The following is a 72,089-nucleotide window of genomic DNA, read 5'->3' as shown; positions in this document are numbered from 1 at the left end:
TAAAAGGATGGGAATTTGTCTGTAGATTTGATTCCTGTTTCTCCACGAGACTGCTGTGGGTCCTAGAAGGTGGCATGCCCTAAACACATGATGATTCTTTGATGCATTCTATGGTCCCTGATACCTTACACTGAGCTCCAGCATTGGACTATCAAATAGATTTTGTTAATAATGACTATACTATTTAGGTGCTGAGTTTCCACCGAGATTTGAAGCTATCAGAAGATTAAAGAAAGTCTGTTATGATTCTACAGACATCCTTCATTTGGGCCCTAAAACTACTCTGCACTTGCTTCTGCTTTACTGGGTTGTCACAAGTACTCCATTTGCATGTTCAAGTGTCTGTGGCCTTCACTGGACTCTGAACTCTGTAAGAATAGGGCCTCTGCCAGTCTGATTTATTATTGGGTCCTCAGAACAAATTAATGCATGGTCCTCAGCAGGCACTCAATACATATTTGTTTAATTGAATTGGTACCTTAATTCAATATTTTTAGTACCTTTAATATGCCAGGCATGGTAAAGAGTGCTGTAAACACATTTTCCCATTAATTCTCACAATAACCACATAAGATATTATCTTGGCTTTTATATTACAGATAAGGAATCTGAAATTCAGAGTAAGCAGTGTACTGACCTATACTGCGCTGAGCTCACAGTCCAGCTGAGCTACCTAGTTTGGAACTGGGTCTGTGTGACTGCAAAGGACACACCTTATCTACTCTACCACACTGCTCTCTGTATCAAAAGGTTGAGTGATATAAAAATCACCTCAGATGCTGGTGGAAACTTGCAAAAATGAGAGATGGAGAGTTTTGTAAGATATTCTGGCAAAGGGACATTGGTAGCGATGCATCTCCCTCAAAATTTTTACAGAGAAATTATTTTCATTGAATACAAATATTTCTTGCTTCTTAGACAAATACACTAGATAAAGCATTGTTGTTCATTGTTTCTGCCATTTGAATTGATATTCATAGACAATATAATAAGTGAGGATGCATACTATTTGATTTAATTAGTATTGAGAACTTTCTGAGAATGACCCTGAGTAAGATTGGGGGTTGGGGACAGAAGGGAAAACACAAGTTAGTAAAAATACTTTTATTTTCATAAGCTTACAGTATGATGGGGAATAAGAAGGATAATCAAATTACTATGCAAGAAAGAGAACAGGGTGCCTGGTTGGTTCAGTACGGTGAGTGTCCGACTCTTGATTTCAGCTCAGGTCTTAATCCCAGGGTTATGGGATTGAGCCCTGCATCAGGCTCTGCATTGAGTGTGGAGCTTGCTTGAGAGTCTCTCTCTCTCTCTCTCTCTCTCTCTCTCCCCCCGCCTTTGCCCCTCTCCCCTAGTTGTACACTCACTCTCTCTCTCTCTCAAATTAAAAAAAAAAAAGACAGAGAACATAATTCATGTGGTAAAAATGGTACTATAGAGAGAGGATATAAAAGGAGTTAGGTGATTATATCAGACTAGTGATAGAAATATATTATGGAAGGAATAGCATTAGGATGGCTTTTTTAAAAAATATTTTTATTTATTTCTAGGAGAGAGAGAGACAGCGTGAGCAGGGGAGGGTCAGAGAGAGAGGGAGACACAGACTCTGAAATAGGCTCCAGGCTCTGAGCTGGCAGTCAGCACAGAGCCCGACGCGGGGCTCGAACCCACGAACCGCGAGATCATGACCTAAGCGAAAGTCGGACGCTCAACCGACTAAGCCACCCAGGCACCCCTAGGATGGCTTTTTAAAAATGGGTAGAATTGAACAGTTTTATGTGTTGTACATTTGAAAATGAATAAGAACATGGTCTCTGCCTTTAAGGGCAACCAAGACTCCTTGGAAGAGATGAGTGGTGAGAGAGTATCAGTAGGTCAGAGAACAGTAGACTAGAGAATGCAATTAAATAATTATGCAGGATAACATTGAAAAAATAGTGTGGGACTGTGTCTTTCTAGGGGAATAGTTAAGACTTCTGATAAGGGTAGCTGGCAGTCCGGGAACCTGAGATTTTAGGTTACGTTGATCTGGCTCTTGAAAGTTTGTTCTAAAAATGGATTGAAAAGGGGCTTTTAGAGACACGTTTGAAACCCAATTAACGTAAGCTCCAGATCAGTGACTCAGTTTTCTTGGGAAGTCAGAACGCTTTGAGTATGGATTCCACAAGGTCTGGAAACGGAAAGGATTCTTCTTAAAACAGTGGAGTATGTTGTACTACTCATCAGAATTGGCAAAGACAAGTCAGAGAGCATTTGGGTTGGATTACACCGAAATCACGTCAAAGGCTGAAAAATTAAAACCACTTTAAAAGGAAGTTTGTTTTTCCCTCTTGCAATGAACATATGACTCTGGCACAGGAACGTTTTTCTAGTTAAATGTTGTTTCATTTCTCATTTAGGATTTGTCATGGTAAAGAATTTTTCTCAAATGGCAATAGCTAGAATGTAAAATATAGTGGGTGCTGCCTAAATATTAGGCAATCCGTTCCTTTTGGGATCAACTAGCTTTTCCTTAGATGAAGATTATAAAACATAATAAGGCGACACACATAATGAAACACTACAACTGTCTCCTTGGCAAAGGTGGCCAGAGATACTTTTACTAATAGAAGGAAAATGGGATGGATGTTAAAGATGTTAATTAGCTGTACTATGGCAACAACTTTTTCTACGGCCCTCAGCATCTCTATCCATCTCCCATGTGTACAGCTCAATGTTGCTGGCAATAAATGTAAAACTAGTATGGAGAAATATTTTATTCAAAGTGGTTAACAACTTATTTTTAATAGCTATGCTGGGGAATAATTTACATGCTATTAAATTCACTCAATTTGATTGTAAAATTCAATGATTTTAGTAAATATGTACAGTTGTTCATATATAATTTTAGAATACCCAGACTCCATCACAAGATCCCTTGTGACCATTTGCCATCTCTCCCCAGCCTGGGACAGTAGTCTACTTTATATCTCTATAGATTTGTCTTTTCTGGACATTTCACAATAATTTGTTCTTGAGGAATTTCTATGACTTGGTGACTATGGGAAGTATTTCTTATTTAAGTAAAGCATATTTTCTGTTTCCAAAAACCTGACAAACTAGGAAAGGTGAGGTTAACATTGTACTTCCAGAAGTGAATGATAAATTTAAGGTTTAATTCCATATTGGGGTCACAGATACAGAACTAAAAAGGAGCAAGAGCTATACATGTAGAGAGAGGAAGAAATGAAATAAATAAATTAGAGACAGAGGCATTTCAGCCAAAATGTCTTATTCATTTGGATAAAAATGTTTGATTGAATAATGCGGTAATCCTTCCACTTCTTTGTTCTTCAGTGAGGAAAGAAATATATATTTGGATAATTTTAAGTCAATCCTAAATTATAGTTGATCTTGTGTTTAAATATTGGACATGTTGGCCCATATATTTTCTGAGTTGGAAGGTCACATAATGCACATCACAGTGAAACCTAGCCTGGCTATATGTGTGACTACAGAAAGGCTGCTTAGCCAGACTGAGAGCTTATAGGCTACCAATATCATATTACACTCTACAAGTATGTTGTCCATGAAATTCAAGGCCAGTGTTCTCCCTTGTTGTAGTCAGTACTTGGGGAGGCTACTCTCTGTCAAATAGTAGTATGTTTAAAGAAATAAGTCAGGCAGAGAAGGACAAATATCATATGTTTGCATGTATAAGAGGATTAGGAGGAACTTGATGGAGGAACAAGGGGGAGAAGAAGGGGGGAAATGGTGGGGGAAAGGGAGAGAAGCAAACCGTGAGAGACTCTTGAATGCTGACAAAAACTGAGGACTGATGGATGTGGGCGGGAGGAGGGATGGGCATGGAGGAGGACACTTGTGGGGATGAGCACTGAGTGTTATGTGGAAACTAATTTGACAATAAACTATTTGTAAAAAAATAAAAAAATAAAAAAAATAAATAAAATTCATGCATGAAAAAAAGAGAGTGTCTTTTAAAAGAGAAAGTGGATTTATTTTCAGAATTCTTGGTCATATTTTGAGACGTGTGTTTTATCTAATGTATTAAAAAGTTAGGGCTGTTAAAACAAAATATCACTGGGTGGCTTACACAAGAGAAATACATTGTCTCACATTCTGGAGGCTAGAAGTCCAAGATCAAGTTGTCAGCAGATATGGATCCCTTTGAGGGGGTAGGGGAGAATCTGTTCCATGCTTCTTCCCTCTGCTTCTGGTGGTTTGCTGGATATCTTTGCCGCACTTTGACTCATAAACACATCACCACATCTCTGCCTTCATCCTCACAAAGTGTTCTTCCTGAGTGCACATGTGTCACTATGTCCACATTTATTCTCTCTGGCCTACCCTACTGCAGTCATATTTTATCCTAACTGCATCTGCATCAATCTGTTTCCTAATAAGATCACATTATGAGGTACTGGAGGTGAGGGCTTTAACATAGGAATCTTTGGGAGACACAGTTCAACCCATAACATCTAATAATGATACCAAATATACACATAACACAATGTACTTAGCACTGTTCGCATAAGCACATAAAATCATGAACTAATTTAATTCTCTAAAAACCCCATGAGATAGGTACAGCTGTGATTTCCTCTTTATAAATTAAAAAAGAAATGCAGTACAGAAAGGATTTCAGTTAGCAAGTGTGGATCTTGGGTCAGAACCTAGGCCAACTGGCTCCAATGTACATACTCTTATACAGCAAAGTGCACAGTGCCACCGTCTTGGCATTTGTAATCTGTCCAAATGGTTTTTATATTATAAAAATTCATAGATGGAGAATTTATGGCCTTCATCTCTTAGGATAGCATTATGAAAGGAATTATATCCCTCTTCTACAGAATAATATAGATTATATAGATTCAGTATGGTGCTTGAATTCCCTGTTAAAAAGAGATTATGTTAAACTTGTGAACTGACTCATTATAGCATGTATACACTAATATTAGGTTGAATCATATGAAGTAGTCTTTTTATAAGGTAAAATTTGTAGCAAATTAATAATTTTATATGATTCAAGTTAATATCTCTACTCATGTTTAAAGTCAACTTTTGTTGGCTTAAACGACTTATCTCTGTTGATAAAGCAGGCAAATCACCTCATTTCTTTGGACATTCCTTTACTCTTCCTGTCCACCCCAACCTATCCCAACACTCAGGAAGTCAGGATGGTGGCTTTCAGGGAAGAATGTTATGCAACATACAGAGAGAAAAAAACAGCAACAAAAAATTACTACTATTGGCTTTTGAAGTATATACATTTAAATCAGAATATAAAATATAGATTTTGAGAGCAGTAGAAATTCTACCACCTATGTCTCTGTATTAAATAAAGATTTTACTGTACAAGGAAAGAAAAGTCTGAGTAATAGCAAGAACCATCTGCTGAGGAGATCAATGAGAGTCAGTTACTGGACAGAAGCTATGCCTTTCTACCCAGGGCCAATCTTGGAAAGAGTTAACAGGATGATAGAAATATGTCCTATATTTTGGTTAGTGTCATAGAATAGAGCAATGGTCTAGGTTCTGTTGAGGTAATAAAACTCATTGGTTTATTTCATAGTTAAGTCTAAACTTACTGATATAGACAATACATTTACTTCAGAAAAATAGTTTTCTGCACACTTGAGTTTGTTGACTGGTACTTATAATTGCTACATGAGAGGGACGCCTGGATGACTCAGTTGGTGAAGCATATGATTTCGGCTCAGGTCACAATCTCATGGTTCGTGATTTTGGGCCCCGTGTTGAGCTAACAGCTCAGAGACTGGAGCCTTCTTCAGATTCTGTGTCTCCCTCTCTCTCCCCATCCCTTGCTCACACTCTTGCAAAAATAAATAAAAACATTTAAAAAATTGCTACATGAGAAAATTATTATTTTAAACTTTTAGATCTTAAATTTTTCTCTTTATTTTTACAATGAAATATTTTTATGGACATAGTCGCTAAGGTCTGAGTTTGTATTAATTTCTAAGAAATATATTTAAAATATATTTAAGTTTTGAATTCTAAGGTAATTTATGAAGTACTTAGATAAATATTTTCAGATCATTTTGATTTTATTTATGTAGCAAAATTAGGTACTATGTGAGAAAGTGGGATTATATAGATAAGTAAGACACAGTCTCTGCACTTAGTTGCATTTTGCATATTCTTATGACGTTAATCTACATTTGTAACAACTTAAACAAGTTTGCATATAAAAATAAGCTCTAAATATACACCCTGATGGAGGTGAATATAGTGAATAGAGAGAAAAGTAACCTAGGTTTTGCTCTAGCAAGCTTGAGTTAAAGCACTCACAAATAAACATCCAAAATAAATAATAGTGCTTTATGAATTAAGATCCATGAATGACATAGGGAAGTCCCTAATGTAGAAGGATGGCAAACTGAGGTGTCAGAAATTGATGGATCCTTATTCCTAGTTATTCCTAGCTGAGTCATCAAATAGCTGCATGATTATAAACAACTTACTTTAACAAGTGCTAGTTTCCTGAAGGAAATTGAGAATTATTAAAAGGATTGGTAATAACTGACACATCCTAAGTGCTTAATGATTGATAAACCTTATTAATATTTATTTTAATTTTGTTATTATTTTTACATAATAATGCCTACTCAGTATATAAACTTTAAAACGGTTAATGATCAGGGCACCTTGATGGCTCAGTCGGTTAAGTGTCTGACTTCCAGTTAGGTAATGATCTTATGGTTCATGGGTTCGAGCCCCATGTTGGGCTTTGTGCTGATAGTTCAGAGTCTGGAGCCTGCTTCAGATTCTGTGTCTCCCACTTTCTCTACCCCTCCCTCCTTGCTCTCTGTCTCTCTCTCAAAAATAAACAAAAATTTTAAATGTTTTTAAAAAAATAAAAAATAAAAAAATAAAATGGTTAATGATCACTGCCACTATTTGAAAAGAGTATTTACACTTAGAATAGAAAACAACATTCTATTCACACTTATGTTTGGCTTATTATGTACAGTGTTCTTGTCAATTATCTACATAATTGTAATTGAATTGGAAAAGAAAATGACTAGTTTATTTCCAGCAAAATTTTGAACCAAGTAACCTGCAAATCCTCCCATTACAAAAGCACTAGGTGTTGTATATAAGTGTTGAATCAATAAATTGTACATCTGAAACTAATATTACACTGTATGTTAACTAACTGGAATTCAAATAGAAACTTAAACAAAACAAAACAAATAGATTTGCCAGCTAACATAATTAAAAGTGCTTTTAAATAGAGAGGGAATCAGAGACTGCAGTGATGAAAAGGAAAATTGATACTGTAGTTCTTTCTGGTAGAGAATAGAGGTTCAGGGGGAAAAAAAGGCAATGTCAGCATGAGAAAACTAGGATCTTAGTTATGACACTAATGCTGAACAGAAGACAGGGCTTTGGGCCAGTTCATGGAAGGAATTGATATTGAGACTCCTACCCTTCCTCCCCCCTGTAGAGCTGAATTCTTTAAAGGAACAAACATTGAAAACAGCTGAACTAGAAAACATCTGTCCATTGGCACAGAAAATGACAAGGAAGCTCAACTGTCTGTCTGGGCTGGAGATAGAAAAATGAAGTCTTTGATGAGAGTTTGTAACGATGGGAGAGAGCTTTAAATCTAGCTTAGTATTGAGCTCCTGGAATTTCCATGTAAGAAATAAATGTAAAAAGTAGAATAGGCTGAAATCAGGATCTTGAAGAGATATCTGCATTCCCATGTTCATTGCAGTATTATTCACAATAGTCAAAATGTGGAAACAACCTAAATGTCCATGGATGGGTAAATGACTAAAGAAAGTATGTTGCATATGTACAATGGAATACTATTCAACTTCAAAAATGAAGAAAATCCTGCAGCATGCATGAAACTCGAGGACATTATGCTAAGTGAAATAAGCCAGTCACAGAAGGACAAATACTGCGTGATTCCATGTATATAAGGATTCTAAAACAGTCAATCTTGTAGAAGTAGAGAGGAAAATGGTGATTTCCAGGAGCTAGGGAGAGGGGAAATACTAGTTGCTAATCAATGGGTATAAAGTTTTAGTCATGTGAGGTCAATAAATTCTAGAAATCTGCTGTACAACATTGTGTCTACAGTTAATAATTATTGTATGCTTAAAAATCTGTTAAATGGGGGACGCCTGGGTGGTTCAGTCGGTTAAGTGTCCGACTTCAGCTCAGGTTATGATCTTGCGGTTTGTGACTTTGAACTCTGTGTTGGGCTGTGTGTTGACAGCTCAGAGTCTGGAGCCTACTTTGGATCCTGCCTCCATCTCTCTCTGCTCCTCCCCTGTTCTCTCTCTCTCTCCCAAAAGTAAAATAAATATTTAAACAAAATCTGTTAAATGGATAGCTCTCGTGTCAAGTGTTTTTCCACGAATAAAATACAAATGAAAATTAAAAAATAAATTGGAATTCAATTTTTAAAAGATATTTGAAAATTGCTCATACATTTGGAAAATGAAACAAGTCAAAAATACACAGGAATCAAAATGGGAACTGGAAAGTGTGAATGAAAGATAAAAATGTTATGTATCAAAACTTGTGAGACAAAGCTAAAGTGATTCTTAAAATTTTTTATGACATTAAATGCTGACTTTAAAAAGAAACTATAAAAATAATGAGCAAAGTGACCAGCACAAAAAAGTCAGGGAAACAACAGTAGGGAAAACCTATCAAAATCAAAGGAAAGGAATAGTACAACCGAAAGAAAGTTAATGAAATAAAAAGCAATTATAATTTTAATTTAAGAGAAAGGGAACATAGAGGCAGCTCCTGGGTGGCTCAGTCATTTAGCGGTCGACTTTGGCTCAGGTCATGATCTCACGGTTCATGGGTTTGAACCCTGTGTTGGGCTCTGTGCTGACAGCTCAGAGCCTGGAGCATGCTTCAGATTCTGTGTCTCCCTCTCTCTCTGGCTCTCCCCTGCTTATGCTTTGTCTCTCTCTCAAAAATAAATTTAAAAAATGTTTAAACATTAAGAGAAAGGGAACATAGAATTAAAAATATATATTGTCTATTTCTATGTACAGTTAATAGGAAAGTCTGTCTGGCAGAAGTGATGGTGGAATAAGAAGAGATGTTCTATAACAATATTAGGCATGGAAAAATTCATGGTTACGGATCTACAGATCCAGTAAATATTAAGTACAATCATAGGAGAGTACTATGAATTCAGGAAATAAATGGTCAGATTTCCACAAAAATGTAATTTATGTGAGCTTACTGAAAAGTGAATAAAATTTTTAAATAAATCTTTATTAAGGCAATTGCATGAAAAGTTGAAAATCTTGAGCACATCCCCCCATCCCAAGCTAACTATCACTTTCTCTTACACTCACAAACATACAAATCCAGTCCCAGATAATTTTACAGATAGATTTTACCACATATGTCTCAATACAACATCAGCTTCTTCAGAGAGTAGAGAATCAGTTCCTGCATAAATACATTTTCTGAGACTGGTAAAGCTTCTATGCCGAAACTAAAGAAAGACAACACAACAAAGGAAAATTGTAGGCTCATCTTTCTTATGAATTTACAAGCAAAATTCTTAGGATATTAGCAAATCCAGGCTAGTATTATGTAAACAAATACATTAAGATTAAATTGAGTTTGTTTCAGAATGCAAGGAAATTTTACTCTATTGAAACTATTAGCATATTTCATCCCATTATTAGACAAAAGCCCCATGATTACCTCAATAAATTTAGAAAAAGTATCTGATAAAAATATGCAGTACCAATTTGTAATAAAAACTCCTAAAAAGCAAGGAATAGAGGAAAATTTCCTTAATGCTATGTAGAATTTCTACCAAAATTTATAGCAAATGTCAGGAAGTGTAAAACACCTGACACATTATCGTAGGAAGTTACTATTTGTTTTCTAATCAATATTTTACTAGAGGTCCTGCTTATTCCAGATATTAAAAATAAGTATAACTATAAACAGCGAGAAGGCAAAATAGTATCTCAATGGTATGGTAGGATTATCTACTTAGAAAATCTACTTAAGGAAATTATCTGACATTTTAAAAAGTTCAATAAAGTTTTTGAAATACAAGTTTAGTATGTAAAAATACACTGTCTTTCTTTACATAGCATAAACAATGAGAAAAATACCACTTAAAGCATATTATTTATAATAGTGACCAAAATTATATAGAGTTTAGGAATAAATTTAACAACGGATATAAAAGAATTTCTAGAGAAAATGTAATATTTTGTTTTGCAAAATAAATGGAGAACTATGTTATGTCCATGGAGGAGAACATTACAAACATATTAACTCCGCCCTTACCAGCCTATATATTCCATATAATTCCAAACAAAGTTACACTAGAGGTTTTCCTTTGAATTTGATAAGTGCTTGATATAATTCATTATAAAAAGAAGGATCAAAAATAGAGAATGCACTTTCCAAACTGGTGGAAAGAACAGATATCTAGATTTACTTGAAGTAATAGAAATTATGAAGGTGGAATATCTATGCAAAGAAAGACAAATGGAAAGTTGTACCAGGACAAAATGTTCCTACTCATATGGGGAAGTAAAATGACAGAGGTGAAAGTCAGCAGAAAATATAGATTACTCATTGAATAGTGCTGGGATAATTGATTATCTACATGGAAAAAGCCCCTCATAAATTTAGACCCCAACCTCATATTACCTACAAAAATATGGGTCAAAGACATAAATGTTAATGCCTCAAAAAAATTAACAGAGAATATTTTTATTGCCTTTATCTAGAGATAGATCCTTAAAGAAAGTATAAACCTTAATAGATAAGATTGGTAAATATTCCTGTTAAATTTAATAACTTCTATACAGACTGCATAAGGCCATATACTTATATATAAAATTTATATAATGTTTAAAAACATGCAAATCAATAGTGTACAGTTATACGTAATGAAATATAAATATATATATGCAGGAAGGTTACAAACCCCAATTCTAGATAGTGATTATCTGCGGTGATAGTGATAGAGAGGTATACAGGGTCTCAATTATCTGTGCAGTGTTCTGTTTTTACTAAATCAAATATGATGACATGTTAAAATTTACCCAAAATTTTAACATATTTGACATATTATTTCTAATATCTATGCTCAGGAGACTTAATGATAAAAATAATTTTTTAGAGAATAAGATGAAAAGTAAAATACTGAGAGAGAAAATGAGGACAGAAAAGTGGTGGGGGTGTAGTTGGGTGAGAGAGGGGTAACCATAAAATGATTTCAAGTTCTAGGGCTTTTCAGATGTAGCAGGTGGAAGACATTGAAAAGATTTTACAGAGTTACCCAAAATTACAAATTTCATGGATTAAGGGAAAAATATCTCTTTATTAAATATTAAGTAAAAAAAAGATGCTGATGATTCCTTCTGACATTTTAGTGAAGCACGTTAAGCAAACATTCAAAACTAGTATCACTTGATTCAACAGCTAATGAAATTGTGAAACATCTATTCAAGATTGAGACTATAAGTGAATTGAATGTTAGGGACATATTATGAATTTAGGACCTAAAATAAAATTCGCATACCAGAAATGTTAATATATAGTAAACTTTTCATCCTGAGTCAGCACTGAGCACTTAGATATTCTATGGTGTTAGAACAGAAAGCTAGGTGATGAGGAAGAACACGAGACTGGCAATTTGTAGAATTTCTTGTTGAGAGTCACTCAAAAGCCATCTAAATTCTAATTTTGTGTTACCAATTATAGAATTGTGGGGCAGAGAAGAAACACAATTTGCTCAAGTTCACAACAGCTAGTTAGCAGCACAGTCAGGACTATGAAACTATGCCTTCTATCCCAGTAATCTTAGTTTAAGCAAGTATGCCTCACATTTCCAAACTTTTAGGGGGTTAGCTGATTACAAAGTATGCATTAATTCTAACTGTGAATAATTTTGTTTTCTGTCTTTAAAAAATGTATTTAAGTAGAATTTTTAAAAGGTGACCTTTTTAAATTATAGATTATTCATCTGAGAATTTTTATCTTTCTATGGGAAAGGGAAATTTTATATATTTTCTTTCTTCTTTAAATGTGCCAGAATCCATAAATGGACATTATGACTGCATTTATGAAAAAATAAAATTGATTAAGTGGATCAAATTGGGTATTTCAAAATATGCCCACTAGCCACTAGGTGTCACCATAACCCACTGTAATTAAAAGCCAGTATGAAAATTTTGTAAGAAAAGTCCATAATATTTTTGCTGAAACATAAAGTGGCATTTTAGAGAGTTAGACACATAGCTCTATTCTTTGCACCCCTGGGATTCTATATATAAACTCTAAGTGGAAATATTAATCAGGGATAAACCTCACATAGTTATTTTCATAGTTCTTGAACTAGGAATAATTTTAAAACTGAGAATTATAGGGACCAAAATATTTTATCTGTTTTATCGATATTAAATAATGACAACATTCATCACATTCTGGGATTTCACTTGTCATGCATGTGGTATTTATGAGAGGGGAATAGTTGGGGAAAGATCCAAGATCGGCCCTGGCAGTCTGTTGCAGGGTGGAGGGGGACGGGGCAGAGGAGGAGCGGGAGGAGGAGGAAGGTCACCTGGGATGGCTCTGAAGGACCTGTGACTGGTACTTGAAGGGGGTACTATTGGGCCTGGCTGACTGGGGGCCAGCCTGGCATCTGGTTTCTCCTGCACCACTTGTAATACTGCACGTTAACATGTGTGGATATTTTTCTTGCTTCAGGTAAAATATTTATGTACTCATGGCTGACAATGAAGGTGTTAAGGCATTTTCAGAATAGGTCGGTCACATCCGTCATTGTCTTTGTGTTTTTAGTCCCTTGGTTCAGAAAAGTAGACAGAGAAATACATTTTGGGTTTTCTTCATCTCTTCTATCAGACTCTGTGGTTGATATTTGTCTTTCTGTTGATTTCTCAGCATCTGAGCCCCTTAAAGAATCCCTTGCCTTATAAGATAGGGCCCATCTCCTACTTGGTGGAGGAAAATTAAAAATGTTCCAGACTCTCTCGTAGCTAGGACATGGGGACATGTCACAGCACCTGCCAAACAGATGTACTGTGCCATGTGTGAGTCAGAAGTCAGTCCATGGAAGGGGTTACTGGCAGGATCCTTCCAGTGAGAATAGTGAGCGTGGCAGCCACTGTCTGCTCCCAGAGACAGAAGTGCTGTGGTGTCCATAGCAGCCCTTGGTGTTTGGAGTGTAGGCACCACAAGCGCCATGCCGGTGCCCAGGGTTGAGGGGTGGTGAGGGCCAGTCTATGAGACAGTTTTGCAGCAGAATTTGGGATGGAGTTTCCAACCTCCGGGCTTCCTAGCGATTTTAAGAGCCAGCCAATAGTCTTCCAATATATAAATTCCTTTTATGATTAATTAGGTTTTTCTTTTGAACTATTTTTGCTCACAACAAAGAATTCTGACTTATGTACTTCCAGTTTCCAAGGCAGAAAAACATTGATGCTACATTGTGATAAAATAAGACCTACCACCTTTCCTTACCCGATTATCATAGATGTCCTCTTTGCTGCCGACAATGAGCTGGATAAAATGGTGGCGGCAGTAGTGGTGGATAAGTGTATGTATGTGTGTTGTGTGTGTGTGTGTATGTCTTTGACAATAGGGAGAGATTGCCTCCTTTAGAGGCTATTGATTCAGGTCCTGCCATTGGTATTTGTTTGTTTAAGTTCTGTATCTTTGCTTCATCTTTCAGAACATCACACATAAGTTATGGTACCTGTAGCCAGGTGAATGCCACAGCTTTTATGCAGAAAAATGGAGAGGAGGAAAGACATCGGGTACTGCCCTTGGAGCAGGATATAAGTTCTGAAAGCTAGTAGATCTGTGATAGACCTATTCTATTTATCAAAAGCACCTGAACCTTAGACTCCAACTTAGCTACTTTTCACTATTATTTACATACCCATTGCCTTATTGGAAGTTTAGATGTTTTCCAGAACATACTGGTTATGAACTTTGGGGTCTGATAGACCTGAGTTGAAATCTTAGCATTGGCGATTATTTGCTGGGTGATCTCTGGCATGAGCTACTTATGCAAAATGGATTTTAATTACATAAGTAATACACAAAACTATTCTTTTTATGAAAGATAGACAAATAGAAAAAAGTCTAAATAAGGGCACCTGGGTGGTTCTATTGTTTGAGTATCTGACTCTTGATTTCAGCTCAGGTTATGATCTCATGGTTCATGGGATCCAAGGCCATGTTGGGCTCTGTGCTGATAGCAAGGAGCCTGCTTGGGTTTCTCTCTCTCCCTCTCTCTTTGTCCACTCCATCCCTGCCTCTAAATAAGAATAAGGCTAAATAAAATTCTTTGACATCCTTTCAATGTCTCAATGCCTGACCTTCCCCCAGGCAAACATTACTTTTCCTCACCTATAAAGTAGGTGTGAAAAAACCCACTGTACGGATAGACTTGTGGTAAGTCTCCCGCATGCAAGTAACTGAGTAAAAATGCTGCTTGCTTAGAGAAGCTTTACCTGATTCTCCAGCCTTGCTCCAACCTCCCTGCTCACCCCCCACAGCACTCCTTCTTTATAATAGTTCTGTAGCTGTTATTAATTTTCTTAGTTACAGTAGATTTACCTAGCCTGTCCAGGATTTGGTCTGTATTAGATGGATGACATATCCAGAGTTTAGATAACTTTAGTCTCAAATAAATAAAAACAAAAACAAAAACAAAAACAAAACTGTCTTGGTCTATGCTTCATGCCAAATGTGTATTTTATATTTGTGTAGGAATATAAAATATTTGCACTCTTGTTGCTCTCAATAGGTGAGTGAATATGGTCTTCAATCCATTGACTCATTCATTCAAGAAATTAAAATTTCTCATCTCCTCTCACTTAATTTCAAAATCTCTGGTTGTTCTGGAGTTTCCATAAAATTGTGGTATCAGAGGAGGGAGTGTTAAAAGATAAACTGACACATATTAAATTTTTTAAGAGTTTATTTGAGTAAAAATTGTTTCAAATCAGGCAGTGTCTACTCTAACACATAGAAAGGAGCTCCAAGGAGCTGTACAAAATGAAAGACTTTTATAGGCATAAGGCAGTGGGAATGAGGAGGCAAAAAGTGGCTTGGTGATTGCAAGGTTACTTTCCTTTAGGGGATGGCAGAGGTTCATTAGTTAGATTACCTAACTAGTGTTGATCAGGTGATTCCTGACTGACTGGTTTAAGATTCCATTTCTGGGGGAGCTGAAACTGTGTCTCGATTTGGTGTCAGGGCTTAGCATAAGTGACTCTATTTTCAGTTTATTGTCTTGTTTCTTCCTTCCTCCCTTCCTTCCTTCCTCCTTTCCTTCCTCCCCTCCCTCCCTCTCTCTTTCTCTCTCTTTCTTTCTTTCTTTCTTTCTTTCTTTCTTTCTTTCTTTCTTTCTTTCTTTCTTTCTTTCTCTCTCTTTTCTTTCTTTCTTTCTTTCTTTCTTTCTTTCTTTCTTTCTTTCTTTCTTTCTTTCTTTCCTTCCTTCCTTCCTTCCTTCTTACCTTCCTTCCTTCATTTTTTAGAGAGAAAGAGAGAGAGAGAGAGAGAGCGCGAGAGTGAGCATATGAGCAGGAGAAAGAGGCAGAAGGAAAGAGAGAGAATCCTAAGCAAGCTCCATGCTTAGTGCAGAGGCTGACATGGGGCTCCATCCCTTAACCCTGAGAAACCAACTGAGCCACCCAGGTGCTCTGTCTTGTTTCTAACAGAAAAGACCATCTGGTCATATGTTGTCATCCTCTGCCCATCTTGGTGTCCTTCCACACTTCCTTCTGGTCCTTGATGATCAAACCACATTGATGGTCCAGTCATCCCTGGTCCTGCTTAGTCCTTAGCTGTTAATTCAGAGTAACTGCTAAATTCTTCTCATCTCTGGCTATAAAGCCTTTTGAGTCCAACTCCTCAGCTATTTCTATGTTTCTCCATGACATAAGGAGAGGGGCATTCTAAAGCTTCCTGAGCCCAGCTGCCTCGGGACCCCAAACAGTTCTTCCTCTACTGCTCCTGCATCATGCTGAGTTTGGGGAATTCTGTCAGGCATGTTGCTTTCTCAGACTGTACCTGGCCCATTCCCTTAGCACCTGGATTCCCAAGAACCAGATAGAGATTTTGTAATTGCCATCAACCTCACTTGGCCAGTTGGATACTTTGTATTTGTTGTTCATTGTCTCTGAAATGTTCTTCCCATAAATACACCAAGCTCATCTGTTCATGTCCTTCAGTTCCAACATTGTCTTATCCAAAAACTTTCCCTAAACCACCAGATAAACTTCTCCATCCTCATATTCTCTATGACTTTAATCTCATTATTTTTTATTTTAGCACTTATTTTCAGTTGATTTTTTCTTTTCTACTTTTCTTTCTTCCCTCCTTATTTCTACTATTATTGTTATTATTATTTATTCTTATTAATTTATCTCTCCCCAATAGAATATTGACTCGTTAAAGTTAGAACTTTTCCTGATCACTCTATTATATCCCCAGTACATAGAAGCACTTCATGCTTCATAGACTTTTTGAACAAACGAAAGAATGGATAACGAATCATCTTCTTATTATTATATTTTCTTTAATATATAATTACTGTTTAAAAAATTTTATTTATTTTTGGAGAGAGAGAGAAGGAGAGGGAAGAGAGAGGAGGGACACAGGTTCTGAAGCACACTCTGTGCTGATAGCAGAGAGCCAAGTGTGGTGTTTGAATTCATAAACCGCAAGACCATGACCTGAGTTGAAGTTGGATGCTTAACCAACTGAGCCACCCAGGTGTCCTGATATAATTGCTTTTTAATATTTCATTAGAATTAATAAAGGGTTTCCTATTTATTTTATTTTCTTGCAATTAACCATTCCCAGGTTCATCAATGTATACTTTATTAATTTCAGTTTTTTATCTAATATTTTCTTCATTGAATAATTTTATTGTTCATTGTAACACTGCTCTCTTGTGTTGTTTCTTCATTATTTTTGCGATGTAAATATTTAATACATTTATATTCCTTTTTAACAAATAAGCAATGAATTTCTGATTTTATATATAGTATTCTCAAGTTTGTTGTTGAAATAGTCCTATGTTTTATTTTACTATTCTTTTGACTTAAGAGGTTTTCTTTAGAATACTATAATCATAAACTCTTTTTGTTTAAATATGTGTTTTTAATATCAAATTTTTATTGAGTTGTGGTTTGTATAACTTCCTTTTTCAGAATTTATTGAAGATTCCTTTGTGATAAACTTTTCTAATGTTTTATTTAATCTTCAAAAAAGATGCATTTATTCTCTTTAGAATGAACAAACCTATGGTAAAAAAAAATATCTTTATTTACTGCAATTCTTTTGAGCTGCACCATATTTATTTGAAAGAAATTAATAGGTTGGGAGTGTGGTGTTGAAGAAATAGAGTCCATGGCAGACTTCTTCTGCTGATAAACCCCTACCCCCAACCCCACCCTGTTCCAACTTTGAGGTTGAAATGGCTTTGGATGGGGTGCCTGGGTGGCTCAGTCGGATAAGCCTCCAACTTCAGCTCAGGTCATGAACTCATGGTTCATGGGTTTGAGTCCCACATCGGCCTCTGTGCTGACAGCAAGCTCAGAGCCTGGAGACTGCTTCAGATTCTGTGTCTCCCTCTCTCTGACCCTCCCCTGCTCATGCTGTCTCTATCTCTCTCTCAAAAATAAATAAAACATTAAAAAACAAAGAAATGGCTTTGGAGGCTGATCTTATACTGGGGGGTGGGCAGCTAATCCCCACTGCTCCTCGTCTCATCCTTCCCCTCAATGTTTAACTGTGGAGTACACTTATTTGAGAATGCTAACTTTTCTTCTCATAGCCTTACTGTGTTCTGGGACAGGGAGAAACAGATGACACTGTAGAATATTAATGATGTTTTAGCTAATCCAATCCGAACCACATATTCATGAGTCTTTGCCATGTTTTCTCTATCAAGACTAAACAGATAAAGTGGCCAAAAGCATGTTCTATTATGCATTAGCCTATAGAGACATAGCCCAAGTTGGAATTCCAAGTGTTTATTAAAATAATATCATTCAGCCTTTAATACTTTAAAAAATTCAGTTGGAGTTGAAAATAATGGCAATTCTTCCTCATTTTATAAACTTCCTTAGAAATATTTTTATTAAGTTTGGTCAAGAACAGTTGGCTAGCACATTTTCATATCAGAACTTTATAGACTTGAGGAACTAGTGGTCAATGCCTGCCTCAATGTCGTGAAATGATCTAAATGTTCTTAAAATTATCAAAGTAGAAACACATGTTAAAATGATAAAGAAAAAACGAAACAAAAAAAGAAGTACACCAAACACGTCATACATCTCTATGTCTTGCTAAGGATGATGACTCTGACGTATGGAGTTAGATGTCACTAAAAAGCATAGACTATGATTAAAAATAGTTGCTGTGGTCAGACATGTGAGACCACAAAGCGGAAGAAGTCTAATCTTGAGCCACATGTGTTTTTTAGAAACAGCCTAGTGCCCATTTATTTACAGCAACAGTCTTGGCCATTCACCGGTAACCAAGGCAAGAAGAAGTGGTCTGTCACTAATGCAAAATGCTAGCTATTTCAAGTTGAATGAATATAATCTTGATGTATTTGAGTAGTTGTTTATTTATAATATAATAATCAAATTTTATAGAAAACTTTGTTATTTGCATAGCATCTTAATATATGTTATGTCACATATTTTATAATATTATCCTGAGGAATAAAGGGTAATTATTTATATTATTCCTATGTTATAAATGAGGGAATGAAGTCAGAGAAGTGAAATGACTTGTCCTAGACCACAGAACTATTTAATGGTGAAGTCCAGACTCAATCTAATCTTCAAAAACTGCAGTCACGGAATAAAATTAAAAACCATCAGAAAACATTACCCAGGTCTATTTCTGTGCTTATAGTCTACAATATTACTGAGATGAAATTTATCTCAAGAATTTGTTGGTAGCAGATGATTTAATATTCCGTAGAATCCTACAATTCTAAAGCTATCCAAGAGACTCAAGTTGGCCATCTCATTTTATTTTGTGTTGTAATGATAATTCCCTTCCTGTCAATCTATCAAAACCAAATTTTAACTGTTCACATATGTAAAAAAATACTAAATAAACATAGTATGTAGCAAGTTTGCCCATATGATGTTAAATACTTTTTCTTAATGTACAAGAAAATCATAATACCATATATTGGAACAATCATCATAATCTTTTAAGAGAGAATATAGCCTAAAGCAGTTCATCCATAACGTGCTTACATTACAGGGTTATATTTTACTCTTCTTGGTTTGCCTTTAGTCTACTTAATATACATTCTAGATAAACACCAACAGCAGAATATAATTTATGTTGGAAGATGACTGAAAACACAAGGCTAAAATTTTCCTACAGCTTTGATATTGTGTAAATGATATATGTTTCCATTTATATATGGGTTAAACTTGCAGTCCAATACTTTGTAATTTATTTTATAAAAATTCCTATTTAAAAATATTTTGAATATTGAAATGCAATTTTATGCTGAAATAAAATGTGACCTATAATTGCAAAGTTATTAGCAACAATTATGTTGTATTCTTTGGAGAGTAGAGAAAGGTAAAATATTATTTAAAATACAGATTATAACTATTATAACATTTAAAGATTTCTTGTTGAAGTAGGACTTGAAGTGGGCTTTGAATGATAGATTTGGCTTTGCAGAAGAGAGATGTAGCATTCTAAAAATAAGGAACATAAAAAAAAATCACACAGGACTTATGCAAGCAGAGAGTAGAATGGTGGCTACTAAGGCTCGGAGGTGGGGAAAATGGGGAGATGTTGGTGAAAGCCTTCAAAGTTTCAGTTACACAGAATGAATAAGATCTAGAGAGTTAACGTACAACACGTGACTATAGTTAATAATATTGTATTATATACTTGAAATTTGACAAGAGAGTGGATTATAATTGTCATCAAAAACAACAACAAAAATAATATGATGTGATAGTTACGTTAATTAGCTTGATTGTGATAATGATTACATAATGCATAGCCTCACATTGTACGCTTAAATGCATGCAATTTTTATTTTTCAATTATACCTCAATAAACTCTGGGGAAAAAATAAAGAAAAAAATGGGTGTGGAATAAGTACTGTAGTGGACCCTATAATGAAGAAGCTGAGCTTGTCTGCCGAAAAAACTTCTGGTTAGAATTGATGGACTGAAGTCTAAGCCAGCTCTAGAATAGGGAATCCAGGTTATCTGAAAAGTGGACATGTTGGTCAGTGTGTGAAACCAGGGAGTTTGAGTGTCAGGAGAAGGCAAAGTAGCTCTAGTCAAGGGTCCAAGAAAAGTACAGGTGCACAGGGAAAGAGGCTAATTATCAAGAGAGGCTGAAATAGCAGTCAATAAACAGAAAGTCAGGAAGATAAGGAGCTAGTGAAGATAGTGGATTTAGTTGGTGGAGGTCTAGTATCAGGGTCTGGATGTATGGGGGTAATAAAAAGTAAGTCAAGTCAGTATGAGGTACTAGTGATCAGAAGAAAAGATGAAAGGCACTCATGTCAGAGTGGACATAAGTAGCAAGACTAGTTCAACATGCCACCAAGAAACTATTAATACAGGGATTCTCATATTCCTTTGTTTTAGGTGTAGGATTGCTCAAAGCTTAGAGGCAGGGTTGAACATGTGAGGAGGGATACTGAGTCCTCAACAATGGGTTGGATATAGAGATTAGGAACCAAACATGCCATTCTTCTTGATTGAACTTGAGAGCAGGTATTAGAGTATGGGATATAAAGTTGGGTATGAACAGCTCAGAAACTAGAAAGAAGAGTTCAGGTTTGATGTGGTTGGTATTCCATAGGCTCTTCATCTGGGGAGTAACCACATCAAGGTAGTTATTTACGCAATGCTATTCTGGCAATAGCATTCATGGTAACTGGAAAAGAGAGATTGAGCAGATAAGAATATTTTGTAGTGGGGCACCAGAGTGACTCAGTGGGTTGAGTGTCCAATCTTGGCCCAGCTCATGATCCTACAGTTCATGAGTTTGAATTCTGAATCCAGCTCTCTGCTGTCAGTTCAGAGCTTTCTTCAGATCCTATGTCTCCTCTCTTTGCAACCCCCCCTCGCACTCTGTCAAAAATAAATAAACATTAAAAAATAATATTGTGTAGCAATTATGTGAAGTCATGGTACACATTAACTTTATTTATTAGGCAGCTTCATAGAAGTTGTAAGGATATAAGTTTCAGTGCAGTGGGTTGAAAAGTGGATAGGAAGTAAGTAAAGAGAATGTCTGGTTGTAGGGCGCCTTGATGGCTCAGTGGGTTGAGTGTCGGACTTTGGCTAAGGTCATGATCTCAACAGCTTGTGAGTCTGAGCTCTGTGCTGGGCTCTTGCTGACAGCTCAGAGCCTGGAGCCTGCTTCAGATTCTGTTTCCCTCTTTCTCTGCCCCTCCCCCACTTGCACTCTGTCTCTCTCTCTGTCTCTCTCGGATAAAGGCAATGAGGATGTGAACTGGTCAAAGATAACTGTTGATTTTAATTTAGAATTCTAATGGGGATACCTGGAGCAGAAGTAGGGATTAAAGAGTAATGGAGATTTATAGAAAAAATGATTAGCTTGATGTGAAAAATCTCTAATTGGCTCTTACATGTAAAACGCTTCAAATTTTTGACAATCAGATGGTATCTTTGTATTATTCATTTATGAATTTATTTATTTAGAGCAGAGAGGAGCATTCTGAGTGGGAGGATGAGCTTTTGCAGAGTTAAAGAATGGTGCTTCATGTCTATCAGTATTACCTGGGGGTGGGGGAGGGTCTTATTCATGGGAATGTGCTCACATCCATGCTGGACATAGTTAGGGACCGTTTCCTCCAAAATTACCATAAATTTAAAAAATTCTGCTTTTATATTGTCAGCATGATCACTTCTATACTTCTAGTCCTTTTCAGGGTCGGTATGACACTAACATTAGACTAAGATTATGGATAGTTGGGAGGGTAGGAGTGTCTCAAAAATGAAATGAGATAATCAGAAATAAACAATATTCTTAATAAAAAAGACTATGAGCTGAAAAAGTTAGGAATACATTCAAATATTGTATTTAGTTTCAAACAATATAGAGAGCTTTCTTCAAATAAATTCATGTGAAAATGAGTAAGATTTTAATGCAATATAGTTCCAAAAAAGTTATGTGATTAATTAAGAAAAGGATACAAACACAGACAGCACTGATAGAGGTAAAGTGGGATCAAGGGAGATCATAGATTCATTGTAATCTGCTGGTGTCCTCTACTTTCAATTTTTGTAACACTTTTTAGGAAATTTTGATTAACTGAGGTACATTCTGGGGACAATGTCTCCAATGGACCTGTGAGGTGAGGAGTTGTCACAGGATATGGGGTTGTTAGTTTTGGAGAAGGAATACAAACACAGACAGCATTGACAGAGGTTAATACCTCTGTTAAATACCTAAAAATTTCAATTGGCATTTGTAGATCTATTGAAGGCTTACGGCTTTTTAACACGTGAAATAATATAAGCAACCACCAGTCCTTGGTTACTTCCTTTTGTTGGGTGACTAAATGGTCTTATTCATAAAAAAATTTTGAGTGGGTGAAAGTAAAATAGAGTGTTTGAGAAGGAGAGAGTGGTGGCTAATACTTTTCAAATCCAATCACCATCCTTGCATTTTAAATAAACTTGGACGAAAATATGCCTCATTTAGTCTCCTTTTTATTTCCCAGGAGTTTCCCAAGGGCTGGTGCTTTGCCACCTCTGCACTAACCACAGAAAGAGGGAGAAGAGTCATACTGCTTGTGGTTATTACATTAGTGACAAGTGGCTGTCATCTTGGCGTGATGGTTGCCAGCCCATGTCCCAGAGCTGCCCTGAGTCATTTTCTTTTCATCTGACTTATTCCGTGAAGTTTTCAGCAAATGCAGCCTGATCATTAAAAGCCATTGGATCAGTCATGCAAATTTCTCCCTTTTAGATTAAAAGAAAATTAGATTGTAATAATCAAAATGAAGAAGAGAATAAAACAACATTAGGAGAGCATTGGACTGAAACTGGGTGGGTTTGAGCAAGTCCCTCCATCTCTCCTAAGACTTTGTTTCCCTAGGTGGGTTTGGATGCATCATCCCTAAGAGTTCCTCTCAGTGATGTTATTTGGAATCTGTCACCTATTCTGGACAAGAGAGATTTCCTTTAAAATTGATGACAGCCAGATCCTCTGTGATTTGTATCATTCCCTTAGTGTAGGACTGATATACCTCTACCTCAATAAGCTACATATGATAAATAAGGCATAAAAATCCTTCCAAATACTACTAGTTACTAATGACATTATCAGATTTTTGTGTAACATTTTCCACATCCATGTCCAAAACATTCTTATTTGATGGGCATACTAAACACATTAAATAAACAAAAGCAAATGAAATCAGTTCCATTATATAAAAGGTATTGAAGTTCATATGGGGTAGTGACAAGCCCTAGGTTGTAATGTGAGGTAGGCCCACAATTCTGATTTCAATTCAATTCAATTTCCATACTCTTTGTCAAATAAATGGATCTATAAAAGTGTCACTTATCATTGCAGTTATGTGACCTGTATGTAAGAGAGCTACTCTACCCGACTCTCTTTGTCTGCTGCTGCAGGGGACATCGATAGACTTTGCTGTAACTTTGATGATTTTCTGCTTGAATGTAGAATATGAGATTAGCAAAGAGAATTGTTAAAGGCAGTTGGCCTTTAGAGATATTTGGGTAATGTAATTTTCTTAGCGATTTGGAAAGCTGTCCAGGAAGATTTTTATATTATTGAGGTCCACAGGACACCAAGCCCTCTATTGGGCCATCCTGTTCACACCCCAAGGGAGCTGCAGTCCTGTGTCATCACCTGCAGAAGCAAATGGTTCAGTCTATCCATTCCACTCCTTAGCTACAGTAACACAAAGCCCTGAGCTGATTTCTTCTGACTTACATGACTGTAATCTTTAATCCATCAGCTAGACAATCAGGTCAAGCACTCAGCATATTATAGCATGGATTGAGCAGAGAAGACTGAACACTGAAAAATAAGATGAAAGGGCAGGATTTGGCAAGTTTAGTGCCAAGAATCTCTCATATTTCTGTAACTCTGGAGTTAGGCTGAATAGTTTCAAATCTTGCCTTCCTACTTTGTAGCAATGTGAACTTGTACAAATGTAACTTCGCTGAGCCTGAGTTAATCCATCTGTATAATTTTGAAAATAAAGGTATGTATCTTAACCAGTTGTAGGTGAGGATTAAATGAGAAATCACACAAAGTACTTAATATAGTGCCAGGCACATGGGAATAACAGACAATCTTGCCATCCATTCATAATTCCCATGTAGTGACCAGAGACTCTTAATTAAAACATTTTGATTCATGTTAGAGAAAAAAACGTGGTCTTTTTAATTTTTGCAGGGATAGTGTAGGTCTTAGGATTTTTTGGGAAATAGCATTTATCCCTTTGAAAAATAATAATTCTAAAGTATGGAGATAAATTATAGGTAATAGATCATATTTTCGAACTCATAAGTTGTCCTCACTTGGACACTAATTGGTGTCCTTGGAGAAGTTATTTTGCTTTTCTGAGCTTTTATAAAGGGAGATTTGGATGGTCTCCAATACTTCTAGGTCTAATAGCCTGTGATTCTCATGAATATATATACATGTATATATATATATAGTCTATGTATATTTATTTATATTTATAAGTTATATATATATAATTATTTAAAAAGTAAATACCTCTTCTTTATGGAAATTCCTCTTTACAGCCTACCATCACATGTTGGGGACTTCCTCTTGGATAAATGACTGATTTGAGCACAGCCTCAGTCATCCTGAAAGAAGGGAAGATCCTCTGAGCCTAATGGATGCATGCTTGGACAAATATGAGGAAGTTCTATTTAGTGCAGTGGTTACTTTGCTTAGGGAGCTTGTCACCCTGGAGATAGCAGCTTTAACGTATAAAGTATATGAAAACTAGTTACCATTTATTGCTGACTTTCCACAAGCTAGTGCTGAGCTGCAAGCTTTACTGACACTACTTCATCCTCCCCACCCACCCCCAAACACAAACCCTGTCTGTTAGATATTATTCCCATTTTATAGTTGGGCATCCTGAAGTTCAGAGATGTTAGGCAACTTGACTACAGTGATGTAGGTAGTAGTGATGCCAGGATATAGGCTTGGGTCTTTCTGACAACTCCACTGATGCCCTGAACCTCCAGATTGTCTCCACAGAATGGTTTAAATATGTAATAGTTAAGAAGCCAACAAAATGTTCTGGAAAAAAACCTGCTAACTTTCTGAGTTTGACATAAATCGTGTAATCTCTTTTTCTCCACTGTATCTCTGAACACCTTTGTCAACCCCTAGGTCAGGTAAACCATGACTTGCTTTCATGAGGGAATGACTGTGTGTTTTTACCACTGCAGCCCCCACACTTAGCACAGTGTTGGAACATATTCAATATGTGTTGAATGATGAACATCCGAGATGCTAATTTATTCAGTAACCATTTATTGTGTACCTGTCATGAACAAGGCATTCTGAGGAATGTTCCTTTTCCTTCTAGAAGATTATGATTTAGGGAAAGGAGGATAAGACATGTATTTTAGTGCTAAATGAAGTAGCATATTTTCCTTCAAGATAATCATTGCTCCTTTCAATCTTGAAATGTAGACTGGGCAATAATCAAATTATCCTGAACAACCTTTCATATTGCTTGACTTTTTTTTTAATTGGCTTTTTATCTAATTTCTAAGTTCAGGAAGATATTCCTATGTATCTACTATCTAAAAAATTCAGCAATTACATTTTTTGCTAGGTTAACCATCTCTCTCATATCTATTCTTATCAGTATTGGGCAATCCTGCTGCCAGTACCATGGTTTAATCTATTTGTCTACTATATTAGTTAGAGTTCTATGTAGAAACAGAACCAGCAGGATGTATGTAAGTCTTTGAAATATATCTTTTTACTTATATTTTATTTATTTGTCATATTTAAATTTATATAGGAATTGGCTCCTGTGATTGTTGGTGTGGCCAAGTCTGAATCTGTGAGGCAGGCCAGTAGACTTAAAAGGCTTAAAACTAAAGGTGCAGCATTGAGGCAGAATTTCTTTTCTCTCAGGGAAACTGATTTTGCTCTTAAGCCCTTTGGACCTGATGGAAGACCACTCACATTTTTAAGGATAATCTCCTTTACTTAAGATCAACTGATTATAGACGTAAATCACATCTACAAAATATCTTCCACAGCAACACCCAGCCTAGTATTGGATTAATGGGGTACTTCATGGAACCAAGTTGGCACACAGAACTAATCCTCAAAATCACTATTGATAATATGAAGAAAATTGCCAAAATAATAGAATAAACAAGTTTTTTCATTTTTTGCAAACAGCAAAGGATTCTTTTTGTGGATTGTTGTATTAAACCTATCGATTAAGTTTTGGAGATCTGAAATTGCTAAGGGGAACCATACAGTTCTGAGAGATCAAGAGTTATGCTTTGATTCCAACAAACAAGTAAAAAATCGTGTCCTTCCAAGGAGTATCATGGCAAACACTTCCAGGAACTCTGTACTTCAAAATATACACTTAGAAACACTCCGTCTTTGTTAAGATTTCATTTCCACTTCTTCCAGCACTTCACAATCATTCACCAAAGCAAACCCATCTTTTTGTTGCTAAAGGAGTGAGTCTAATATCCATAGCTCATCACCTGAAAGTTTCCTGTAAATCAGTCAAAAACCTCTTCAACTTTTCTTAGACACGTTTTTTAATTACCTTTCAATGTGAAGATGGGTACAGGTCCATTCTCTAAAGTCAAGACTAGTTCCCAATCTAGTTTAGTAATATTTCTATGCATCAATCTATGTGTTTCCGTGAAACCGTCTTTTAGTAGTTTTACATTAAAGAGTTCATTCTCAGAAACCACGTGCAAATCACCCTTGATTTGGGGATTTCTTTCTTCTTCCAATTCTTAGTAAAATATGTCCTTGAAACTTGAATTTCATAGCCTGTGTAATCCAAAAACTATACCATTTTTTCCATCAATTCTGAGGGTAAAAAGGAGTTGGAGAGCTTAAATTTCATAGTTTCCAGGTCCATTTCTTTAAATGATAGGCTTTGCTTATTCTTCAGCATCTCAACACAGACGAACTCACATTATTCCTTACTTTATTAGTTGCAACAACAAAAAATTTCTTCATTCACATATGCCACTTACTAGGTAAGTAAGCATATATTACTGAGGAACAAAATAAATGAAAAGTGTGTATTTGTGTCTGGGAAATTGGGTAAAATGAAGGGGTTTGCATTATAACAAGTCAACCTCAAATTAAACAATAGATATCCAATATGCCCTGTTGCCTCACCACCTCCTCTCTGGCCCTGTCTGTTTCTGGTCCTTCTCTTTCCTTTCTCCTGCTTCGCTCTTCTGCATTTATAGCCACCACTTCCTTTAAGGAGCCATTATAGCAACTTCTTCTCTTTTCTTACAGGAAACATCTTTCCCTACCTATATTCATCCTGACACCTGTACCCTTAGATTCTAATCTATCCTAAGGGAAATACAGACTTTTTAAAAATTTTTAAAGGTTTTCTTTATTTCTGAGAGAGAGAGACAGCATGAGCAGGGGAGGGTCAGAGAGAGAGGGAGACACAGAATCTGAAGCAGGCTCCAGGCTCTGAGCTAGCTGTCAGCACAGAGCCTGATGCAGGGCCTGAACCCACAAATGGCGAGATCATGACCTGAGCCAAAGTCGAATGCTTAACCGACTGAGCCACCCAGGCACCCCGGGAAATACAGATTTTTAAAATCAGATATCCTATAATTATCATAAAGAACAATGAGATACTAAACACAAAGGCTGCCTAGTGAAAAGGGCACATATTTATTGCAAGTGATGGCAATAATGTGACCTAAAAAAAGACTTTCACTCAGAAAGCATACACTGTCTAGATAAAGAAGGCAACATTTTCTGTTCTATGGAAAGCTGCTCCTGAATCAAAGGAGAAAGTTCTTGACTAAAGGGAAAGGTCTTTCCATTTCACTTCTGTTTCAGCTATCCTTAGGGAGTGTTTCGTGTTTTTCCTCCTAACTCCTATATTCCTTACACAGAGTATAATACTCAACACTGTTGTTTGAGGCTATTGATAGATTTAATGATATTTTCATTAACTTAGCAAACATGCATACTTATCAGGAATAACAGGGAATGGAGATGCAAAAGTAAATTAGGTATTTTGACTTCAAAGACATTACAGTCCAATGATTGTCATTGAAATAAATTATACCATTAAACATGGTTTCAGTGCTATGATAAGCTTGTATTGTGTATACAGAGGGGTCACCAAAGAGGGTCTGGACAACTTTCACTGACAACGTTTGGGCACGAGTGGTGCAAGTCACTTTGAAAAATATAATTGTTATATGCTCTGGAGATAGACAATTAAATAGTGGGACAATGGAAAATGCTTTTCTAATGAATCAAGGAGCCTATTAGGTATAGGGCTGGTGTAGAGAAAGTTGAGAAATGGTAGAAAGGCAGAATAAAGATGAAGGTAGGGAAAGTTTTCTTAATTTATTGTCTACCATAACACACTCAAATTGGTAGCAGCAATTTTCGCAGAAGCATCTAGTGGAATTTTGCTATTTTCCAGCTTTGAGGATCATAGCTTACCAAAATCGCACTAACAGAGTATGCGATAATTGGGAGTATGTAAATGGTGGATCAGTGAGCAGGCTATTAGTGGTTATTATGTGGAATCAGGTTAAGATAACTTACCTGATGCTGGTATGCCAAGGAGTCACTGGCTGGACACAACAGAGGCTCCACGAGTTATTGTTCAGCAAAATATTCATATAGTGTTATTGGCAATTTCAGTTTCACCTTGAGAAGATTTGTAAGCCACAGATCTGTTACTGAATTGTAATTCTGTACAGGGTAAACTTCTCTATTCTAATGCATTTAATAAAAAACAAAGCGCAGCCTGGCATTGTATTACTGAAGTATTACTGGGGTATTATATTATTGAAACATTACTAAAATATTATCAAGTTACAATTGTATGTACCAGCTTTAGTGAGGGACTCAGCATGGGACAGTTTATAAAACTGTCAGATCTGAGAGAGACTTTAGTGCACTATTTACTTGTGGGTTTTTAACTTTGTAACTTTATTATATAGGCTTCCATGGTCTCCATGGATAAACCACTTGATCTTTTTGCACTGGGGCCTTGAAATCTACCAATAGGAAGAGTAAATTAGACAACACTAGATCTGAGATTCTATGATTCCAGACAATGGGATAAGTAGTGTGGGTTTTTTTTCCCCTTCCATAGAGCAGATGAGAGAGTACTTTGCTAGACAAAAAGCCCTCTTACATTGGTTTCTCATCTCATGACTTTCTCCCAGACTCTACTGAGTGGAATAGACATTTAGTAGGTCCTTGTTGACTGAGTAATGATCTTTCTGGATGGTCAGGAGCCCTTAGAGATTTTTGCAAATATTCTCCTGATTGGGACCCCGGGGTATTAAAGGAAGATGTCCCATTTTGTCAGTGATGTTTCTTTTATGATACATTTAAAAGCATGGATTTCACTTTTGGGGCATGAGTAGTTATTTTACTCAGGCATTTTCCTGGAATAAATTCAAACTGCTGTAATTGGAAATTTTTTTCTGTTGTAACTATGTTCTAGAGCCTGGGACATGGGTTTATTCTTATAAATGGAAAAGTAAAGTAATTCAGGCCAAGAAGATTCATGTTTGAAAGAGAACCTAGTGGAAATATCACACCATCCCACCTCAGAAACTTGATGAATAAATACTCAGGGATAGAAACAGAAACCACAGGCAATAGAAAGGCACTGAACCATAAGGAGGAAGAATGTAAAAGGAAGGGCCTGAATCCTGACCATAGAAGGAGTCACAAAAATCTCGCTTTGTGTAGTTCCACAAAGTTTGTTGGAAAGGGAAATGAGTGATGGAGGATCTTTTAGTTTCCAATTTCACTGAAAATTTGCCCGTTGCTTATGGCTAAAACAGAAAAGGAAAAATCAAAGCAAGGATGAGGACAAAAAGGGGAAATAGCTTTCAGCTAGTATTTTTGTTTGTTTTAATATACAGTGTCTGGCACGAAGCCACATGTGTATCACTGAGTATGGTGGATGAAGTATGAATATAAAGATAAAAATGGAGAGTCATTTTAGAGGAGAAGCTTAAGAGTTTTGGGGGCACGTTCAGAAAAATCTAAGTTAATAGCTTCTTAGCCTTTTCACATCATTATGCACATCTCAAAAAAAGATAAAACTTGTCCCTATCACTGTGGTAGATGCTTGAAGGCAACCATTTTCAAGGGTGATAAGCCAGCTCTGGAACGTTAGCCACCCCATGGTCAAAGGAGTTAAATATTGTTTACCTAAAATGTAAATACCATGATAATAAATATATTACTGTGTTACCAAGATGAAAGGTTATAACAAAGAGACTCCAAAGGCAAGTGGAAATATCTCCATCAAGTCATAGGGCAGGTAGATAACTACTACTTCCCAAAGTCATATGGGTACCCAACTGACAAGGGTAGCTCTGCCCTTCTCTGAGACATTGTAATCATCTCTATAGTTAAAGCTGGGTGGGTATGCGTCTAAGTTCTAGTTGACAGGAAATGGAGTAAAGTGTGGAGGTGGCCCACCCACTGCCTTATAGCTGTTGGTATCAGTGAAACACCCCGCCTCCACTCACAGTCCCTTTTGAGCAGGGGAGGGATAGAGGGAGAAGGGGAGAGAGAATCTTAAGCATGCTCCATGCCCAGCTTGGAGCCCAACACAGGCACAGTCTCATGACTATCAGATCATGACATAAGCTAAAAATGAGAGTCAGATGCTTAACTGACCAAGTCACCCAGCTGCCTCAGAGAATGAAGTTATTCTGTATGAATTTAGGATATACCTAAATCTCCTAATGCAATATTCTGGGACTAATATTGAAGTTGGCACATTGATAAAGTTTATTAAGGCAATAAAAGCACATGGTAAGAAATGATAAGGTTTATTAATAAGATGTTTTATTATCTTTTTCGACTGAAATAAAATTTCCAGGTAGTTAGAAGACTAGCTGATGGACCATTTGGAATATGTTGCAAATGCAAATGGACTTTTATAAGGAAAGGATTGGGAAAAGTGAGTCAACCAGACAATTGCTACTATTAGCTATAGTTACTACAAATAGTGGCCTAAAGTCCATTTTTTAAATATAGAAAGGCCTCTTCAACATTTTGACATAAGAAATATCCTACATTGAAACAATGGTTATGAATCACTCATGTCTCCTGCACTTTTAAGTGTCCTGAGGTAGAAAGAGTTGGCTGTCTGCTATATATTCATGTTTCACCTTTATAGTGTAAATTTATTGCTGGGAAGTGGCTGTCTAGCCAGGACCACATTTCCTAGGTTCCCTTCAGGATTTCTGAGGTCATGTGACTAGAGTTCTGGCCAATAGAATGTGCACTAAAATGAGCATATCACTTTTAGGCTCCATCCATGAAAATCTCTGTGGTCATCATACGTTTTCTTTCTTCATCTGCCAGCTAGATATTGATGGTTAAGATGACTATGTAAGCATATGTTGAGCATGACAGACAGGTAGTTTCTGGAACTACCTAAGAACTTCTATAAGAGGAAGAAACTGAAATAAACCTTTATTATGTTAAGTCACTGACATTTTTCTTTTCCGCCATAGGTAGAATTTACCTTGTCTAAGATACATCTTGATTCAAGAAACATTTGCTTTGTGCTCGCTTCGGCAGCACATATACCAAAATTGGAACGATACAGAGAAGATTAGCATGGCCCCTGCACAAGGATGACACGCAAATTCGTGAAGCATTCCATATTTTTTGTAAAAAAAAAAAAAAAAGAAACATTTGCTTTATGTCTTATATTTTAATATGCTTAGTAAATTGCCTTGCTTAGGGTATACATTAATAAATTCTTATATAAAGATTAGATTACAGGGGCACCTGGGTGGCTCAGTTGGTTGAGTGTCAAACTCTTGATTTCAGCTCAGGTCATGATTCAGGTTTTATGAGTCTGAGCCCCATGTTGGGCTCTGAGCTGACAGTACAGAGCCTGCTTAGAATTTTCTTTCTCTCTCTCTCTCTTTCCCTCTCCTGCTCTCTCTCTCTTTCTCTTTCAAAATAAATAAATAAACTTAAAAAAATTAGAGTTTATACATTGAGTTCTTTGAAAGAAAAGGTCAAGAATCCATTTTGAGCTTTTCTTATTATTGTAGTTGAAATTCAAGATTTTTTTGTGGTAAATACAAATATGTCGAGTTGATTAATAAAATGAAATTAAAAAATAAAATTAATTTAAACATGCACCCCCCCCTTCCCCTAAAAAGTGGTTAATAAAGTTTGGGTGGCCTAGGCACTCAGAGAGATAACAAAAAGTAGAGAAAAAGAAAACAATCATCTTTTTGTGCTGTTTTGTTCACAGGTTTATTTTGTCAATATGTGTCAGACCATTCATGATGCCATGGGGGATTATTGGGCTTTACTCTTTTCTTCCCTTCTTGGTCTCCACTTTCCTTCCTTCCTTGATTCACTTGCTTCAGTTCCTATCCTCTTTGCCTTTCTCTACTGCTGGCTTAAGAGTCAGAAGCTTCCCATCAGCTTTAAGATAAGGCAGTTCTAGAATTTGACAAACTTTGCCATGAAGCCCTGACCAGTAAGTTAGAAGGAAACTTGAATTGCACTGTGTCTACAACTTTATATCTCAAGATGGCTCCTGGGTGGGATATAGAACTTCACAAAACTCATCACCTGTCCCCTTTCTAGTGTTTCCCACAATCCTGACCCAGTTCTCTGTCCTGCTCAGCAGTAGTTTTAACATCTTTTCCTCTCTCTCTGTCTCTGTCTCTTTCTGCCTCTCTCTCTCTTTTTGTCTCTTTGCATTGAATCTTCAGCCCTGATCCTTCGCTTGTTTCCAAGTGAGTGCCTCAACAATTCAAGCGAAGTAGTCTCATTTTCCTGTCAATACTGGACCCACTGGTCAGCTATTCTCTCTAGTAACTCTCCTCATCTCAAATCAACACCTATTATGTCTCTCCTTAGTTCAAATCCAGAACAAGCAATACTCCAGCTATTTCTTTCTTTCCTTCTTTTCTACTCATTTTCCTTCTCTTGGGAAGTCAAGTGAGCCTTCTCCATTTGATGATTCACTGGCTACTGCAGGGTTCTTTGTCAAAAGCCTACACTTATAATCTAATCTTTTGAAAATAGAATTCTGCATTCTTTATTTTTACAGTTGATTACTATTAAGCAAACATCCTCCCATGAATTAGCAATTTCATAATAGTGGAAATACTTAGGGAGTGAGTCAGCAAATGACCAAGTTGTCATTCTAATGTTATAAAGTTTGAAAGATTCAGTTAGCAGATAGTATTTAGTGTAACCCAGAGACATTGAATATTTTTAAAATATTTTAAAAAATAATGCAGGATACCAAGTAAGATGAAACAAATTCTCAAAAATGCTTAAATGATACAAAATTGATAGCCCTAAGAGGCTTTTTGATGATTACTGAGAAAATGCATAATCGATTGGGATGATACCATCATCCAAACAAACATTTATCATAATGCTGTAAAAGAAAAAAATTGTACTCAAAAAGTAAATCTACCCCTAGTTGGTTAAATCACTCTACTTTGCTGAATTTTTATTTACTATCTATAAAATAAGAATAGTAACAGCTCTTTCTACATCATAGTGGTGGTTTGGAATCAAAGAAATGATATATGTTACAGTTAGAATCCTGTGGCAGGTTTACATCTTCCTATTTTGCTTATGCACATACCATCTGCTGAATCAAACTGTAATCCTACTGATAGCATAATATGTGCCTGGTTGACCATAGCACTCACACCAGTACCTTACCTGAAGAATAACCTTAATAAATAAATTTTGTTGTGAACAATGAACAATATATCCTTTAGTTTTGCCTTATTTCATTGTGATTTATTCTGTTATATAATATGCTAATTTTATAACCTGATACAATTCTTTTTTTTTTTTTTGGAAGAAGATGGAAGACAAGGTTTAAACAAATATATAATATAGCTGCATCAGAGGTCTCAGATGATCCTAGCAAGAGTTTTGGAGGTGGAATAGCCCTTCATAGTTGACATAGTTTAAGCAAAGAGGCCAAATTTTTGGACCCTGCATTGACTAGTCATTGGCTCCAGGCTGCTCCCAAAGAGGAGATGTAAACCTGGTGAAGCAGCTTTCTTAGAAAAGGAAAATTTCTGGAAAGAAACTCATCAGTAAGCTGTTAGTAGCTTGAACTTAGCTGTTAGGAGAGACAGCACTTTGGTTTTGAAGATGGGTTGTGCCCTATAGTATCTATTACAGTCCACCCTGGCACCACCCAAATATATTTGCTTCATATAGTGTGTTCAACTGTATCCATAAACAGCTGCTATAGGGGAATTTTCCTGGGGAAAATTTGTTGGAGAAAAGTCAATGGAATGAAGTACTCCACCAAAACCATCACTACATTTGGTCTGGAGATCACAGCTGATCTTCATTATTTTTCTCTTCTCTTACCCATTCTAGATTCCTCTCACCCTCGGGCAACACTTCTGCTGGTGTTTTGGCTTATGTGTTGGAGTGATCAAGATTCTCATTGTTCAGTGTTCTGATTCCCTGGTTACCATGCCCATCACAGGCCTGGATGCTACACTCATCCTTGTACTGTTTCAGGTGTCATGAGATGCCTCATGGGAACATTTGCGTGCTCAAAATATTCTTCCTTATTTTCTTTGGTAACAGCAGCCCTACTTTTTCTTAATAATCAAGATCAATTACCTCTGTTGGCATGATGACTCCTTTCTCTGGTTGGTGGACTCTTGGTATAAGGAGCTCAAGGAAAACAATAGGTGTCTATAATTTCAAATTTAATAGAACTCTGGTTTTGACCTTGATGGAAGCATTCATCTTCTGGAGCAAAGTCAATGAGAGTGATAGCAAATGGGGATGCTCATATTCTGACCCTTTGGTTCCCAGACCCACATATTCCACATATTGTGGGTATGGCACCATACAATGGTCATTAATTAAGAGTGTATTCTTTATTCTAGAATATGATGCATCTTCTTTAAAGGATGTCATCTCAGGATGGTGCTTCAACTGTGCCATTACAAGACCATTCCATTCCTCCATCAAACTGGCAGCATGTGGATATTATGGCATGTGATATGACCCCTGGATCCCATAACCATGTGCCCAAAGCTATATCACCTTTGCTGTGAAGTAAGTCCCTTGGTTTGATGTGATACAGGATCCTGGTGAATCAAAAATTACAAGCCCTCTTAGAGTGGGGCTGGCTAAGGCCCTCCCTGGCAGAAAAGGTAAACCTATACCCCAGTTGATATATGTTGATTAAAGTAAAGATGATTACTTCTTTCAAGGTGAAAGGAGTCCAATATAATCAAGTTGCCATAAAATGGTTGGTTGGCCTTTGAGATAGGGTACCATGTCATTTGCTCAGTATTGGTTCTCTTTTTCTTGATGATTGGGCTTTGGCAAGGACAGTAGTTAGATCAGCCTTCATGAGTAGGAGTCCATTTTGTTGGGCCAATGCATATCCATCTCTGCCACCATTGCTATTCTGTTCATGGACTGGCTGATGACAGGCTGGCTGAGGTCAACTGGTAGTTATTCTATCTTTTTGGTTGTTATGCTTTTTGTGTGGGCAATGATCTCTGCTGAGTGTTACCATGTGGTACAAAGACCTTCGCTTTTGAACACTCTGGTAGGTCAACCCATATGCATCTCCCCTAGACCTTCTTATTCCCAATTTTCTTTTTTTTTTTAAGTTTATTTATTTATTTTGAGAGAGAGAGAGAGAGAGAGAGCATAAGCAGGAGAGGGGCAGAGAGAGAGGGAGAGAGAGGACCCAAGCAAGCTCTGTGCTGTCAGTGTGGAGCTCAATGCAAAGCTCAAATTCAAGAACCATGAGATTGTGACCTGAGCCAAAATCAAGAGTAAGATGCTCACTCAAGTGAGCCACCCAAGCTACCCATCTTATTCTCAATTTTTTAATCATTGTTTTTCTAGGTCCTAATCCACTAGCCAAGGCATTCCCCACAGTCTATAAGTCTAACCTCAGGTCACTTTTCTTTCCATATTAAGTAGATGACCAGGTGCATTGTCACAAAATGTGCCACTAAGGAGATTTTCCCTCACTTCTCTATTTTAAGTCCACCCCTTAGCAGAACTATATTTTATTAGCAGTTCATCTTTAGCCTGCACCTACATACTATCCCAACACAAACTTAGTGCTTTTCATTCTCCATCATTGGTCATAAGGGAGCCTAACCTGCCATGGGGCACAGATAAGACCTGGTCATGTTTAGCCCTGCATTTACCATTTCCATCTCTCAGTGGATTTCTGTGGGCCAACCTTATTTTATGGTTTGGTAGTCTCATAGAATCCAATTCCTAATGAGCAGACACTCCAATACTATTAGGCCCAGTCACAGCCAGGAGCTCTGATCTGGGCTGACTCTTCACACTTGTCCTAATTGAGAAAAGACACCTGGCTGTTTGTTCCCCACATTGGCCATCCAATATATAGAGACTGTGCCTCTGTCTGACACTGCCTGCAACAGAGCAGCAAGTTGGTCTAAATCTGAGGTTGAATTAGCAGACCCATTTGAATCTCCCAATTCTCTGTTCTTTGACCTAGCTACATCAGTATATCTTGGCCTCCACCTTAATCTTTTATGGTATTTCTCAAACAATCAGAACCTAAGTGTGAAAGAAGGACATTATTCCCCTTCAAGAGATCCTTTCAAGATCCCACACCTACATAAGTGATTAGGCTGACATGAGTGTCTGCTCATGATGGGGATGATATCTACTAGAGCATAACACGCTCTTCTAGTAGGTGTCCTTTCTAGAATTTGGAGTGGTCTGCTTTTTAATCCAGTATGTGCTGTCCTGTCAGGGCACTAATCCTATGGGGAGAGTGCATCACCATCGCTTGACTGATACCCCATCTTATGTGTTCTCAAAGATTTACAGAATGTTCAGGGAATTTGTCTTTTTAGTGTTTATCCCTCTTTAATTGGTCTCTCCTTTACCTCAGATTTTGGGTTTGCATCAAAGGGAGATATGAGCATCAGCCTCCTGCCATACTTAAAGTAGTCCATTTCCTCCAACTCTGTCCCACTGTTTTTAGGCCAAAGTTGTACATCATGAAACTCCCTTCTTTTAGGATGAATTATTTCATAGGCAGGTCTTTGGTCTGTCTGGAACATTGGCCGTGGTGAGTTCATCCTCTAGTATTCCTGGATGCACTGAATTCATACTCCTTGTCTGAACCCCAGTTTAACCACACACATGATTTCCAGGACCCTACATCACATATTCTTGGAATTTTGACTTGGTGATTGGTTTAGATCTGCAAAGTACTTTTATCAATATGATATGTAGCCCTAAACTGAGTCAAAGTGAGTGAGTGGAAAATACATGTTGCATGGCCAACTTTCAGTTAGGTTTTTATCAGCTGTAAAATTTTCCATCACTTATTCTTTTCCTGCTTCCTAGCCCTCACCTCCCTTTCTGTGTTGTTTTTGGCATTTTCTATTCTAAGTTACATCTGAAATATGCTTTTCACATATTGTTCTCATCCATGGCTTACATCCTCTGTTCCAGGCAGCTCTATCTCAAAGAAAATCATAAGGTCAGAGAGATAGCCTCTGCCTAATGTGGGAACTAAATAATATTGAGCTGTGACAAAGAAATTGCCCTGGTTTTTTTCCAGGATGTCGTCTCTAAATATCTTTAGAGATGAAATAAGGAATTGTTTCTTTATGAAGAAAACACTATATATAATGTTCTATATATAGTGTTTTGAAGAAAACTTTATATATGTATATATATGTATATATGTGTGTGTGTGTATATAACTCCCTAGTTATTCTAAAAAATAATCCCCAAATTTCAGAGGATTTTTTTTCTACTGATACAAATGCTGGTGTGGGTTGCATGACTATTCTGGGTCTGATAACTCCTGCATGTAGCTTTGCAATGTCAGAGTCCTTTGCCTCTAGCAGTGTATAGGAGAAGAGAGAGATAACCAGTGTGTTTTATTGCCAGTGCTGGAACAGAACTCAATTTTGTGACCCTAATAATGTAAGGTGAAATATCAAGTAGTAATTCAAGGTAAAATACCAACTTCAAGTAAAAATACTACTGAGATGTAAATACCTAGTCAAATATTAACTATATGGAAACATTCGAAGAAGGTTCTATATTTGCCACTCATTGTCAGAGGGCCTGAGAAATGTAGTCTTCCTACATAGCCCAAGGAGAGGGCCTAAGATGGACAGGCACATAGGCAGTCTCTATCACAACCTCCTAAAATGAAAGAGAAAAATAAATCATTATTTTTGGACAATGAGAGCTAAACTGAAACGATATTGATGTAACTGATTAATAGTAGTAATTAGGAGGACAGGCTTATTCTAATTTGGCACCCAATAATGCCAGAATTTACATTTATTTGTGAGTTACAGAGCTCAGTGATATAGTAGTTCTGAAAGATATTTGGGTTACTTTGAATTTAATACACATTTGTGTTGTACAACCATCATTTCTCCAGAGTCACACTTTTCCTCCAGGATAAAATGACTACTCCTTTCTCTGAGTTCTCATACTACTTTGCTCATATCTGTTGAGCTGGTGTAAATGCCGTAGATACCACAGGAGCAAGATGGAGAAGCAGCATGATATCTGTGATTTCTTAGCTTTGCAGCATCCTAAGGAGAGGTAGATGTAGTTTGCCCTCACTGCTCCCTTTTCATTAGGAACTTTGGAAGGGAGTACATAAGCCCCCAGCTGAATTAGTGACAATAGAAAGTAGAAATTACCCAACTGAATTAGAACTTGGTAACGGAGATAAACTTGATGTAGTGATGCTCTGGGGATTTGCGTAAGGTGTTGCTAGCACCTGATGACCTTTTAGAAAGTTGACACCATACAACTTCTTCCATTAGGGGGAGAAAGAACCACCAGTCAGTCCCCTTTGACTTTTCATCAGGGACCTGGAGAGAGCCACAAGGGAGGTTCACCATCATACGATCTTTTTTTTTTTTTTTAATGTTTTATTTATTTCTAGGAGAGAGAGAGAGACAGCGTGAGCAGGGGAGGGTCAGAGAGAGGGAGTCACAGACTGAAACAGGCTCCAGGCTCTGAGCTGGCAGTCAACACAGAGCCCGGCGCGGGGCTCGAACCCACGAACCGCGAGATCATGACCCGAGCGAAAGTCGGACGCTCAACCGACTAAGCCACCCAGGCGCCCCGCACCATCATACGATCTTAATAGTCTTTCTGTGGGGAGCCTGTGTGGCTCAGTTGGCTAAGCGTCTGACTCTGGATTTTTAGCTCAGATCATGATCTTGTGATTTGTGAGTTCAAGTCCTGCACTGAGCTCTGCGCTGTCAGTGTGGATGGAGTCTGCTTTGGATTCTCTCTCTCCTTCTCTCTGTCCCTCTCCAACTTGCTCTCTCTCTCTTTCAAAGTAAATAAATAAACTTAAAAATAGTCCCTTCTGTATATCTTTCTTATAATGCTTAGTCTATTTCACTATAGTGCTTTTTTTGCTTTCTTTCCAAGAGCGCTGTGAGCCTCTCAGTAATGGAGGGCTCTGTCTTATCCATCTCTGTTTCCCTATCACCTCAGACGGTTTATGGCACATAGCAAGCGTCATTTGTTGGTGAATATATTGAAGCAATAATCTAGACTCTTTTCTAGAAGTTTATAGTTGAGCCTAGATTTCTAGATTTCTGAATTTAAAAACCTCCGAGTGAGGCATTTTTTGTGCTTCTCCCCCTCAATTTTGACACTTTTAACTACCCCCATAGATAGTATAAATTATAAACATTCTAGCCATAATTGTGACCAAAGAAACATTGTAGGAAGTATCTTACTCAATTCTTCATATGGGAACATGTTCTACCTATTACTTGTTTACAGTGGATCATTTGTAAATACCAAATTAACAGACAGATTTAAGAAAAGCAGCAGTACACTAGGAATGCAATCTGTTTTTAGAACTGATTCAACCTGAGGGTTTTAACATAGAGTATAAAAGTTAAGATGAATGGAAAACATGCAGATTTTACTGATTTAAACCAAAACCACTGAGTTTTTCACCATGTTTGACTAGAATAGCAACAGAGAGTTTGGGGGAGATAAGAGAATATCTGAAACCCACAAAATTCCTGTTTTTCTTTTTCTCTATCCAGAATAAAGAGTAAAAATAACTTTACGTATTTTGAAGAGTTAAGGTAAGAATGATTGAAATAAAGAATGTGCTAAGAGAGTGACCAGCTAACTGCAGGCCTCCAGGCCTCTTGTTTATCTCTGTTGCCAAGAAGCAAACACTAGAACATTCCACCAGTCACGTAAACTTACCGTCAATTTAATGGCCAGGCCTTCCATATAAGGAGGCAGAATTCCTGTCCCAGCTTTGATTTCATCACAATCCTCTGTGTTGTCTAGTGTTCCTGATCCCTGTGGCGGCTTCTCTTTTGCCTGTCTCTTGGCCTGAATCCTAGACTTTGGTTTTGTCTCCTGTCTTTGGAAGGTGCTCTCAACCTTAGAGCAATTGCTTGCTGCAAATGTGTTGAGTCTCTTGGTTCTTGGTTTTTGTTCTCAGTCTGAATAAAGACTTGCAAGCCTCTGTTTTGTCCAAGAGGAAAGTGAGCTTTGAGGGAAAACGTGGAATGCTTCGTCTGCAGGTTAATTAAGAATAAGCTGTTATCTACTGAAAGTACTACATAATTTATTTTGCATGTGGAACTTCTTAAAATCATATGCCCCAATCTTCCGTCAGTGCTCCCATCTTTGATATCCAAGTTGTTTAATGCACATTTGTAACTGAAGGGCCTCAGGGAGGATATATTTAAAATGCACCCAGAAAAGAATTTGCCATAATTTTGAGGGCCTGGGCTAAACAACCCAGAGGGATCTTATATTGCTTTCTCTTATTTATCACAGCATATTGCTAATCAGGTTTATCTATTCACTCCCTCCTTCCCAATGCTTTGATTGCTGCCCTAGTTCCCTAGTTCAGACTTGGATCTTTCCTGTGGGACTAAAAATACTAGCTTGCATTTAGCTTTCCTTCCTCAGTAATGGCTTCCTTTGGAAGTGCCTTCCACACTAAATCTAGGATTAAATTTTAAAAACAAAGTAATGATGTCACATTCAGAAAGAAGCATGAGCTAATGAAAAGTCTTCAAATCTTGGGTCGGCTACTAACTAGTTATGTATCCTTAGACAATTTTTTCACTTTTTTGTTTCTATATTTGTTGAGCAAAAAAATTAGGTTAAGAGTGCTTATCTCAAAGTGCTTAAGTGTCGACTTAGCAAGTTATGTGTGTCTAGCACAGTGTCTGGATGGCAGTAGACACTCAAAAATAGGTATGTCTTTTGCTTTTTTGTTTGAAGTTTCAGTGGTTACCTACCACATAAAAGAGAAAATGTACATTCTTTGGAGTGGACTATATCTCTTCTTAGAATCTGCCCTAAACTACCTTGTTAGTTTTCCCTCTTATTTTTTCTTTCCCCCCATATATTCCAGGCACACTAAATAAGTCACTGTTACTAAAGTTTTTTTCTTTTTTTCCTCTGATTTCCTGACTTTCTCACAGACTGTTCTCTGCACTCAAGTGTTCCCACTCTCCTTCTCCCCTGGTTAGGTTCTGTTTATTCTCCAGGATCCACCTGCATTCCCTCTTCCTTGTGGGAAAAAATGGAGAAAAATCAGCCAGTTAACATTATAACAAGTAAAAATGCATATTAAATATAAGACAATAGCAAATACTTTTCTTGGGTGAACAAATATAATTTCTAATGTATTGTTATTTGAATATCTACTTTTGTTAAGAAAACTTGGAATTAAGGAACATTTTAGAAGTCTTACATTTTTGACTTAAGAAGAGAAAAATGAAAAAATTATTAGATATCATGGGGTATATGTCCTCCTCATTGCTATCTTCTTAAATCCCTAGTTTTCTATGATACATATATTAGAAATAATATAAAATAAATCTGAGAAAAGTACATTTGTTTTTATTTTTTAAATTAATGAGTTTTATTTTTTATTTTTACTTTTTATTTTTTAATATAATTTATTGTCAGTTGGCTAACATACGGTGTGTACAGTGTGCTCTCGGTATTTGGGGGTAGATTCCCGTGGTTCATCGCTTACATATAACACCCAGTGCTCATCCCAGCTAGTGCCCTCCTAAATGCCCACCACCCATTTCCCCCTCTCCCCCAACCCCACCTTAACCCTCAGTTTGTTCTCTGTATTTAAGAGTTTCTTATGGTTTGCTTCCCTCTCTGTTTGTACCTAATTTTCCCCCCTACCCTTCCCCCTTGGTGTTCTGTTAAGTTTCTTAAGTTCCACATATGAGTGAAAACATGATATCTGTCTTTCTCTGACCGACTTATTTCATGTAGCATAATACCTTCCAGTTCCATCCATGTTGCTGCAAATGGCATGATTTCATTCTTTCTTATTGCCGAGTATTTAATTAATGAGTTTTAAACCATACATATTGTTGACTCCTACTGCTTTAGCATGACAATAGAACACAAATCGTGAGCTGGGACTCAGATTGAGCCTTTGGATTTGATTTCGTTAAATAGTTTGGTGTGCCTGGGTGGCTCAGTTGGTTGAGTGTCCAACTTCAGCTCAGGTCATGATCTCATGGTTCATGAGTTCTATACCCTTATGAGCTCACTCTTGTCAGTGCAGAGCCCACTTTGGATCCTCTGTCCTCCTTTCTCTGCCCTTCCCCCCCCTCAAAAATAAATAAGAAAAATAAAACAAAATAAAAATAAATAGTAGATGTCATGAGAGCTAATCACGTACTGTGAATGCTCTTATAAAAAAAAGTCATACCATAATAAAAATGCCAATGTAAGAAAATTATCCTGTCAAATATTTTTTAATCTTGCTGTCATGAGGAGGTTTTTGGGGGGGGTTTTTTTGTTTGTTTTTATTTGGTTTTCTTTGAAAATGAGAAGGTGTCTTAGATGTTTATTTTGACCATCTGGCCAAAAACTGCTTGGCTGTTTAATATGGCATCTTAACAAGACAAAGACCAGAAGCATTTATTTTATTACCAGTGTGTATATTGGACAGTTGCACTTACCATGCCTCACAGTCTGAAAGGTCTGGACTATTTAATGTGACAGTAGTACTGGAAATAGAAGCAGAGTGTCTTGTGTTTATATGGACTCTGTTAGTTCATATCCATTACACAGTGAAAATAACTACAATAGTGGTGGAAGGTTTTAGAAAACCTTCACGGAAAAGTTATTCTATCTGGGTCTTGAATAATTGGCTGGATTTTGGAAACTGAGAGGAGGAAGGGATAGGCATTTTCTATGGATAGTAGGGATTAGCCAAAAGCCTGGAGATAGTGAAGGCCAGGGCTCATTCAAGAAAAGACCATCCAGTATGACATGATGGTAAGAAAGTAACGAGAGAGGACCAATGGGAATTATACCATCAAAGTCTAACTGAGAGTGATTTCAAATCCAGAAAGAGAAATTTGAACTTATTTTATATGTTAAGAGAAATGATATGGTCAAATCTGTGTTTCAGAAGGGGTGATTGTGACTATTCAGAGGACAGATTGAAGAGAAGAGGTTGGCAGAGGGAAAACAAGACACATAAGTTAGCAATGAGAGCCTATACTAAAGCAGTGATGATAGAGAAAGAGCAAGTGATATGCCACCTCCTCACTCTGATGGTAGAAGGAAGATTGACAGAACTTGGTGATGGAATGAGTAAGGGAGAGAAATACTTGATTATTACTATTGTTATAAACCTGAACTCTCTTCCTAAGCTTCACTTACAATGTGACCTGCTAAACCATGGAATAAAGCTTAAGATGGAGCCAATTTGGATTCTATCCCATGGAAACACAAGAGTAATACTAATACTTTTAAAATGGTATTTGTACATTGCCCCATACCTATGCTGTGGGCCTGATGACTGGACAAGCCTATGTTGAAAATACCCATTGTATTTCACTGTGGTGTGTGAATGGCTGATTATCCAATAAGATATGAAACACAGGTACGTGGGAAGATACAGCTATATACTGGTATATGCATCATCTTGATTATTTTTCTGCTCTCTGTAGGTGATCTCTATAGAGTAGTCTCATTTTCATACTTTCTTGACACTTCAGAAGACTATGGACTTGAGTGATTTAGAAAATGTATTCTGGTCAGTGGGGGGCAGTGTCACATTGCAGAAAGAGCATAAATTGTATAGTTTGAGATTTCTGTGCAATCCCTGGGAGTGTGATTGCCCTTTAATCCCAGGGTTCCCAACCCTGAATTATCCTTTGAATCACCTTGGATTTTCTTTCTAAAATACAGATTTTCATGCCCTCTCCCTTGGAGATTCTGATTCAGTCAATTTGAGATAAGGCCTGAAAAAAGTGTTTTTTGTTGTTGTTGTTGTTGTTGTTCTTTAACATCCTAAGTAATTTTGTTTTTTAACATCCTAAGTAATTTTGATAGCTAAATTTGAGAACTAATGATTTAATCTGAGTCTCAGCTTTCATAGGATTGAGTTTATAAACTTTCAATTATAATAAAATTTCAACTGTTAGTGAAGTTACTTATTGAAATAACTATTCTATCCCCTTTTAAAAGGCTTCTTCAGGGCACCTGGGTGACTCAATTGGTTAAGCATCTGACTTTGCTCACGTCATGATCTTGTGGTTTGCATGTTTGAGGCCCACATCAAGCCCCCCTTAGGATTCTTGTGCGGAGCCTGCTTGGGATTCTGGCTCTCTCTTCTTTCTATGCCCCTCTCTCAAACAATTTCTCAGTTTTTCAAAATAAATAAATAAACATATATGTATATGTATATATATATGTTCTTCTTCAATTTCTCATCTATTTGAATCTTGACTATATGAGAACATGTTTGTTTGATTTTTAGGCATTGTGACAACAAAGAGAAAATGAATGAATTTTGTCCGATACATACATATAATATATACATATAGGATTAATTGTATGATAGTTTTAGATGTTGAAGAGATGATAGAAAGTAGAAGACCTTTCCTTGATGGAATTTTTGTTAAATCTGAGGAATAAATGCCAGTTTTTAAAAAATGGCAAAGAAGTGTAAACAGAAATTGCTTCTATATATTTTTAATACAAAACTCACTTATTACTGACACTGTGATAATTTACAAATAAATTCTGACTTCCCAGTGTTAGGAGCAACAGCTTAAGTTAAGTACATTGTTCTCTTCTTCATCTCGTTCAAGTCAAAACAAACCAAAAAAATAAAACAACATCAAAAACTCTTTTTGCATCAATATTAGCAATGGTGGTTTCAAACACATATTTTCCAAATAGTCATCCAAGTCAAAGGCATGTCAGCAGCTCAATAAATCTCTATGTAATAATATGTAGCATAAATATCAGCTGACCTCGAAGCTGATAGCATGTTTTAATCAGTTTCAAAACCTTTATTCACAGTTTCTGTGCAACTGGAGTTCCCCGGCCTTCTCAGTTCTGAGGGATTTTTCTGATATGTCCACTGTTTTTTACAACAGTACCACAGTGTCTCCTTCCTTTTACTGTCTCTTGGGTTTCATCTTGCTCATGTTTCTTCAACCCTGAGCCTGGATAACTTCCATGTTAATCCATGTTGAATCATTTGTTTTTCCTCTGGGCCTGTGGAGTCACTCAGAAGGGCCAGGTGGTTCACCCAAGGAGCCATTAACTGGCACATTTCTTCTGTCCTTGACACCATCTTCAGTTCTCTCTGGCTAGGAACTGATCACTTTAGACTATTAGCCTGAAGTTCATTCAGAAGATTTAAGTAAATATTTGATTTGAGAAATCTGGGATAGGAGTCCTTTTCCATAAGAGTATATATAATTTTTTGGGCTTCATCAAAACACGTTGGGGTTGGTGTTTTAATCTTCTTGGCTGTGGATTCTCGAGTGTGAAAGTCGATATTGATCTAAAAACAAAAACTTGTTGGTTAATATATGCTTCCAATTTATTGCACATTTTATGATGTAACTATGTTTGTTGAAGCACCTCAAGACAATGGCGTTGAGCCCTCATTTGAATCAGTTCAGGTATCTCTTAAATGCCTATTCTAAACCAGCCTTATACTGGATGTGAAAGAGGTAGGAAATATCACAAAAAAGTTCTTTGTTCCAAGTTAGCTCATAGTTTAGTTGGGAAATGAAAAAGAGGCAGGCATGAAAATTTTAAATATCCACACAAGGTGATACATGCATCAAAAAAGTGATATACTTAAAATGTATAGGAGAGGACACTTTGTGTAGCTATTTTTTGCTTGAACCAAGAATATTTCATGGGAAGGTTGGTACTACTACTAAATGAAAATATTTCTGCTGCTGCAGTTGTACATATTACGCTAATTTGTATTTTATCCTAATGTAAGACGAGCTATCTCATGAAGGACATTCTGATATGCAATTCTAGCTAATAATACTGGTACTTTTACCCCCCTCCCCTACCCACCTATCACATTAGCTAATTTTGCAAAATCAATCTTTTCATCTTACTGTCTTCAAATATACCGTAAATATAGAAAAGTAGATTATTATTGCACTGAACTATATGAACATACCTAAGTATTTAATAGTAAAATTATGATACTTAAAAAAGATGTAATCTTGCTGTGTATGTGGAATTGTATTTCTGCATCTAAGTTCCTTAAACATAGACTGGTGGTAATGAAGATAATACTCACTTGTTTAGCAGCATCTGAATGCACAAATGCTTTATATATTTTCTCTGCTTTGCAATGCAAAAGATCAGACTCCGTTTTTTTATAGTCTTCACAAGCCAGCCAGAACTCAATGTTCTCCTCGCTGAACTCAGACTTTAGGAAACTTCCAAAGACATTTTGACCAACTAAAAAGAAAGAGTGAGGGGTAAGATAATTAAATTAATTGAGCCAGTAAATGAATATCTTAAAGAAGAGATTTGCAAGAAAAATACTATTGCATTATCTATGCACAAAGGTAAGAGATAGCTAATGCTGAAATAGCTGTGTCATAATTTATAGAGATGGGAAGGTCTCAGAGTTCCTTTCATTTATAGTTTATCTGGGGCCAGACAAACCTGTCCACAGTCACATAGCTGCTTAGTCATCTACAGAACTGTGCTTTGCTTCCATCTGTTAATTAAGTTAAAATTCTGCTCTTGTGATTACAAAACAATCTCTTTTCTTATAAATATTAACTACTAGGCAGACTAGAGAATTTTAGGGAAGCAAACATTGACAAAATTCATTAACATCATGTTCATTATTAACAAATATAATTTCCCCATCCAATTCTTATTGGTTAGAAAATGTACTGATGTACTGATTATATTTGCTGGTATTACTGAGGCTTTTAAATGGGCCATCTCTCTGCCATTTATTCATTTGGTTGGATTGTAAACTAAGATAATTAGATGGATGAATGATATTAAACAACTTGGCCCCCAAGCAAGGATTCTAAAGAGTGTTTGTGGGGAGAAGAGGATTAAGATCATCCTTTAGGTAGAGACCACTCTGCTCATCCATACCTCTGAGCAAACTCTTAATCCCAAGAGAACTCTAAGGCCTGGGATTAGGGAAAGGCAAGCTGATTTCATTCTTTACCTTGTCTTATCAGAAACTCCCACCAAGACTCTGTTTAAAAATGGTTTTTAATCATATCTGTGTTATCATATATCATGTTATATATAAGGCGATTATATATTGTATGTCTCAACTTCCTTCTAGGCAACAAAGCACTGTGTCCTTGTTTTTGACTTCTTGGTGCTTCTAAAATGCCTGCCACTTAAAAGTGAGCTAAATATGTAAGTTAATGAAAGTATGGATAATACAATAGATAATTAATTGAATGAATTATCACAGTCACAAAAGTACATTCTATAGGTAGCTTTCAGAATGGCAGTTCACATGTGGAGATGTTTGGTTTACTTTTAAAAACTTGAAACTTCAGAACCTCAGCATAATTTTAAATTTTGCTCCTATAATGACCCATGGGAATACCTAGTTGTCTTGGCAAATTTATCTGAAGAACAGTGGCAGACCTGAGTGCCAGGTCATTACTCTACAATGAGGCATGATATGCTGAAGCTATTAGTGTCTACCGAAAAACTATAATACAGCTTTTCATACACTATTCTATCCAGAATACTATATTTTATTGTAGTCATTCAATGTATTAGTGTATTGAGCTAAACCCAAAAACATTTAGTAGTTAATCGTACTTACTTTGGTTTGCAAGTAGTTTTTCCAGAGATTGAGCCCACTGCATTACTTCATTGACAGAGAGTCTGCTGGAGACAAAATTTATATAAATTAGTGAACATTTTTTGTGTAATCACAAATAAAATCAGAATGGCTGCTACATTTTGGTAACTCCACAAACTAAGATTCTCGTTCCATGTTTAAAAAAAATTTGTCTGTAAGAAAACCAGACTTCCCTTAGAATTCCTATAGTAATGGAAAATAACTGCTAATAAAATGTGAAGAAATCCAAATAAATATATTCCAACAGTGTAATAAATTGCAAATTATGTATATACATGTTGGCATTTAGTTTACATTGGTACTAATGTAGTCTACTCTTATTTGGCTGGTTACTTAAAAGAAATGAAATCTAATATGTGCAACACTAATCACTTGCTAGAATATAGAACTAGCTAATGCATAGGCTTCTCTTAAAAATATAGTCAGCATATTAGTGTACATACATGTCTTTGGACTTAGAAGGTTTCATTCCAGATTCCAGATGTGGGATCATGGATCTCAGGTATGCTTTCATATCCATTCCACTACAAAAGACACAAACGTGAATATTCATATTTCCTTAGTAGAATACATATTATTTGTAAAAGAAGCATGAAATAAACTTCTCAAGGAACAAGACAATAATAAGAACAGTTGTTATAACATTTTGCTATATTAAGATTGAGCTAATTTTTATGAGCCAAAGTCTGCAGAAATTTCCATATAATTTAATGGCCTATCAGGATTTATTTTTTAAATACAGCCGAATATACTTACACATATGTATACAACAGCTAATTTCTCTGATCTAGTTAAGCTAACTGCTTATATTTTCTTCCATTCATTCTCAATCCTTCTGCCATTAAAGATAATCTAAGTCAAAATCCACAAAGTGACACACAGAATGAACTTACAAAGTCTTTGGCTTCTTTTTCTGAGTTTTGTCGTCTACAAGTGAATGGTCAGTTTCTTTCAATTCCTTTGGATTAGCAGAGAAGAACATCCCTGGCATTTTGTTTAACCTTGGTGTGGAGATGGTTGCTGCTCTCATAGTCCTCACTCGGCAAATATCTGCTGCTCAACGTCTCTGCTGCTATATATAGGGAAAGGCAAACAGGCTCTTGCTGTTCAAATGAGTCTGTTTATCAAGTGATGTTACCACAGACACTGGAAGTTCCCTCTTTCTTGATGTGTTATGACGTGTATCTTGAAAAAAAAAAAAAGAAGCATACAGTGATGTCTTGTGGTTGAAACTTAACCAAATGAGAATAGGTCACTTGATTAAAAAGAAACACAGTTAAACCTACAGAGGCACACACGTATATGCCACATGTCTAAAGTATTAGTTGCATCAATCTTTGGTTCTAGGGGATGCTTGTTTCTTCATAAAAATGGCATATTTCAACAAAACATTTCATTTGGTGTATTTATTGTATCACATAGGAATTCAGTATTAGAGACGTATCCCCTCAATGCTTTGACTAGTCCTTGACTATAAAATTCATCTGATCACAATATTTGAAAAAGTTCTTTTTACTTTCAGAAAGCATTGTAAAATAAAATACTTTTTATTTGATTGCTTGTGTGTGATATATTCATATATATGAACATATAGGTAGGAAGGAAAGTTATGAGAGGTTATCTTAAATTCTTCCCACAACTTCCATCTCTCACTTCCATGACAAGAAATTTTCGTGTTAGTATTTTCTAAGGTGTGTGCTAGACATTCTATTGGTGATATACAGGATGACTTTAGGGTCCTATGAATATTAATATTTATTAAGAATATGATATATCAAACTGATTTTCTGTATTTTACTGCTTAAGATAAGAATAAAGGAAAATTAAACAAATCAGGACACAAAGTATAGTTAATACAATAGTATAATGTCATATGTAAATACATCGATACTAAAGAATCATATTGCATCGAAGGAAAAATGTGTAAGGTAAAATAAGAGTATACTTGGACAGCTCAATCATATTCACTTCTTAGGTGATGATCTTCCAAATTTTGGCAGTATCTCTGGACAAAGCCATTCTAACTTTAATTAAGATTAAGGATTAAAAAAACAAACAAACCCAATGGATTAGGTGACTACTCACTGATCAAGGAAGAAGGGTTATTGCAATGTAAGCTTTTTATAGAGTTTATAACACTATCACATTTATTATATTTCAAAATTCACTTACTACACAGTCATGAAAATATATATAACATTGTATGTGCAAGCATCATTTGATGTTTGAAAGACAACACTGATGCAGAAAGAGAACTAGTGAATTGATGTTTGAAAGACAACATGATGCAGAAAAAGGGCTAGTGAGATGAAGTGGCCACTTTGAAAGTGACTCAAACAAAATAGATTGAGCTTAAAGACTGATGACAGAAAGGCATTTGCTTGAATATTTCCTGTGGTTCAGTCCATATTTACTTTTCTGTTAAAATCTTCAATGCTGTCCATGTTTGTTTATCTGATAACCTCTGATTTCTCTAGATAATTGTGGGTAAGCTATGTAAAAAAATAATTTAACATTATTTTTAATGGCCTGCTATTATTATTATCTGAATATACTGACAATGTCCAAAGCATGTTTCTGCAACAATATTTCCTTTGGGTGTGAATTAACAATATCAAGACATGAGTAACAGCAGCAGCAGCAAAATTTATACAGCCACATAGGTTTGGGAAATAATGGAGTTAAGGTTAAATAAGGTTCTTAAATTATTAAGGCAGACCTTTTGAGAGCATTTAACACACATTTGCCAGTCTCTAAAAGGAGGGTAGAATATGTGATAATTTCCTAACATTTTTGAGAACTGAACCCTCATTAGGTAGGGAAGATAGTCTGAAGGAATAATATTCTCTGGATAGATTAGGAAACTCTGGTCTGAGACAAAAATAAAAATTCACCTCATAGATTAATAATTCCTTTAAACCTCTAATTTTTGTGCTACCTAAATATTGACTTTTGAGCTCAAGCATTTGTAAGCAAGTACAATTGCATGCTTCCAGCCCAGATGGAGAATTCAACTCCTGATAGAGGGTTCTTCTGGAATTCCTACATCACACCTGACCGATCCAGCTCTGGCACAGTAATGAGGTGCTGTCTCAAAGGCTGCTTGCTAGCACATGCAAAGCATATGTGTGCCAGAGCTAGGCAAATCTGATGAGGCTGTATCAGCAAGGACCGATGAGTCCACGGCAGGGCACTGTAAGTTCTTTATAAACCATACAATGGCAATGTCTGGCCCCTCTTTGTGAAATTCATTAAGAAAAGACAAATGATCAAATAGTAACTACTAGATCCATCCCTTTGGTTGAAACTATAGAGGGTTTGACAAAAGCCAATAGAAGAAACAGTGGCTCTCATATATGTAATCTTATTTGAATATTTCCTCTGTGAAACTGTGCATAAGTAACTAAGCTGGAGTCTTAAGAAAAGGAATACTTCATGTGGTCTTAGTGTTATTTAAAAAAACATGAAGAGACTAGTTTTAAAGCATTTTAGGTTTACAGGAAAACCGAGAGGAAAGTACAGAGAGTTCCCACATACTCTCTCCCTTCCCCACAGCTTTCCCCAACATCAACATCCCGCATCAGTGTGGTATATTTGTTCATGAATCTACACTGATACATCGTTATCACCCAAAGTCCTGAGTTTACATTATGGCTTCCTTTGACAGTATACCTTCTGTAGGTTTTGACAAATGTATAATGACATGAATCCGTCATTATAGGATCATGCAGAATAGTTTCCCTGCCCTAAAAATCCCAGTGTTATGTTTTAAAATGTGGAGGAGATTGGTTAAAAAAAACATTTCTGATATGGCTGTTGATTTTAATGGGGAAAATTTTAATTTTTGCTGAGTTTATTTTACATTTTGGTTCCAAACACTCCAATCGCCTGAATCCTAGTAGGGAGGGCTTTGCTCTATGACTTTTTCAAATTTTACATTGATTAAACTGATTTTAAGCCTTTATAATATTGCTGAAATTTTGTTGTGGATATTAGGAATTATGGGGAAAGGGACAAAAATGAGTATGAGATTATATCTTAAAAATAAAAATATAAAAATAAAAACATTTAATATACCATTAAAGTCAGTGACATGATGGGGTGTCTGGTGGCTCAGTCGGTTGAGCATCTGACTTCGGCTCAGGTCATGATCTGAACATGAACCCATGTTCATGGGTTCAAGCCCCATGTCAGGCTCTGTGCTGATAGCTCGTAGCCTGGAGCCTGCGTCAGATTCTGTGTCCCTCTCTCTCTCTGCCCCTCCTTTGCTCACGTTCTGTCTCTCTCTCTCTCTCAAAAATAAACATTAAAAAAAAGGTCAATGACATGATCAGAAATTTTGATTCATTAAAACAAAATGTCTTGATTTAACAAACTTTAATTACAGTCCTGCAATGTATCAGATGTAGGTACAGCAAATAGAAAGATAAATGAATCTCTGTCCTAAGGGGTTTACAGTATAGTAGTGCAGACATGTATTTAAGCAAGCGATCATAGTGAAAAGTGCCATCAGAGAGGAATGTATAAGAGGAGTGATAGTAACTCTGGATGTGTGGGACAGAAAAAAAAAATGCTGCTTCCATTTCAAACGAGCAAGTACCTATTCTTTACCCATTTCTGCATTCCAGATCAACACCCGTTGGAAAGTACAAAAGACTGCAATGGGGAAACTGGTCTTCAGCAAATAGACACCTCCTACATGTATACGGATGATGGAAAAATGGATCTCATATGTAAACACAAAGCTCTGCAGAGTTTAAAAGTAACTCTCAAAGACTTTGTTGAGTTAGTATAATCACTCACTGGTCAGTGAATTAAGACAAAGCTTCACTCCTTTTTGGGCTCCTGCAACATCCAGGTTAATATGTTTCAGTTACATTTCATAACGTTTAGTTGAAAAGCATCAACAAAGGAGAATTTGGAAGGATTTTTTTTCTATGTCTATGTAGAGTAAAAGAATTAAGCATTTCAGACTTATGGTTTTATTCTCTAAATGAAATCAGATGATAAATTTTAGTAAGATATTTGCAACTTGGTAAAATCCAGTGATCTCAGTAAATGCATACTGAGCAAGATAAGAATCTAGTTTCTTTTTCTCGATCTGTTCTAATCTACTTATAGTCAACACCAAACAAGTCCTTTCTATAATTTAAGTGATTATAAGAAAATCAAATGTGAGACCTTCAGTGAACTAGGCTCATGTGATTCTATAAAACTCATTCACCATATAGCTCATCTTAACAATAAAGTCCTCATTAATTGGCTCATTTTTCCTTCATTCTTGAATGTACTAAAGAAATCCTTGATTAATATTATCTCTGATATGCTTGCTCCACATTGGACTCATTTCATTTATTATCACCATATGATTTATAATAATTTCAACAAGGGAAAGTAGTTATGTCAGACTCTATTTGACTATGCTTTGCAAACAAAATTTGCAAGTACTGAAGCAAGTGTCTTGTTTCCGAGTTGAAATAAATGGAAAACTAAATGCTATGAGAACATTGACACATTATTTTCAGTTGGACTGGAATGATATGTTACATAACACGGGACATAAATGCAAAAGCAGAGATACTCAAAGGTCAGCATGGAAAGGCAATCTGTAAAAACAAAGTATTTTTTTTTTTTATTTAAATTCAAGTTAGTTAACATACAGTGTAGTCTTAGCTTCAGGAGTAGAACCCAATGAGTCATGTCTTACATGCGTCACTGAGTGCTCATACCTAAAAGCGCCCTCCTTAATGCCTGGCACCCATGTAACCCATCCCCCCCCCCACCTCCCCTCGAGCAACCCTTAGTTTGTTCTCTGTATTTAAGAGTCTCTTATGGTTTGTGTCCCTCTCTGTTTTTATCTTATTTTTGCTTTCTTTCCCATATGTTCGTCTGTTTTGTTTCTCAAATTCTACAGAAATCATAAAATATTTGTCTTTCTCTGACTGGCTTATTTCACTTAGCATAATACCCAACATCCATGTTGTTACAAATGGCAAGATTTCACTCTTTTTCATAGTCAAGTAGTATTCCATTGTGTATATGTATGTGTGTGTGTGTGTGTGTGTGTGTGTGTGTGTGNCAACATCCATGTTGTTACAAATGGCAAGATTTCACTCTTTTTCATAGTCAAGTAGTATTTCATTGTGTGTATGTATGTGTGTGTGTGTGTGTGTGTGTGTGTGTGTGTGTGTAAAGATAAAGAAAACCGATAAAGAAGGGTATATATATATATCTTTATCCATCTGTCTGTCAATGGACATTTGGGGTCTTTCCATAATTTGGCTATTGTTGATAGCATTGCTATACTGGTGTAGCCACTCTGGAAAACAGTATGGAGGTTCCTCAAAAACTTAAAAATAGAACTACCCTACAACCCAGAAATTGCACCATTAGGTATTTACACAAAGGGTACAAAAATGCTATTTCGAAGGGACACAAAACAAAGTGTTTTTTAATTATTAGGGAACAACTTCAATAAATGACTTTAATTTCTCAAATTTCTTTTTCTAAAGTTTATTTATTTATTATGAGAGAGACAGAAATAGCACGAGTGGGAGAGGGGCAGATAGAAGGAGACAGAGAATCGTAAGCAGGTTTCACGCTGTCAGCTCAGTGCCCAATGTAGGACTTGGGCACATGAAACCATGAGATCATGATCTAAGCTGACCCCAAGAGTCAGATGCTTAACTGACTGAGCCACCCAGGTGCCCCTATTTCTCAAATCTCTAATAACATTATTTTGGTGATTTGCCTTTGCTTTTACTATACATTAAAGTGGTTAACAACAGTGACTAATTTGCTTTGTTTTTCTCCATTAATTATGTAATTTTTCTAGAAAAATCCATTCGTCAAATTTCCCTGATATCTTTTGCTCTTTCTGAAACTATGGCACTTATTTCTCATGACTCCATTAACTGTACTTTCTTCATGTCTTTTCTAATGTGTGTGTGTGTGTGTGTGTGTGTATTTATTTATTTATTTTTATCAAGTATTGATGTCAAACTTACCAGACATTTATTTTATAAATGTCATTCACTCAAAATAAATCATATTCTTCTTACTTTAGAAAACACCTTTGTCAATACATAGTGGCTACTCTTAGCATGATTCTACTCTTAACTGTAAGTGCACATGGTCTGTGGTATTCCACTCTTCCTGTGTCTGCCCTCAGTCCTCTTCAGATAGGCTTGATTTACTGATTTGTTTTTTCTTTTTTTTTAATTCTTGCTTAAGTGAGAGGCTCTGAGCCCATTGAATCCTAATGAGGTGTTGATCTTGCTGCATTTCAAATGACTGTGGGTTCAATACCAAGCTGTAACTTTTGGCTTGTTTTTGTGAGCTTGATCAAATCTGCTAACTTCTTGTCAGTTTCCTCTGTATAGAAGTCAAAAGTGATCATGAAGCAACTTGCAGTGTTGGCAGTGCTGTGGGGACATCTTTGCTTCTTTTGAGATTTTATAGTGATAAAAAATTACACTCAGATGGGGTTTCTGGCTGGCTCCGTCAGAGGTGCATGCAACTCTTCATCTTGGGGTCATGCATTTGAGCCACATGTTGGGTATAGAGATTACATAAGTAAAATTTAAAAAAAATTAAGGGCACCTGGGTGGCTCAGGCTGTTAAATGTTCAACTTTGGCTCAGGTCATGATCTCATGGTTCATGTGTTCAAGCCCTGCAAAGGGCTCTGTGCTAACAGCTCAGAGCCTGGAGCCTGTTTCAGATTCTGTGTCTCCCTCTCTCTGCCCCTTCCACTCATGCTCTCTTTCTCTCTCTCTTTCAAAAATAAATAAACATTGAAAATTTTAAAAAAATTAGACTCATAAAAATCAGGATTTAGATAAAATTTGTGATGGGTAGTATGTTTTCCATCGTATTTTATGTTAAAGCCCTCTGTTTAGACTTCTCCCCCCTAAAGCTCAGGGAATCTGGCAGCTTAACTGCTCTAGATGCAGGGCTCCTCCTGGCATCACAGCTCGGCACAGACTGGGCCAATCTTCCAGACTGTTTCTTTCTCTATCAATATTTGTGTGTCACAAATCTTCTTTTCTCTTAGCTAGGGCATTTCTGGAAACCCCTATGTTAAACAAATGTACAAATGTATGTTCAGATGTTAATGATGTGGAAATATCATGGACTATTTCTGCCAACCCCATCTAACATTCTCATCATCTGCCTTTTACAGATACTCATAGCTGGAAATACTGATCACTCCCAACTGCAGACTTTATCCAGTCCCAGTTTCCGAGCCAATCCTTACTGAGACTAGAAAGAGCTAAGTTATTTCAGTTTGAATTTGAACTGGTGGAAAGTCTTCTCTGGAGTCCATTTTTAAGATAGGATTTTCATGGTTACAGATGTCAGCAACCCCATTTGGAGTACTAAATTAGCTTAGGCAAACAGTAAGATAACTGGAAGCATCATTGGCGTTCTCAGTAATATAGACCAGGTAAAGCAACTAATTGGGGAAATATGGCTGCCACCAGCTATGAAGCTTATATTCCATACTTCCAAAGGTAGAAGATTCTTAAAGGTAGCCCATCTTCTAAACTTCTTATCTCAGTCTTCTTCTCCTATGTGCTTTGTTTTGTCTTTACATGGGTTTGTAGAAACAGAATACCGAAGCATTATATTTGGTGAGAACTAAAATTTAGAACAAGCTTATAATCTTGTTTTAACTTTTGTCTCAAATGATACGGAAAATCAGGAGATATAAATTGCTATATGCTTCTGTTATTTCATTAGTAGAAATCAGGTAACTTTTACTTTGAGAAATTTTGGTCTTTGTTTCAAGTCATTATGAGATTTTAAGTTCTATTTCATCTAGATTTGGTGTCTTGTTTACGATTCTTTGGCTTTTTCCTTTTATTGAGTCTGGGTTGACCAGGCATTTAGTTGAGACAGTAAGATCTTAACACACCAAAAACAGCATATTAAAAGCAGCCTGGTTCATGGGGGAATTCGTTCCATTTTCCTTGCCTAGGGTTTCTTTTTTCACATTTTGTTAAGCAAGGTTGAGGTATATTTGTCTTTCCCATGTGAGTGAGTGGGCAATGCAAAAATAAAAAAGTGAAGTGATTAGCAATGTTTGGACTAAATTATAACAGGAGGTTGGACATGGACAAGAAAGCACGGAAACTAGGTCAAAATGGGATTGGAAATGTCACAGCGGGACTGGACATGTGCATGATCAACTCTGAAACTGATGTCTCCCTTTCCTGACTTCCCTGTTCACTATGCCGCAGCAACTGATTCCCAACAAAACTGAAACCTCTTGAGAATATGGTGGTTGCATCATGACTTACATGATTCTATTCAATCCTGGGAACCACATACTTTAAAACAAGTATCTTGTAGGTAATTACATATTATATAATTCATCCATTGCATCTTTAAGTGAATCATTATTCACCATGTATAGAAAATCAAAAGCATTTGAGAAGACCTTAAAAAGATCAATACATTAGGATTTTCCTTGTTATATACATGTCCTCCTGATTTGGGACAGTTTCAAAGATAATGGGGGCCAAAGACCAGGGAGAATGTCACCACTTGACTTTTCTTTTACTAGAAAAATTGATTTAAAAAGTATATCATTTCAGGGGTGCCTGGGTGGCTCAGTCAGTTAAGTGTCTGACTCTTTCAGCTGAGGTAATGATCTCGTGTTTGTACATTCAAGCCCTACATTGGGCTTTGGGCTGACAGTGTGGAGTCTGCTTGGAATTTTCTCTCTCCCTTTCTCTCAACCCCTATTCCCCAATAAATAAAAATTAAAAATAAAATTAAAAAGCATATCACTTCAGAACCGTGAAAGAGGTTTTCAATTTTGAGTTGTGTTTACCACTTCCCCCCAGTAGAATCCATAGCCAGTTATCAAATCAAATGTCAGTCAGGCCAGAGAAAGATCTGGGCAGCTATGGATGTCTCCAAAATCAGAGTACATCTGCTTATAGAACTACTGTAAGATTAGGATACTGAATCAGGTATGTGATCTCACAGAAGTTTTAAATCATGCTTGATTATATCAAATTAAGGTCTATCTTAACCACAGCCTAACTTGGTGGCAATAATTGATATTAATCGATGAATAAAACTATACCCAACATTATGTAGTTAGCAAGCCATTTTCCAAATTTGTTTATTCTTTCCAGAATCATTCTTCAGTCTCCTTTTCCTATCCCTTTAACTTTCCTTTCCTGTTAAACCCTTTGTATTTTTGTACCCAAACATTTCCCTTCCCACTTCCCTTCCCTTCCCTTCCCTTCCCTTCCCTTCCCTTCCCTTCCCTTCCCTTTATTCTTCCATAAGTTCATTGGCTTCTGAATGTGCAGATGGGTTATTGCTACATGATTTTACTGTGGAAATTTTACCTTTATTACTTGTCTTCCTTTGTGAAATTAGAACAAAACAAATCAATATGGAGTTGAAAGCTTAGAGCTTCTGAGGGTACTGTCTCCTGAGCTCCATTAGAATCTATAATCTTTCAGTCAAATTCTACAACCCAAATGGAAATATTCTAAATAAATTTTTTGTGTGATTTTAAATGGATAAAAATGACTCTGTTCTGCTCACATGTCCAGAACAATGTTTGGCACATATGAGGTACTAAAAGAAGATGGCTAAAATAAGGGGTTAGAGCTGAGACTTACATTCATTTTTTAAAAATATTGTTTTTATTGAATACTTTTTGTATGCTAATCATTCTGCTAGGTAGTAGGGACGCGAGGTAAATCATATTCTGGAAAGAGACAAATAATGGAGAATTTTAAAATGTGTACAATGTAGAGTTAAGGTTATAATATAGGGTATTATGGGAGGATATAAGGTGGTACCTAATTTAGCATCAGCGGGGTCATGAAAAATGTATTCACTCAACAAGTAATACTTATTATGTACCAGTGACTCTTCCAGGCACTTATTTATTTATTTATGTATGTATGTATGTATGTATGTATGTATGTATTTATTTATTTTTAAATTTATTTCTAGGAGAGAGAGAGCGCGCGCGTGAGCAGGGGAGGGTCAGAGAGAGAGGGAGACACAGACTCTGAAACAGGCTCCAGGCTCTGAGCTGGCAGTCAGCACAGAGCCCGACGCGGCTCAATGAGAGATCACGAATGAGAGATCACGACCTAAGCGAAAGTCGGACGCTTAACCGGCTAAGACACCCATGTGCCTCTCTTCCAGGCACTTTAAAAGAAGACAGACTCCACTGGCATATGCTCTTTGCCCTTAGCTCCTTTCCTTTTTGCCATCTGCCTATGCAGTTATGTTGCTATCATGCGGTTTCAAAAGGATGAAAGCCAGAACGTAGGGATGCGCGAGCAGAACTATAGAAGGATCTGAGCACCTGATGCAACCAGGAAGCCCCCATTCCAGCCTGGTCAGCATATTTCCAAGTCTCTTGTACATGACAAAAAGAAAATGATCAAATTTTGTTGTCCTAGTACGTTATGTTCTGCTTTTAATTTTTATTATTCTAAAATATATGGTCTGTGTGATTTTTTGCTATTGTTGTTTGAGTTTATGTTTGTATTTGTCCTGATTAATTTGAAGATTTGCATTTTCGTCCTGCTTGTTACCTTTATAGCTGTGACTTTATATTACACACGTTGACCTTTATTGCTTTAAATGATGTCTGTAACTGACAAAGAGATAATCTGTCAGCATATCTTACTTTCCCTATTTCCCTCCCCTCCCTACAATACAATTTTGCTATGTCATGTTTTCTCGGCTTGTCTCAATAGTCTTAAATGCTTTTTCCAGTAGAACTTGACTTATCTTTACAAAATATTTACAGTAGACCTTAAGAGTCTTTATCACATGAAAACAATTTCTAACTATGTAGGTGATATATATAATCCTTTTGCAATATATAGGTTTATCAAGGCACTGTGCTGCACCAAAACTAATACGATGTTATATGTCAACTATATCTGCCTAAAATTGGGGAAAAAAACAAGAATTAAATGTTTAAATAGTAAAGCTTTTAATAAGTGCTTACAGAAATAAAAAGTGATTTTTTGGGTATTTTTTGCTTTTATTTTCCTAGATGTTTTATCAGGAACAATGTCCTGCCATTGTCTGCTATGTTCTTCTCAGAAACAGATTTCTGAACTCATAGATTTTGTGAAACTGAGATATGTACTAGGATTCCAAGCTGAATTAACTTTTCTTTCCAGTCTCAGGAAGGGAGCTATGCAGACATTGCTGTTTTACAGCACTGATAGGCAGTCACATCCTTTCTACCATACTGGTATTGGGGGCGGGGGGGAGTTGTTTTTTAATTTTTTAATGTTTTATTTATTTTTGAGAGAGAGAGAGAGAGAGCATGAGCATGAGCAGGAGAGGGTCAGAGAGAGACACACACACAAAGAATCTGAAACAGGCTCCAGGCTCTGAGCTGTCAGCACAGAGCCCGAAATGGGGCTCAAACCCATGAACCATGAGATCATGACCTGAGTCGAATTCAGACGCTTAACCAACTGGGCTACCCAGGTGCCTGTTGTAAAAGAAGCACTGCTCACTGCTATCATACCACTTGCAGTGTCTTTAAACATGAGATCACAAAACATTGTCAAGCTTAAATAACAAATGTAAAAAGGGGAGGGAAACATTATAGAAAAGTTGCCTGAGTGTTATACTGAGCTTACTGTTCTATATACGTGCTGGGACCCAAGTCAGATGTGTCTGCTTAATAAAACTAACTTTTCCTCCCCACCCCTACTAGAGAAAATAGATCATATTAAGCAGTTTGATTAGAAAAATTTTATCATTTAATCTTAAAGCAATTTATGAAGTATATACATTATTACTCCCCTTTTAGATAAGGAAATGGAGACTCAAGGGGATTAAGTGATGGACCCAGAATCACACAACTAATACATGGTAGTTAATAGAAAAAGACAGGAAATCTGTCCCCATCCCATGCTCAGACCCTGTCTGTTTCTGTTTTCTGAACCTAGGAACAGGTCTGTCTTGAGCAACTGTCTTTCTTCACTTTGCTAGTGGTCTATCTAGTGGTGTCGGGGTAGAGCTTGAGAGGTGTTCCCCCAGATGTCCAGAGCCTGGCAGTGGCCTGCCTCCAGCAGGTCTCTTCTTACTGGGGGAGACCTCAGCATTCCCCCAATGTCCACTTTCATGTTCTAGCCCGTCTCCTTTTGAAGGAAAAGAAACACGCACATATGCACACATCATTTGTGCTTCTAAAAAAAGAAATCATAATCTCCCATCTGAAGAGATTTTTTCCCTCCTCCTCCTCCTCTTCCTTCTTCTTCTTCTTCTTCTTCTTCTTCTTCTTCCACTCTTCCTCCTCCTCCTCCTCCTCCTCCTCCTTCTTCCCCTTCTTCTTCTTCTTCTTCTCCTTCTTCCCCTTCTTCTTCTTCTTCCTTCTTCTCCTTCTTCTTCTCCTTCTTCCCCTTCTTCTTCTTCTTCCTTCTTCTCCTTCTTCCCCTTCTTCTTCTTCTTCCTTCTTCTTCCTTCTTCTTTTCTTTCTTAATCTCAGTGATAGGACATCTTATATCCCAGTTAACGTTTCTCTGTTAATCTATAAAATTTTGAGTGTTCATATCTTGAGGCTCTGCCTCTAATTTTCTTTTCAGGAATTTCAGTAAATGGGACTTATGGACACATTCTATTTTCTCCTTTGAGATTTTGTTTTAATTGTCTAATATGACATTATCCCATCCAGTATATTTTTCATTCTGGATATCGTAGCTTCCATTTCTAAAAGTTTAATTTGTGTCTTTTTATGTCTTCTGTGTCTTTAATTATTATCTTTAATCTTCTAACTTTTGGACATATGGGATGCAACTATAACTGTTCTGATGTTCTTGTACTAGTTGTGTTTGTACTATTGTTGTGTGTGATTTTATTTGTATCATTTCTGTAAGAAGTTTTTCAACTGACTCATTCTCACTCTCACTTTTCATTGTATTTTCCAGCTTCTTTGCATGCCTGATAAGTTTTTTATTAGAAACCAGATGTTATAATTTTATCTTTTGGGGTGCTACTTATTTTTTCATTCCTATAAGTATTCTTAGATGGTTAGGTTACTTGAAAACATTTTGATTTTTCCAGGCCAGCCTTTGTTAGATTTTTGGTCACAGGTTGATTTTCCGTTTCTGCAGCAAGGCCCTTTTGTAGTATTCTAAATATCCTTTGAATTTTAGGTCTTCCACTCTGGTTTTTGGGACAAATTCTGTCTCTGTGTAATCTCTGAGTATGATTCCCTCTTCCTTTTAGAAAATGTTTATTTATTTATTTTGATAAAGAGAGAAAAGGGGGAGGGGGCAGAGAGAGAGGGAGACAGAGAATTCCAAGCAGGCTCCACACTGACAGTGCGGGCCTTGAACTCACTGAACAGTGAGATCATGCCCTGAGTGGAACACTTAACTGACTGAGCCACCCCAGCATACCACACCCTTACCCTTTCAAATGGATCTTTCCTTGGCCTCCAGTAGTTTCATATCAGATAAGCACTAATTAGTATTCAGCAAATACTGAAATGGAACCGTCTGGAAACTCTAGAGCCCTTTTATGGGGAGCTCATTCTTTTATGATATTTTTTCCTGCTGATTCTAACTGCTTTGGTCTCTCCAAACTCCCAGCATTGCCTCCTCATTTCAGGGAGACTGCAGGGCTCTGCCTTGATTCCCTCACTCTCCGGCATAGCTGGGACATTTTCTGTAGGCAATAAACTGCAAACATTAGGTGCATCTCACTTGTACCCCATATTTCAGGGATTATTGTTCTTTATCGTCTGAGGTCTTGAGCTCCTACAATAGTAAATCTTTGAATAAAGAGATAACCAGCTTGGTGACATCCTTAGATTCAGTGACCAGGTTTTGTGTCATATTTATGTTGATATAATTATTACCTAGCACTAACTCCTTTTTGCTATGACATTATATGCTGACAACAGCAAATTCATATCAAAACTTTATTCTTTATTCATATAGTCATTTGATTACAATCTTCATCTTCAGACTCCTATCATGCTGACCTTTTTGCATTTATTGATGAATATAATAATCATACAGACTATCAAATGATTAGGATTTTGGATTTGTACAGTTTTAAAAATTGAAGTGTTAGGCTTTCTCTCTAGAATGATGGCATTTGAGGTTGAAAAGGATTAATATGAATACACATATTGGCTCATGATGGTCAAATGACTTGTCTGAAGTCAACCAATACGTCACTCTCAGAGTCAGGGACACCTCTTGGGAGCATTACTTCCAACCACTTGTCATAACCTCTAGACCACACTTACCATCATTCAAAAACCTGAACATGCTTAAGGAAGTATCGTTTGCTTTGGTAGAGTACTTCTGTCAAATGGTCACTCTCATGTTTTAATGTGTCACAGGTAGATCTAGAAATTCATTCATATGATTCACACATACCAATTTCCCTTTCTTACCAATGCAGGGAGTAACACATTATATTTGCAATAGTTTGACCAATAAGAGAAACTTTGCCATAGTATAGGAATCTCAAAATAAGCATCACATTCAAGACCCTGACTTCATGTACTAATCCTTTAGTGTTGTGATAGGGAAAGGGATCAACCCGGGGAAGTAGAGTGATTATAAAACAGGCTGATTAACAGAGGACGTCATGCCATGTTCACTCTGGCACAATGCTCAGTGCTAATTGTTTCATTTGTTATATACATCAGGTATTCTAAAGAAATGTTACCCTAAGTAACAACCATAACAATATTTTCCTTCAGATTTGGTATAGAAGTAATTTTACACTACTCATAAAAGTAATAATGAGAGCTAATAAAGCGAGACAAGAGAGGTAAAACCAACTAAGATTTTTTTTGATTACTTGATCTAATTATTTTTATTATTCTTTGAGACAAATGTCATTATCCCCATTTAACAAATTAGATAACTGAGTTTCAAAGAGATTAATTTTTCTAATTAAATATGTCAAAACTTGGAATAGAATTGAAGTCTGACTTCAAAGTTCATGCTTCTTCCATTGTTCTAAAGGGCTTCTCAAAATCATTGCTTTTTATCCCCNCAGTTTGTTCTCTGTATTTAAGAGTCTCTTATGGTTGGTCTCCCTCTCTGTTTTTATATTATTTTTGCTTCCCTCTCCTATGTTCATCTGTTTTGTTTGTTCAATTCCACATATGAGTGAAATCATATGATATGTGTCTTTCTCTGACATACTGATTTCAGTTAGCATAGTACCCTCTAGTACCATCCATGTTGTTGCAATGGCATGATTTCATTCTTTTTGATCACTGAATAATATTTCATTGTGTGTGTGTATACATTCCATTCATCAGTCTACTCATCAGTCGATGGACATTTGGGCTCTTTCCATACTTTGGCTATTGTCAAGAGCACTGCTATAAATATTGGAGAGCATGTACCCCCTCAAATCAACAGTCCTGTATTCTTTGAATAAATACCTAGCGTGCAATTGCTGAGTCATAGAGTAGTTCTATTTTTAATTTTTTAAGGAACCTCCATACTGTTTTGCAGAGTGGTTGCACCAGTTTGCATTCCCACCAGTAGTGCAAAAGTGTTCCTCTCAAAATAACTGCTTTGCATGACTCAAAGTGTCAGCTCTTCAAGGTGCGACTTCCCTCAAGTGTGGGAGCACAGGACACCCAGGAGACTTTCTCAGCACCACAAAGAGAGAACTTTTTCCATCCAGATCATTTTTTTCCCACTTGAGTAGTCCTGAGGGGTACCCTGTAGCTCTTTTTTGCATCTATTTCTTTTCCCAAATTGGAATCTGGTTTGGGGCTCATCTTGTCTTTGGAGCTTAGTTTGGGGCTTGCCTCGCATGTGTGAAGTGCAAGGCTCATAATTAAGACTCTTTCCTGGCAACTTGCTTACTCTCTGTGGTTTCCCCACCTCCATCAACTTTACCAATTGCTTTCTTTTCCTAGGCAGTTCCCTTCACAGAAGTGTTCCCGTGTATGAAGACTGCAGTGTTTTATGTTGTTTGTTTGGTTTTTTGTTTTTTTACAGCCTGTTAAGACTTTTATCTGATTTTCAAGTATGGTTCAGAACCTTTAGCTCTTTCAGTTCACAATTAGAATGACAGTGTTCCATCTTATGAGATTTTTAAGACTTGGCTTGTGAGTCGTATGCCTCACAGAATATCCCTGACAAAAATCCTTCTAGTTTAGTGCTTTAAATTCATCTATTATGTAATTACTTTGAGTGTAATATATAAATCCTAGTGTGAGGGTTCTTTATAGAATGTATTGTTTTTTAAAGTTAATGATCACTTAGTAGGACAGCATTTTTGCCAACATGAAAATAAAGAAAACAAAAACAAAAACATCTTGGTGGCAATAAGCTAGGTAGGAAGTATGAGACCAACTTTTATAATATGATTCCAAGACAGCTTGTGAGAACCCTACAGACCATGGGGGTTTCCATTAGAAAAATACTAAAATTTAGTTCTGTGAAATCTAGGGGCTTTCTGATGTTCAGCTGTAACACATCTGGACTGAAAAATTAAATATCATTTCATAAGCATCCTGTGTCAGTTTCTTTGCAGTGCAGGAAATAGGTTCAAAAAAATAGATATGAGAAAAGATATGAGAAAGATACACAATTGCTATGCAGAATGCCCTGCACACTAGTTCATACTAATGTGGCCATTTCCAGGAATCAATGATTGATTATTTTTCACGTGATATACTTAAAACACACTGATGAAAGAGTATTCACATTCAAGCAAATTCTCAAGCATCTTTGCTGGTGCAATCACATGTTCTTATATTTATCATTAACACTGACATGTAGACACATGCATCTGAATGTTCTACATGCTTTTTCATGTTTCATTTTTTATATGTAATTCAAGAAACATTTTAAGATAATTCACTTCACTTACGTTTCATTTTTGATGTATTATGCTTTTTTTAAAGAATCTCAAAAGCTCTTTAATAGAAAAGCACACTGGTTTAAAAAATGTAACCATTGACTTATATATATCTCTAGAGCATAGACCCCATTTTTTTTGCCCATAAATCCATTCATCTTGACTACAATACTATGAGATAGATGTTTTGATTCTTACATTTTACAATGGAAAATCTAGTCTCAGAGATGTTTTTAAACCTGCTTCAAGATTTACATATATTATTATAATATATAATTATATATATATAAAGAATAAAGAAGAATATATATATGTTTGTAGAACTCACTATGAGCTATGTTTACTGTATATTTACCAATCCTCACAATGACAGTAGAAGGAAGAGACAACTTAATCTCCATTTGATAGAGGTAACTATAGCTTTGGAAGGTTAAGTGATGATCCTGAATTTACACTCTTAACAAATTTTAGGGCTAGAATTCATAGTCCTTTGTGTCTGATTTAATACCTACTTGTTGTTCACTCTACTATATTTCTTTCTCTGTCCATTGGCTCCACCAGGAGAGTGCAAGGACACACATCCAGGGCCTCTGACTCCATTGTCCATTGAGTATCCATTCTAAGATGTGCTAGTTTTACAAGTGCAAGAATTTAATTGGCATGGAAGTTTCAACAAATTGATGTTTAGAGGTAGCAATGATCCCCACCTCTGGAATTATTTTTTACATGATTTATGACTCTTCAGAGTAAAATTGCAGAAGCATCTGCCCCTGAGACATATCTTTGACTATGACTGATAGAAGATATTTTAGCAGCTCAGGAGTAAACATCCAGAAAAGCATCCTATCTAAAAGGGTGCCCTTGAAAGTGACTGATTGCTACTATGATTATAAATAAATCTTAAATATAATTAAAATAAAATCTTTTCAAGGCATTTTCTTTAACTGTTTAAAACATAAACCTATGTCCTTGATAAAGCCTTGACTTTGAGTCAGCCAAGAAAACCCTGTGAGAGAAGCAGAGATGGGTTATTCTGGAGTACTACCCTGACCTTCCTGTCCCACAAACTGAGGTCAAATTTCCATGTAGTCAACTTCAGAACTGCACATATGAGGACATGTACATAGTCAATCCACTGCTCTGTCCTCTGAGGTCAACCCTTCTCAGTCTCACTCTTGAACTTCCTCCATGACATCTGATATGAGGGAAACATTCCAGCTGACAATTTGTCAAGTTCTCTTCCAAGATGATGAAAACCTAGGGCATTTTATCTCTGACTAAGTAACTGGCCCCAAAACTAGCCAGTATGAAAGCTGGTGACCACAATTAGTCATAGGCGCATTGATCAAGAGAGATCCTTGCTGTTTTACTTCCCTTTGAACATTCTTTACTCAGTGTGGAGTCTGCAGAGTACAAACCGTGGCTGAATGTTCTAACGATTCGTTCAAGCCAGAGCACATACAGTTCTTGAAAATAAACCATGCTGCAGCCAGATATTCTAGTGTGTGAATTCATGCTTGCAGGTTGTGTCTTTTAGCTGATGACGAAATGCTACTGAACCCTCTAACCTTGAAAATGTAACCTAAGTCATAGATACAATTATGGATCAAATGCAAATTGATGTGTCATCCCTTTGCCATCTCTTTCTGGATAACCTTTCCAGCTCTCTTCCCTGTGCTGTCTTCAGGGGATCTCTTAAGTAGTTTCACAATGAAAACACTTACCCTTTGTATATCTTCATCAGTTCTAGTGATGCTTAAAGGGAAGACACTTCAGAGCAAGCTAATTACTTCTGAGCTGCATTAGCTCCATATAATGCTTATTCTGATTAGTCCCCAATTTTTGGACTTCCAAAGCTCATCTTAAAAGGGACTGGCTTTGCTATTCATTGAGTTTAACTTGAGTGTTTGTTAAGTGGGAGCTACGGTATATGAATTGTAAGTGCCCTTTAAAGGCTAGCTAGAGCTATTGCAAAGTATGAGGGGAAAGCAGCTGTATGTGCACTGTAAATGAAGCTCAGGTCTGAGAGTGGCCCAGATGTGGGGATTCAAGTCCAGAGAGCTTAAGAAAAAAACCACAACTTCCTCACAGAAAGCCCTCCTCCTGTCCTCAGAGCTGCCTTCGGCTGGCTCAAAGGAGGTTCATGATTTCTAAGTAACTATAAGTAGGGCAGCAGCAGAGGCAGGTTTGAAGTTTTTTACCTTATTTAATTGTTTTTTTCCTTTTGGTCAAAACTTTTAGTTTACTAGAAGCAATTTTGAAGACTTCTGAGGAACACCATAGGGGAAAGACAACATTTTATGGTAAAAGATGAGTTCAAGGGAAAGAAAGAGTGTTAGTTCTCTGGAATGTTACTGTCATCATACACTCAATTTAAGACATTTAAATAGTGTGTAGTGCACGCTATGGAAAGGAATGCAGAATTGTTTTTACCCAGTAGAGAAGGTGCTGCATGCTAAGTGCACAATTATGTTTAATACAGGGCAGGATAAAAATCATGTTATTGGAGGAGTCCAAAAAAGTGAAACAACATAGAAAATATGAAGAGCTCACAATTGAAGTATCAAGTTTAGTTCCGAGAGGCTGCTAACTTCCTCTTTCACCTTCCCTCCTGTGTTCACTGACAGGAGATGGTCTGGCAAATCCTTAATTATAGAGCGACTTAACTGCTAGTCAATGAGTAAACTCTTCCACCTATTATTGTAGTTAAACAAAAATGCTTTCAATTAGCATATCAAAAACCTTGGAAGGCTTTATTAAGTGGTAGACCTGATGATCTCTTGGGGGGGGGGGAGGGAATAAAATTCAAGTTCAATGAAAGGATGATTTTAAAAGACTTTCTATTCTGATATAATTTTTGGATTCACCGAAGACTTGGAAAGATAGTGTAAGGTTCATGTGTAATTTTCCACCCACTTCCCTTAACTTTAACATTTTGTGTTAGTAAAACTAAGAAATTAACATTGGCACAGTACTATAGCTAAGCTACAGACTTTAAAATAAGATTTCCCTAGTTTGCACTAATATCATTTTTAAGCTTATCCTTCAGATGCCAAAAAATTGAAAATATTTGACAATAGTAACTGACGATAAGGATGTACAATAATTGGAACTCTCATACATTAGTACCAACACTTGAACAAATAATTTAGTAATATCTAGGACTTCGCTGTGCCATGCAGTAACCACTAGCCACGTGTGGCTGTTGAGCACTTGAAATGTGGTAAACTAAGCAGAGCTATAAATATAAAATACATATTGGACTTCAAAGAATTAGTAAAAACAAAAAAGTTAAATATATTGATGATTTTTATATTGGTTATATTTTGATATGATATTTATACTCAATGGAATATATTGTTAAACATGTTTGCATTAAATAAACTGTAGTATGAATATTGTTTCTTTTTCACTTTAGACATGGGACCTAGAAAATGTAAATTTATATATGGGGATCACAGTACATTTTTATTGGACACACTGATCTCAAGTGTAAAAGAAGTGTTTACCCTAATACTCGGATATTTTAGCTACATTTTAGAGAAGTTCTCACAGGTTATAATGAAGGGACATATGCAAGCCTTCCATTGTATTAATATTTGTAATAACAGGAAATTAGAAACAACTTACCTGTTTGTCAATAGAAGAATACCTAAATAAATAATAATATATTTACATAATGGAAAATATTCAGTAGTAAGATTATCTACATTTACTGGTCAGTATAGATAATAATTTCAAACAAAATAATTAAAAGAGACAAATTATTCAAGGTTAAGTAAAATATTATATCATCTTAATGTAAATTTTAAAAATTAAAAAATTCTCAAATAATTAATTCATTCTTTCTGGATATAGACATAAATGAAAAAGTATAAATACATGGGTGGGAGTTGAGATTGACTGCAATTTTTACCCTGATATTTTTACCCCTCAATATGTAAAGCCTTTCTGACTTGTAACTTATAGTGCCCTCTCATTACAGGTGGGCTGTACGTCCCTCTTCTTTTTTAAAAAACTTTTTAAATGTTTTATATATTTCTGAGAGAGAGACACACACACAGCTTGAGCAGGGGAGGGTCAGAGAGAGAGGGAGATACAGAATCGGAAGTAGGCTCCAGACTCTGAGCTGGCTGTCAGCACAGAGCCCGATGCGGGGCTCGAACCCATGAACCGTGAGATCATGACCTGAGCCAAAGTCAGACGCTTAACCAACTGAGCTACCCAGGCACCCCTGTACTTCCCTCTTCTTGACTTTAGATTTGGTCATGGGTTTTCCTTTGACAAAAAATATATGGTTGGGTTGGCTATTTCTCCTTATTTTCCTGTGCCTCTGCATTGCTAGTTAAAGAACATGCCTAGTCCCAAGGGGAGACACATGGAGCAGGGCCAAAGACCCCAGCTAAGCCAGACTTCCTCAGCTCTACCCAACTAACTCACCTATGAATGAATATATTGAGATCTGTGGAGACACACATTGGATCCCAGCCTAGATTTCCTGAATCCTCAGCTTTCTCTCAGGTCCATAAGAATCAAAGATTATAGTTTAAAGCTATTCGGTTTTTGTGTCATTTGTTACACAGTACTTTTTATGGTAATAGCTAACCGATAGAAGAGATACAAACCAACTGTAGTGTAATATTTCTATCTAAGATGAAGAAACATAAATGTTTTGTACTCAAATACTTTTTCTTTTAAAATTGTCTCTTATAAATATGAAAAACCATTAACATTTGTTAGATTCAGATGATAGATATATGGCTGTTGTAATTCAATATTTTGTACATATTTGACATATCTTAGTGCTTTTTTAAAAGATAAAATATTCTAAAAAGATAAACTAGGAGTGTGCAGGTGGCTCAGTCAGTTGAGCATCTGGGATTTCTCTCCACCCCATTCCCTACTTGTGGGAGCATGCTCTACCTCTCTTAAAATAAATAAACATTAAAAAGAAAAAAAAAGTAAAACTAAACTGTGCTACATTCAGATATGGGATATTATTCAGTGCTAAAAGAGATGAGCTATTAAGAAATGAAAAGACATGGAGGAAACTTAAGTGCATAGTGCTAAAATATAAAAGAAGCCAATGTGAAAAGGCTACATACTGTATGTTTCCAATTGTATGACATTTTGAAAAAGGCAAAAATATAGAAATAGTAAAGAGATCAGTGATTGCTAGAAATTAGCAGGATGGGAGAGATGAATAAGTTAAGCATAGAGGATTTTTAGGGCAATAAAACCACTCTGTCCAATGCTTTATAATGGTGGATACATGTCGTTATACATTTGTCCAAACCTATAGAATGGACAACACCAAGAGTGAATCCTAATGTAAACTATGGACTTTGGGGAGATTCTGATGTGCCAGTGTAGGTTCATCATTTGTAACAAATACACCATTTTGATGGGGGCTGCTATGGAGGAGGCTGTGCATGGTTGAGGACAAGAGATATATGGGAAATGCCTGCACCTATTGCTGTGAACCTAAAACTGCTCTCAAAAAAAACTACATCATTAAAAAAGAAAAAAGTGTAATTAGAGTACTAATTTCCTACCTTTATATTACTTCATTTGTGATTTCAAGCCAATATCAACTCTCTGACACTTTTCCACATTCATTATTGGATTATTTAAATAACTCTGGTTTATTATTCATATTTATGTTTATGTTCAGTTATCCCTTCAAATTTAGCCTTTGTCCTCCCTGATTTTTCTTTTTTTTTTGTAAAATACTCA

The 72,089-nt window shown here is 36.5% G+C and overlaps 1 protein-coding gene, 2 long non-coding RNA genes and 1 other non-coding gene across 5 annotated transcripts; 1 reads left to right on the top strand and 3 right to left on the bottom strand.

The window, feature by feature from the left end:
- Positions 1–22,800: 22,800 nt before the first annotated feature.
- On the bottom strand, positions 22,801–24,907 carry LOC144228265 (uncharacterized). Its single transcript, XR_013334153.1, has 3 exons — positions 24,817–24,907; positions 24,022–24,108; positions 22,801–23,021 (listed from the first exon to the last, which is right to left on the bottom strand). It is a non-coding gene; the product is annotated as an uncharacterized LOC144228265 (long non-coding RNA).
- A 6,964-nt stretch (positions 24,908–31,871) lies between these two features.
- Positions 31,872–31,978, top strand: LOC144228340 (U6 spliceosomal RNA). The gene has a single exon (XR_013334167.1). It is a non-coding gene; the product is annotated as a U6 spliceosomal RNA (small nuclear RNA).
- Positions 31,979–38,391: 6,413 nt separating this feature from the next.
- LOC144228259 (uncharacterized) lies at positions 38,392–42,833 on the bottom strand. The gene is made up of 3 exons (XR_013334152.1): positions 42,627–42,833; positions 40,564–40,883; positions 38,392–38,505 (listed from the first exon to the last, which is right to left on the bottom strand). It is a non-coding gene; the product is annotated as an uncharacterized LOC144228259 (long non-coding RNA).
- A 2,493-nt stretch (positions 42,834–45,326) lies between these two features.
- On the bottom strand, positions 45,327–49,587 carry RGS1 (regulator of G protein signaling 1). Of its 2 annotated transcripts, none has more exons than XM_077759957.1 (5): positions 49,384–49,587; positions 48,934–49,014; positions 48,452–48,516; positions 46,931–47,094; positions 45,327–46,165 (listed from the first exon to the last, which is right to left on the bottom strand). In XM_077759957.1, exons 1-5 carry the CDS (start codon positions 49,518–49,520, stop codon positions 45,980–45,982), a joined length of 633 nt encoding a protein of 210 aa, XP_077616083.1. In that variant the 5' UTR covers positions 49,521–49,587; the 3' UTR covers positions 45,327–45,979. The 2 variants fall into 2 exon arrangements, with proteins under 2 accessions (XP_077616083.1, XP_077616090.1); XM_077759964.1 differs by having other exon boundaries at positions 48,452–48,513.
- Between the last annotated feature and the right edge of the window lie 22,502 nt (positions 49,588–72,089).

The sequence above is a fragment of the Crocuta crocuta genome, unplaced genomic scaffold, assembly GCF_008692635.1.
Source record: "Crocuta crocuta isolate KB4526 unplaced genomic scaffold, BGI_CrCroc_1.0 scaffold462, whole genome shotgun sequence".
Classification (NCBI taxonomy): domain Eukaryota; kingdom Metazoa; phylum Chordata; class Mammalia; order Carnivora; family Hyaenidae; genus Crocuta; species Crocuta crocuta.
This window is presented reverse-complemented; position numbering and strand designations above follow the sequence as displayed.

Coding starts and splice junctions, on each gene's coding strand:
- RGS1 (XM_077759957.1), bottom strand. CDS start 49,520: ATGAGAGCAGCAACCATCTCCACACCAAGGTTAAACAAAATGCCAGGG. Junction 49,015..49,383: donor AAAAAGAAGCCAAAGACTTT/GTAAGTTCATTC, acceptor TGTCTTTTGTAG/TGGAATGGATATGAAAGCAT. Junction 46,166..46,930: donor ATTCAGATGCTGCTAAACAA/GTGAGTATTATC, acceptor TTTTGTTTTTAG/ATCAATATCGACTTTCACAC.